Genomic DNA, 72,089 nt, shown 5'->3' with positions numbered 1-72,089 from the left:
ATGCATCATTTATATTATAAATGTTATAATATAAGGTTATACGTTAGCATGGAATATTTGCTTAGTTCATTACTTATCATATAAAAGTTATATATTAGTAATGAATAAAAATTGCATGAAGCATGACACTTACGTTTATTTATAAAAGTTATAAATACCTTGTGAATGTCTAGCTTAGTAATGTGGATGATTTTAATTGTTTCATTCTTTATAAGAGTTATCATTAATGAAATTAGAATTAAAATCAATAATAAAGAGTTTCCTGTAAACCTTAGGTTTTAATCATATTTTAAAAGAGTTTAAAAATTTGATTGAGATAGAACTAAGATCACGTTTCAAATAAGATTAGAAACTTAAGTTTAATATTTTAATTCAGTTTAGTAGGATTAAATTAACTAATAAAAGATTAAATATGTAACAAATGTATCTACAAGGGACCTTTTGGCTAAGGCTGGCTCTGGCTAGGTTGGGATACTTAAGTCGATGGAAACGTCACACCTCTACCTCGGAACCTACCTGGAAAGGTAAATTAGATAGATTTATTACATGTATGTGAATTTGATAACAGCCTGTTAAAGTGTTTAATAAGACTTGAATCAAACTTATTTAATCATAAAAAACAAGTGTTGTTTTTTAGCAAATTAAACAAATCACTTAGTTAAAATCAGTAGCCGAATTTTCTAAGTTAATGAATCCCTAGGTAGAACATTCAGTGGGAGGTAATTGGGGTATATGATACTTCACTTTACCTCTACACGTTTCTCCCTAAAAAGTTCACACCGTAAGATTTATCCTCGGCCTCGAGGCACCTTGGGAGTGTCCCTCTACGGATGGCATTTGGGTAGGTCAATACCAAGGTGAATGGAGAGAATGTTCATAGTAAGTGGGAGCGGGACATGTGACAACATATCCCTCGATTTCTCTCATTAAGTTGGATAATTTAGTGCATTGCCTCGAGGAACCCTAGGAGTGTCCCCCTAAAGGATGGTTGTTTTGCACAACTCTTTATCTAATCTCCAACAATGGATAGGGTTGCTTTAGTCTCTTGTCCTAATCTGTTTTTTCCTACGGTTGGCTCATTAGGGCGGGTCTCTAGGGCCTAAAATGAGGGGTTACACTTATATAGAATTGTTAAGGATGTTAACAAATTCTGGACCGAACAATAGTGACTGTTAGAATTAGTTACAAGGAGTTGTTTCTGTCTAATGGTTGAAATTGTCTCATTCCAGTGAAGGGGCCCTTGATAACCCTACGGTGACTTTTGTCTTGCCTCACTGGAGCATCATTACAAAATAGCTGTCACTTAGGGTACAATAGAACTATTTTGCTAAAACTTAATTGGTGTTAAGAGTGGTTTAATGCAAGTAGACTTATTGAGTTTGTTCTTTTTTCAGCAATTTTAAATTATGGCTACCGCTACTCTTGCATTACTAGCTGCCGATAAACTGACTGGCGAGAATTACGCTAGTTGGAAGAATACGATTAATACGATTTTGATCATCGATGACTTAAGGTTTGTCCTTATGGAGGAGTGTTCTCCTATTCCACCTCCTAACACTGCTCAAAACGTTCGAGACGCGACGAGCGCTGGACACGGACGAACAAAAAGGCTCGAACGTATATCTTCGCTAACCTTAACGACATTTTGGCAAAGAAGCATGAGCCTATGATCACTGCACATGAGATCATGAAGTTCCTGAGGGAAATGTTCGGACATCCATCCACGCAGCTTAGGCACGACGCTTTGAAGTACATCTTCAACTCAAGGATGAAGGAGGGAACATCTGTTCGGGAACATATTTTCAAAATGATGGTCCACTTCAACGTGGCGGATATGAATGGGTCGAGTATCGATGAGGCCAGCCAGGTTAGCATAATTTTGGAGTCGTTACCAGAAAGATTCCTTCATTTCATAAGCAACATTGTTTTGAACAGGGTTGATTACAACCCTACAACTCTACTCAATGAGTTGCAGACTTTCCAATCTTTGCTGAAAAGCAAGAAAAAAAAAGAGGTAAGGAAAATGTTGCTTAATCATCCAAAAAGTTCCATAAAGATTCGACCTCAGGAACTAAGTCTGCATCTTCTTCTTCCGGCACTAGCAAGTGGAAGAAGAAGAAGGGTCGTAAGAGGAAGGCACCTGCTAACCCACAACCTGCTGCTTCGCGGGGTAGGCAACTAGTGTGGGTTGACAAGGGAAAATGTTTCCACTGTAACTAAGATGGACATTGGAAGTAGAACTGCCCACGCTATTTGGTTGAGAAGAAGAAGGCCAAACAAGGTAAATACAATTTACTAGTTTTGGGAACTTGTTTAGTGGAGAATGATGATTCTACCTGGACTATTGACTCTAGGGCCACTAACCATGTTGTTCTTCATTTCAGGGAATTAGTTCCTGGAAACAACTTGGTGCTGGTGAGATGACGATGCGAGTTGGAACTAGACATGTCATCTCAGTTGTGGTAGTGGGAGGTCTCCAATTAACTTTACATAATAGGTTTATCATTCTGAATGATGTTTATGTAGTTCTCGAGTTAAAGAGGAACTTAATTTCTGTAAAGTATTTGCTCGAATGTAATTATACACTAAATTTTCTATAAATAAAGTGTTTATTTTGAAAAATGGTGTTGATATATGTTCGGCTCAACTGAAAAATAATTTGTATGTGCTAAGGTCGTTAGCAAAAAATTCCCTCCATAATATAGAGATGTTTAAAACTATCGTAACTCAAAACAAACGACTTAAAGTTTCCCCTAAAGAAAATGCCCAACTTTGGCACCTACGTTTAGGGCACATTAATCTCAATAGGATTGGGAAGTTGGTGAAGAATAGATTTCTAAGTGAGTTAGAAGAAAATTCTTTACCTATGTGGGAGTCATGCCTTGAAGGCTTTAAAACTACCGTAACTCAAAACAAACGACTTAAAGTTTCCCCTAAAGAAAATGCTCAACTTTAGTACCTACGTTTAGGGCACATTAATCTCAATAGGATTAAGAGGTTGGTGAAGAATAGACTTCTAAGCGAGTTAGAAGAAAATTCTTTACCTATGTGTGAGTCATGTCTTAAAGGCAAAATGACTAAAAGGCCTTTTACTGGAAAAGGTTATAGGGCCAAAGAGCCTCTGGAGCTAGTATAGTCAGACCTTTGTGGTCCAATGAATGTGCATACTAGGGGAGGCTATGAATACTTCATCACTTTTACTGATGATTATTCGAGGTATGTGTACGTTTATTTAACGCAACACAAGTCTGAGCCTTTTGAAAAGTTTAAAGAGTTCAAGGCTGAAGTTGAAAATTCATTAAGTAAAATGATTGAAACGCTTCGATCTGATCAAGGTGGAGAGTTTTTGGATTCTGAGTTCCAGAACTATAAGATAGAACATGGGATAGTTTCCCAACTCTCAGCACCCGGTACATCTCAGCAGAATGGTGTATCAGAAAGCAAAAATCGAACCCTGTTAGACATGGTTCGATCGATGATGAGTTACGCTTTCTTACCTGACTCATTTTGAGGTAGAGACTGCAGCTTATATCCTGAGTTGTGTTCCCTCCAAGAGTGTTACTAGAACACCTTTGGAATTGTGGAATGGTCGTAAAGCTTGTTTACATCATTTTCACATCTAGGTTGCCCAGCACATGTACTTGAGGCTAATCCTAAGAAACTGGAACCACATTCGAGTATATGTTTATTTGTAGGCTACCTCAAAGGGGCACGAAGGGGTTATTTTTATGATCCTAAAGAAAATAAAGTGTTTGTATCGACAAATGCTACTTTTCTTGAGGAGGATTATATAAGGGAGCACAGACCTAGAAGCAAAATCGTGTTTAATGAATCTTCAACAAGAGTTGTTGAAGAGCCTACTATCCTCAATAAGAGTTGTTAACGTAGGTTCATCTAGTAGGTCAAATCCACCTTAAAGTGTTGAGGAACCTCGACGTAGTGGAAGGGTTGCGAACCCACCTATTCACTATATGGGTTTAACTGAAATCCTGGCTATAGTTGCTAGTGGCATGGTTGAAGGATCTATTGTCTTACAAGAAGGAAATGGATTGATGTTAATAGAGATGAATGAGTCAAAGCCATGGATCTTCGAAATGGAGTCTATGTACTTCAATTCAGTTTCGGATCTTGTAGAATCAACTGATGGGGTTAAATATAGGTTGTAAAATGGATCTACGAGAGGAACGGGTAGAGTTGACAAAGAAACCTGCGGGTCGGGGCCCTGAGTCGGGGAATCCCCGGTTTGACTGAAGATGGGTCAATCTGGGAAAAAATTGGATCCCCATCCAGGGATGGATGGTATCCTCGACCCCAACCCCCAATCCCGATTTATTATTTATATATTTATATATATATATATTGATACAATTTCATTTCTACCCAAACCCAAAAGCTAAAAATAAAACTCCCAATTAATAATTCTTCCCAAAGCCCATAATTTAAACTCTAAGCCCAAGCCCAAGTCCAATCCCAATCTTTAATTTTTAAACCTAAAAATAAAAACCCTAAATTAAAATTTCAATCTTCTTCTTCCTTCCAATCTCACCCTCACTGCCGGCTGCCCACTGGCCACCCCACCACTGCCAATTTCAATCTTCTTCTTCGAATCGTCCTTCCTCTCTCACCCTTACTGGCCACTGTCATCTCACCCAGTCACGTTGTCCGCTGGTCGTCTCACCCAGTCACATTCTCTCACCCTCACAAACAGGCGGCCTGTCCCTTACTGCCATGCGTGCCGACTGCCATGCGACAAATAAGCTTCACCCAGTCCGGCAGTCCCCTCATTGCCGTGTGACGTGCGTGTCTCAGCCTCACAACACTCACCCAGTCCAGTAGTCCCCTCAGGCCCTCACTGTCGTGCCTCACTCACCCAGTCACGCGGCCATTCACTGTCGTGTCGTGCCTCACTCACCCAACCAGTCATGCTTTCCGTTACAAGCTTACAGCTACTGTCTCATGCTCACAGTCACCCTCACTCTTGCTGACTGCCTCACAGTCACCGTGTACACGTCCGTTGAAGCTGGAATTTTCGTTCAGTGTAAGTTACTTAACTACCTTAATAACCTTAGCATTTTTTAGTATTTAGCTCACCATGTTAATAAACTCACAACCATTATCTCACCATGTTTGAGTATTTAGCTCACCATGTTAATAACCTTCAAATTTGAATGCTCAAAATTTAAATCAAATAATGAATTCTTGTTAAGCTTGGCATTTTTTGGTTCGCTGTCACATAATAATATTAAGGAGCTTGGCTTTCAATTTGAGTGTTCAATGTTCAAATCGTCTAAAATACTTGTTTTTTTTTGTTAAGCTTGGCTTTTTTGTATCATTTGAGGGTTTGGTTCACTATAGTTTGAAATTAGAATACTCGAAGGCCAAATTATCCAATGGATTCTTGTGGAAAACTTTGAAGATGTTAAGTTTAGCCTAGTTTTATAAATTTTTAATTTTATTGGTTGTGTAAAATGTAGCTTAGCTGATTATGTAAAATGTAGCTTAGTTGGTTATTGTTTGTTACATTGTTTAAATGATAAAATTAGATAAATTTTATAATTTAAAAAGTTAGAATTATGTTTTCAAATATAGATAGATTTTATAATTTAATTTCGCTTTCTTTTGTATAACTTGGTAGGTTCCAAAAAACAATGTCTTCTATAAATAAAGATTCTCCAAAGTCTTATTTCAAGTCCAATGCCAAGTCCAAGCCCAAATTTAACTCCATGCTCCTCAAATGACGATAATTTGAATGTTCATGATTGTGTTAATCTTGGTGAGGAGGACATTGAGAAGGGGTTATTAAAAAAGAGATTGACATCCGTTGTTTAGAACCATTTTAAGAAGCAAAAAATAAATGGAATAGACAAGGCTGTTTGTAACTATTGCAAACGAAAATTAGGGGGTGATAATAAAATGGACAAACATTTTCATGACCATATTAAGATATGCCCCTATAAAGGACAAAAAGACATACGTCAATCCCTATTGAATCCTAACATAGAGAAGAACAATGCATTAGGGTTATATAACTTCGATAAGGAAGCTGCAAAAAAAGCATTAACTAGGATGATAATCAAACATGAATATCCTCTCTCGATAGTTGAGCATGACGGTTTTAGGGAATTTTGTAATGTTATCCAACCATTATTTAAGATGGTATCAAGAAACACAATAAAGAAGGAGATCTTGAAAATTTACGAGATTTAGAAGTTGAAAATTATGACACTGTTGAATAAGATCAGTGGAAAAATTACCCTTACAACGGACATGTGGACTTCCAACCACCAAACAAAAGGTTATATGGATGTCAGTGTGCATTTTGTTGATGACAGTTAGGTTTTGCGTAATAAAATAATCAGGTTTATATATGTCCCTTCTCCACACACTTCTGAGATGCTTCATGAAGAAATAATGGAATGTCTGTTAGATTCGAATATTGATCGAAAGTTGTCATCTATAATTGTAGATAATTGTAGTACAAATGACTTAATGGTTAATATGTTTGTTGATAGTCTGTCTGGTAACTTAATCTTGGATGGGAGTTTCTTTCATATGTGATGTTGTGCTCATATTTTGAATTTAATTGTGAAGGATGGGTTAGTAGTTATAGGAGATGGGATTGAAAAAGTTCGTAGTAGTGTAGGGTTTTAGGTGCATACACAAAAAAAGAAGGAGAAATTTGAGGAAACTATCCGTCAGTTGAATGTTTATAATGGTAGGATGTTGAGTCTTGATTATGTTAGCCATTGCATTAAAGTACAAGGCTATTTTTTATCGATTAAAACAACGTGAACTATAGTACAAATGTTTGCCTTTAGATCAAGATTGGGTTTTAGCTAAAGAGATATGTGAGAAACTGAAATATTTTCTGGATTTTTGAGTGGACGAATTCTAGCTTTCAAGAGATAAGAGACATAACTGTAAATATGATTTCAAAGTTTGATAAGTATTGGAAGAAAATTCATGGGGTAATGGCCATAGCTGTAGTTTTAGATCCTCGTTACAAATTGAAATTGATTGAGTTTTACTTCCCTAGAATTTATGGAGATACCTTTTTCCTTGAGGTGGAAAGGATTAAAAAATTTGTTCATATTTGGAAAAAGAATATCAATTGAAGCATGAAAGTGAAGGTGACAATTCTCGCTCTAAAAAATTGGATGGAACATCAAATATTGCAGAATTTGATGATTTTAATCTATGAAGCACAGACACAGATACGGCTACACAATACGGATACGATCGGATACAGCGATTCGTCAATTTCTAAAAAACTAAGATACGGATACGTCTAAGGATGCGTCATTTTTTAAATATTCTTTTAATAAATATATTTCTAAAAAACGAGGATACTGATACATTGAAGATACATTTTTTTTCTTTAAAAAAATCTATGATATAGATAAATTTAGCATACAAGTCAATAACAATAGCACAAAATAAAATACAAACATTGAAATACAATACAAAAAAAAAACATCTATGACGTTGAAGTACAATAATTAATAAAATGCAATAGAAAAGTGACTCATATTGCAAAGAAGAAGAAGAAGAAGATTAGAGAGAGAAGTATGAAGATAAATGAAGAACTTATTATGGAAGATATCTAAATGGTTTGTATTTTGGTGGAATTTGTGGGGATTCAAATGTGAATATGAAGAGTAGATGATTCTAGTTTAGGGTTTGGTCCATTATTATTATTTTTTCTTTTAGTTTTGGATTCAAGTAGTAAGCTTTTTAAATAAGTTGTCTAATTTTAGATTGGGAAAGATTAGATGAGTTACTTGTCTTTTTTCTTAAAAAAAATATGCATAGAAATAGATACGTTAAATCGCGTGTCAGATGCGTATCTGGAAAGTATCTGAAAGTATAGATACGTCAAATCACGTGTCAGATACGTATCTGAAAATTATCTGAAAGTATCGGTATCTGATACATGTCTGATACTGATTCTTTGCCTCACATGAAGTATCTGTGCTTTATAGATTTTAATGATTATGACTTATTTGTATCAAATTCCAATAAGATGAATTAGAAGAAACAGTTTGATGCAAATTTGGATGAACCTATCTTACTCCGTTCATCTGATTTTGACATTTTGAGCTGGTGGAAATTGAATGGGGTTAAGTATCCCATTTTACAAGAGATTGCTAGAGACATATTAGCCATTCCCTTATCTAGTGTTGCATCAGAGTCTGCTTTTAGTACCTGCAGACGGATTGTAAGCCCAAAAAATTTTGCCTAGAGAAGTTATGCCTTATTTGCAAAATGGAAGACCTGTTGATATGGTTTTCAATATCGTAATAAGCTTCATCCGAAGACAATAGAGGTGTTGATGTGCGCTCAAAATTGGATTGCAACTGAAGTTTTGACAGGTATGTTAGTTTGGTTATGTTGTCTTACCTATCTTCAACATTTAATATATTAATAATTTTTTTTTTTTTTTTGTATTATAAATATGTGATGTGACAACATAAGGTACTAGCACGGGAAAGAAATGGTTAAACATTTAACATCTGTTTTGGAAGATGCAGATGACTCTAATGAAGATGAAGTGATGACTGAGGTTGTTCAATGATTAACATTACTTTTTTATGAAAAAATTTAAAACTTGTTGTCTAGTTATTTTTTTGTAACATTATTTGTTAATTATATTTTAAGTATAGGAATAATGCTCACAAGTTCACAACTAAGGATGGGACGATCACGATGTCAAGAAAGGGGAAATTTTTGAAGAGATAACATCGATCAAGAGCAATTTATGATCATGGTTGTTGTATTTGTAATTGTATAAGACATGATTTTAATTGACTTCCAGCACTTGAACTTTATTTAATAAGTTGTAAACTTATTTAATGGATTTGTAAACTTCTAAATTGTGTATATTTCATGAATTAGTTTATTAAATTAGTGTACTTTTAAATAAAGTGATTTGATTAAAAAAAATTAATAGGGGAATTCCCACGGGGAAACGAGGAATGGATCCCCGCGGGGACCCAGTTTTTTCGAGGGGGAATCCCCGCCCCCATCCTCGCCTTTTGAAAGTGGGGATGTGGATGAATTCCCTCAATGGGGTCAGGGACAGGGGACCCTCCCCTGCCCCAACCCGGCCCTGTTGCCAACCCTAAAACGTAGTGCTAATGGGAAGGTACAAATCTTCAAGGCTAGATTGGTGGCAAAGGGTTATACCCATGTAAAAAGAGTCAACTATGAGAAGACTTTCTTGCCTGTTACCATGCTGAAGTCTATCCGCATTCTCCTATCCATTGCCTCATATTGTCTTCGGATTGGAAATCTTGACAATATGACTATGAAATATGGCAAATGGATGTCAAGACTGCTTTTCTGAATGGAAATCTTGAGGAGACCATTTATATGGTGCAACCCGAGGGGTTCACAGTCAAGAGTAAAAGGTTTGCAAGCTGAATCGATCCATTTATGGACTAAAACAGGTATCTCGATCTTTGAACATAAAGTTTGATACGCGATCCAATTCCAAATGAATGATTTGGGAGAGGCTCAATTTGTTCTTGAGATTCAGATCTTTCGGGATCGAAAGAACAAAATGCTAGCACTGTCTCAGGCATCGTACATTGACAAGATGTTGATCAAGTACTCGATGCAGAACTCCAAGAAGGGCCTATTGCATTTCCGACACAGAGTTACTTTGTCTAAGGAATAGTGTCCTAAAACACCTTAGGAGGTTGAGGAAATGAGACGGGTCCTTAGGCAGTTTGATGTACGCGATGTTATGTACTAGACCTGACATCTGCTACGCAATGAGGATAGTCAGTAGATTTCAATCTAATCCAGGATATGATCATTGGAAAACCATTAAGAACATCCTCAAGTATCTTCGGAAGAACGCGGGACCACATACTTGTGTATGGTTTTAAGGATTTGATCCTTACAGGATACACTAACTCTGATTTTCATATTGATAAGGATTCTAAAAAATCCACTTCAGGATCAATGTTCACTCTTAACGAAGAAGCTGTAGTTTGGCGAAGCACCAAGCAGGGGTGCATCGCAGACTCCACAATGGATGCCGAGTATGTAGCGGCTTGTGAAGCTGCTAAGGATGTCGTTTGGCTCAAGAAATTCCTGACTGATTTGGAAGTTGTTCCAGACATGTCCTTAGGCCCATCACCCTTTATTGTGATAATAGTGGTGTTGTGGCGAATTTGCATGAGCCTCAAGTCATAAGCGCAGTAAGCATATTGAGCGAAAATACCATCTCATTCGAGAGATTGTGCATCAAGGGGATGTGTTTGTCATGAAGATAGCTTCGATGTTGATCCGTTTACGAAGGCCCTCACGGCTATAGTGTTTGAGGGTCACCTGCAGAGTATGGGTCTATGGAACAAACCACAGTTGGACTAGGGCAAGTGGGAGATCTTGTACTGGCCGTTTGTGCGCTAGTTTTGTTTTGTGTACTTGTAATTTGATTATCTTGTACATTCCACTAGTTTTAGGACAAGTGGGAGATTGTTGGGGTTGATGCCCTAAATCTCGTAGGGTCTTTAGTTTGTAAACACTTGTATGAACAAACATTATGTGATTTATAATATATGATATTTTATTCACATTGTCTATGAAATATTTGATATTTTAGTTGCATTAACCACAAACCAATAAACTAAGATCCATTGTTATTGTTGTAACTTAAACATGTATGTGGAGACATATAAGTGGATTGTGTTTTAAGTGATAACCTAAATGGTCTGTAGTATATAGATAAGGTTGCGTACCTTATCCTAGTGACACTAAGAGTATGGCTCATTTTGTAGGTGTTACAAATGTTGTAAAGTGCTACAAATGATATGATCCTGATCATTCATGTATTAGACATGTGAGCGGGGATATTCTATACAAAGAAGTTTGTATAAGATCAAACCATGAAATTTTTAGTCTCGTTATATAATGCGGTTCTTAATTGAGACTTTCATTTCACTAGAATGACCATAGGTAACATGACCTTAATCCTGAGTGAGTTATGAACTCCTTCCTATGAGAGCGGTCCTTTGTTTTGCATGAGTGAGAGTGGCCAGTTCGCCGACTCAATAAGTCTACCATTTTAGGGATTCGTTTAATTGGGGAGTTGGGAACTCAGCTACACAAGATGGAATTCACTCATCCGAAGTAGGGGTAAGTAGATAAATTGCTCCCTTAAAAGCTAATTCCGGGTCTTGAACAAAGTAGCGCCACACCTTCTCTTGGCCCAAGAATGGTTTGGTCATAGTAGGACTATGATCTATTGTTCATTAGAGGGATCAGTTGTACTTAATGAGTTAAATGTAACTACAAGGGCAAAATGGTAATTTGGCCCAACTGTACTTACGAGTGATTTGTGAAGGATCATCACACTGTTGATTGATTATATCCAATGGACACAGAAATATATCTGTAGTGCGAAGAGTGCAGCTGTTGGTTTTTAGTGGAGTGTCGACAATTAACGGATGGTGGATAATATGAGTAAAGAGTTTAGTCAGTTATTCACGTACCATTAGAATTTCAAGCTACATGTCCATAAGGTCCCCTTGGTAGCTCAATGGATTCAACTTGAGAATCAATTTTTGGGTTAATTTGAATATTCAAATTAACAAGAGAGAATTTGATTATATATAAAATAATTAAATCAATTCAATTATATATGATATAATTGATATAATGTATTTGATACATTATTGTTTGATTGGAGGAACTAATATTTGAATATGATTCCAATATAATTTCTATGAATAAGATTCATAGTTATTAAATTTAATATAAATATGATTTATATTAAATGTCATAAAATAGAGAAAAAGAACTATGATTTATATATTATATGTGATGCAATATTAAAACTATAGATTGTAAATATAATATGATAAGTTAGTATTCATATTTATTTATATTTATTAATTATTTGATAATTAAATTTCTTTTTCTCCATAACCACCCTTAGTGGGTAGTTATACGGTTTTATGGAAAATTTGGGATAAAATGAAATTGGATTTCAAAATCTCACGCAACTGACACTATTAGTAATCGAGTAAGAGAATCTTACTATATGATCACTTGAGAGCCTACAAGACCGAGTACATTGTCTATGTGATAAACTTCATCTTCTACACGACCATGTTTTCCTTTACTCGATCGTCTTCCTCCTTCACTCTAAACCTTCCCTCTAACCAAAATAAGCCAGAGCCCACCACTCCTGGATTCTCACACCGAGAATACCAAGGTAATCTATGGTAGTGTCCGATTTGTTCGAGGATCAAGTTCTTGTCTGTTGCTGATCGAGGGAGATCGAGTTGCTCGCTTCGTTGATGAACGATCAAGGGATTATCTTGAAGAATGGTTCTTCAAAGGTATAATCACTCTTATCCTTAGTTTTTACTTCCAAAGCATGTTATAATTTAGTTTATAATGCATAATCTGTTCTGTATGACTGTAAACGCATGCGTTCATTCACAATGGGATTTGGACAAACCACTTCCGCTCAAAGGTCCTCTGTAATTAGAGTTCCTTCAGTTACGATTTTATGAATCGATAGGTTTACTCTCATGTTTTTTCTATGTTTTGACAGTGTGCCATCAGACCAATAGACATGTAAGTTAAGGCAAGATAAGCTATCACCTTGGTCTGCAATTCAAAAACCGTTATAGTTTATTTGACCCACTAGCCCAAGCATTCTCTACATGTGAATGCATAGCCTAATCCTGGTAATGGGATCACTTAGTATTTTATACTCATCCTTTATGTTTACCTGTTTTTCAGATAAGGGCAAGGATACTCGGGCGACTGACAAGAGAAATCCGTGATAGTGCCAATGGGATTAGGAATGCTTCCGCATTTGAATTTATATGTCTTCTCATGTTTTACAATTTTCTTTTCATGAACTTTTCTTCCAGGACTAGGTGTTAGAGATTTCATTTTTCAGTTAATATTTTCTTTCGTATTTTTTAAAACTTATGTTTAAAGGTACCCTGAATCAAATGGTCTGAAATCTTGAGTTGAAGCTGATAAATTCTTTATTTCTTTAAGCAGTCCAATTTTCTTATTTTCAATGCAAACATTTATGCACGCATGTAGTAACGACTCCTTTAGCTATCTCAGAAAGTTGGGCTGTTACAGTGGGCTTAAGCTTTGTTAGCCTATCTTTTCGAAGTAGCCCGCTGTGTGAACCTAGGTAAGGTTGGCCCATTAATAAGATTCACACGTAACCCAAGGGCCCAACTAACTTGTGGCTTTGGACCCTTTGGGAAACTCAATAACTTTTCTAAATGCTGATAACATATCCTACAGGGCCATTTGGTTTGCGGATTTTCTTCATGGGAATTGGCACAGGTATCCAATTCCCATGTTTGTTTCACATTTTTCCACTTTTTGCCTAGGAATAAGCCGAGACATCCTTATTTTCCACAAATAAGGGTTTTCTATTCCCTTCCAAGTTTTCTCTTTTCCCTTGTTTTACATATAATTTCACTTTGAATATAGTTAACTAACTAACTAATTAATATTAATTTAATAAAAATAATATAAATATTTATTTTAAAAAATCAATAATGATCTATTTAAATATTTACTTAACTTATTTTTATAATAAAAATTTATTAAATGAATTGAATTATTTTTTTTAACATAAATTATTAATTTATTAACTAGTAATATCTTAAATATATTTAATTAGTAAACTTGAATTAGTTAAATTTAGTTAGTATTAAACTTCATTTTTCAATAATAATAATTTATTACTTTATTCGTTTTTAATAATCAAGTAATTTATGGAGATTAATTTTAATTTGATAATTCGTTACAAACAAATAATCATCATGATTATTTATAAGAAGTTAATTATTTATTGGGATTAATTTTTATCACTTCATTCATTATTAACCTAACATATTTACAAAACACTTTTTAGTATTCTTTATTAATATATCATATCTTTATCTCATTTTCTTCATATTTTATATAATGTTCATTAAAATATATTTCTTATATTATTTAATTAAAAGTAAAATTACTGATGAAACTTAATTAATAATAACAATGATTAAGTGTTAGATTATAATCAATATGATGTTCATTAAATGCATTAATTGGTTAATTTTAATTATAAATTATTCGATCTTCAAATATTAATATTTAAAATTATTATTGATTCATAATTAATTAACTTTTTAGTGATATACTGAATATTATTTATTCTTTAAATTATTAATCTATTATAACTATAATAAATTTTTCATGCTTAATTTCACAAATTAAATACGAACACAATTTTTATTCCGAAAATTCTGATAGCATTTTCATTCACAATCAAACATCTATAAAAAAAACGGCCCTAAGTTCTTATAACAAACCCTAAAATACAGCTTGGAAATCCGATTTTCAAAAAGTTACGGTGATGGTTTCATATTGGTTTGCTTGAACCTTAGATTTCAAATCCCAACACATTTCAAATGATTTCATTGTTGGTTAGTCATGAAATAATTACATATTTAACTTTATCATATTCAAATTTAATCTTTGTCGTTAAAAGTTTAAAAACCAATTTCTTTGTTTTCAAATCACTTAATTTAAAATCATTTCTTAAACCATTCAATATGATATTAGTAGTAAAAATTAGGTGTTTCTTCAAAATGGATTACCATATTCAGAGCCAACAGAAGCATAAAACCAAGAGGTGAGAAGTATGATCCTCTCCCATCCAATCCCACATGTTAGAGGTCAAATATAAAACAACAAACTTTTCGGTAAATAAGTAAGTTTGTTGAGCACAATTTATTTGAAACCGTACATAATGAGCGGTTGAAAATGGGCATTCATTTTCCACCGTAAATTACTAACACATGGTTGATAGTTACGAATCTCATCAATTTTTTATTTTTTATTTTAAATAATAATAATAATAATAAAGGGAAAAAAAAGAAAAAAAAAAAAAAGTTCTAGAGAAGGAAAGTGAGTGGGGGGTTTTTGGTATAATGCAATTGAAAATAAAGGGTGAAAAACAGAAAAGAAGGAGATGGTTGGAGATGATAAAAATTGAGAAAAAGGAAGAGAAGGATGATGGTTAAAGAAGAAGAAGAAGAAGAAGAAGAAGAAGAAGAATGGGAAGAGTAAAATTGAAGATCAAGAGATTGGAAAATACAAACGGACGACAAGCAACTTACTCTAAAAGAAAGAACGGGATTATGAAGAAGGCTAAGGAATTATCTATTTTATGTGACATTGATATCATTCTTCTCATGTTTTCACCTACTGGAAAGCCCAATCTTTGTTGTGGCAAACACAGGTTTACCTTTTAATCTGCTTTTCTTAATTCCCAAACCCATAACTTTTCTTTTATTTTACTTTTCAATTTTTCGATTTCTTTTTCGAATCACTCCTAAAATGTTTACATTAAACCATAGAAACCATGTCAGCCTTAAAAATTTACTACCAATTAACAAACGTGAAAACCCAAGATTGAAAAGAAACATTTTACTTGTTATCAAAGAAATTATAATCTTAATCTTAATCTTTTTCTCATCCTTACTTGTTCATAGCTTTGAGGAGGTAATCGCTAGGTTTGCTCAACAAACTCCTCAGGAAAGGGCGAAGAGGTAGGATCAAATGCCTTTGTACCTTCATTCATCCATTTAAATTACATATTTAATTTTTGTGTACTGCGTATATTTCAACCTTAAAATTTAATTATATTATTAAATTTTAATTATGCTTTTTTCCAAAGAAAAATTATGGTAATATCTAATAGCCAAGTTGCAGGCAGTTGAACACTCATTTCTTGAAATTTGAATGTGTTTTTTTCCCTTTCTGAAAATAAAAATTTATTTAAATTAATAAATAAATATCTCACACCGAATTATAATGCTTATTATTTATATTATATTTATAATAGCGACATTTTGTTGCTTTTTCTCTTATGTTTCATAGATCATTTTTTTTTTAACAATATAATGGACATATAGATGAAACTTTAATAATATGGTGTCAGCAAACTAGTATACCACCTCATTCATATTCTGTATATTAAATGTTTCATTCTATCGATTAAAGTTTGTACCATTGGTCAAAAAGTTTTTAGGTTCAAATCCCCCGTCCCATGTTTGAACTTCTGGTTTCTTGATCGAGAATACATATTCTATGACAGTTAAGCTATACATAAACTTATGCCGACTGAAAGCATAATTTAACTTTAACTAAACTAAACATCAAATATACATCCAATTCATTAGATTAATAATTGGCAACTGATTTGCGTGTTCTCATTGATTGGAGCAGGAAAATGGAAAGCCTTGATGTGAGTAATTTCACAGTCCATTTTCACTTAATTCTTTTCTCCCTTTTACAAATATGTTTACATAATCACCCTTTAATCTTCTAGTCACTGAGGAAAACTTTCAAGAAATTGGACCATGATGTCAACATACAAGATTTCCTAGGAACAAGGTACTATACACTCTGTTTCTCCCCCCATGAAGTTCATATTTGCACGACAATTCTTTTGATGTTTTTCGTTTGTTTTTCATTTTGTTTCAGTAGCCAAACCATTGAGGTACACCTTGGGACTAGCTTTATTGGTATGTTTGATTTCTTTGTATTCGTCGTTGACAATCGGTGATGGCAGGATTTGGCTGGCCAAGCAAAGTTATTAAGGGCCCAACTTTCTGAAGTTCATCAGAGATTAAGGTCAATGGCCGCAAATCTTTTGATTCTTGTTTGTTAAGCAGACCTTTTGCTGTTCCCATATGTTGTATTTTTCTTGTTTCTTTTCTGCAGCTATTGGGGTAACCCTGAGAAGATAAACAATGTGGATCATTTGGCCCAAATGGAGGATTCGCTGAGAGAATCACTTAATCAAATTCGATTGCATAAGGTATCAATCAATTCATTTATGTTGTGGTTGAAATGTTTGTAAACAAACGTTTCGAAATGGGCTTTTTTCTCATTTTGTTTTTGGGTATGCCACTCCGCGATCAAGGAATGAAAGAACCGAGTGGACTGTGGTAACATTAAGAATTTTCACCAGTGTTGTTCATACATGGACTTCTCCAATACGAAATGAGCCACTTCGAATACATTAATCTGGCCTGGGCTACACAAGCCCCTAGTTGTTTACCATATACATTGAGTTGTCGGGCATTCCCAGCTCACTAATCAAAACCAGTAGTTTCTTGGTCACGACCAGCTATGGCTAAAATTCCATTAAAGAACAATTTGAATCTTAGGAATTTTAGTAAATTCCTCTTTTCTCTACCTGCTACATCGTTCTTTAGGGTTCTGAATGCTTGAATCTTCTAGGAAAGAAAAGACAAAGATTTGGGCTTTGTAACTTGTACTAAAATTTCCATTATTTTGGCAGGAAAATCTGCAGAAGCATCCTCCAGCACCATTAGACTTCACTAATCAGGTAAAGAAGTCCTAATATTTCGTCTTAAACTAATTTCTTCCCCATTAATACTATGGTCTCTTGTGGCATTTGTTATAATCTCCCCACTGACAATTAAAGTGGGAGAGCATTAAGAATATATAAAAGCCCTGAGGCTTACCAAGTTACATAGTTGAGATTGGAGGTAGTTTATTAACAAGTACTTTCATTACTTAAAGATGTAGTAAAGTTTCTTTGATTGCAAATGCAGGATGGAATGCATCTACCTTTCAACATGACTGTTGAGCAACAACTTCATCAATTCCAACACTTCCCTTGGATTCCTAGTGATGGTCAAAATATAGTTTTACCTGACGATCCAAACTTCGTTCTCCATAGGTAAGATTGAAATCAACTATGACTTGCTTGGAATGAATTTTTATTTACTTAAAAAGTCGCATTTCATAACAAGATCTTATGTAAAGCAGTAGAAGGAAAGAAAGTTGAAGTTAATGACCACTAATAACACAATGAAAAACATGCACAAAATCGATATAATTGTATAAATGAGCTTGGAAGGAGACAAATTTACAGAAAACTAACATTAAACGTTTTAACTTTTCTTCCTTAGGGATGTGGAGTGCTCTGCAAGTTCCTCCTTTGCTAGTTACCCTGGTTATTTCGGCACGGGTCGAAGTCCAGAGATTTCAAATCCAGGACAAGAAAATGGTGTCCTCCCTGAACTAAGCAAAACAGAACCTCTAAGGCCCCAACTAGGAGGGCAAAATTCCTACATGTCTTATAATGTTAATTTTTTTAATGACCCGAGATTTCAACCTGCAGCAGAGATGAACCTGCCAGTAAATCCTGTAGATTATCATGTTAATGGGAACTTCGACACCACCCAACACAATTGGGCTTCTTCTTCTGGCCCTTGTGCTGTTTCATTGTTTGACGATCGCTTGTTTCCTTGAGTAAGTTCACCTTTGAAAACTGCTCTTGTCGTCTCATCACAATGTTCTTCTTATGATTTTGTTGCTCGGAGTAATAAAAAAAACTAACACTTTTTTTATTCAAACTCATTATGCATTGAAGTTAGCACGTATTTTGAAAATTAAGGTGGTTGGACTACTGTTTAGGGATGTTATGAAAGTATTAAGGATATAATAGCAATTAGTTAGGAAGTTTATTATCTTTCTGGTTATAAATAGAGCGTCAGGAAATGAGGAAGGCGAGGAAGGCATCTCAAAAAAAGGGGAGGTTCCAAGTATCTCGAATATTTAGAGGATTACCTTGTAATTTCGTTATCTTTTATATTTCAATGCATTTGAGTTCTATCTCAAGGTTTCGTGTGCTGTTACATAGTTCTAGCAAACTTGGTTTGATGTATGAATATGATAGAAATCGATACATAAGGTCTTTACACTCCCTATTTGTTTTGCTTTCATATGTTGACTGATAAATTTTAACTTTGTGAAAGCTAGTATTTCATTCCTTGCAACTAACTGAACCTTATGTTTTACATACTCCAGTATAGTAATTCTGGAAAAGTTGATCGCGTACCTGATAGCTTGAGGATGATGATTTTGAATCACGTTCAACTCTCGTCTTGTTCAAGTTCATCTATATGAAGCAACTTTAGCACACAGCAAGAAGCCGATAGCCTAATATACACACTATTTTGGAAGTACCCTCTCGAGGCGGCTGTCACCGAGCCAAAAAGGCTCGGTGCTTACTCTCCATGAAGTGAGGTTTCAAGGAGTTGTTTTTTTGCTTTATCCCTGTCTATCTTTTCGGCAGCTAAGGTACTGCCTTTCATTTGCTCCGCTGACATGGAGCTGTAAATAAAAGTAGCAACATAGCATACAAGTTATAGTTAAACGTCTTCTTCAGTTGGCTGATACTAATTCAACATGTTTAGTAACTTGTCTGTCTTATATGACAAAGACCAAGAATAAAAGCAAATAATTTTTTGATTTCGTATTTCTTTTATTGCACAACCACAAAGACAACCATAGATAGATTATCAATTCACACAAATTTTGGTGATAAATAACATCTCAAAACTTGTAGTTTCAACTTCAAATATTGATCCCTTGTTTACAAATCATTTTATATTTGGATTAAAACTTCTAGCTTTATTCTGTACATAGACCTTGAACCAACCCTCTGAACTCCATGAAGACGATGGATTAGAATAATAATACAATTTTCATTACCAAATGGTTTAGCCTAAATCCCAAGGCTTGGATTCTAAACAATTGGGCTTGGAGTTTAAAGTTTAGAAGACCCAAAAAGGGGACAATAAAGAAAATTACATTTTTTTCAGTACAACAATGAAAATTGAGCCTTCAATCTTTGACCTTTTTACTATACAAATTACAGGATTTTGCGCATGTTTAACGTGAGTTGAACTTTTTACTTTGGGGGGAGATGGGAGAAAGAATAACAGAGGAAGCCAGCCTCAGAAAGAGATTGAAAACATTAATACAAAAACAGAGAAACAGAACACAATTAAATAAAAGTCTGCGGTCTTTCATTACTTGAGGAAACTGAAAATTTACACTTTCAGCAACCAATAATACAACAAATACAAGTAGAGCGGCAGAAAGCTGATTAATGATTACAATGAACTCACAATAGTAACTAAAATGCAGGCGGGTGGTTAGAGCCCACCTCTGCCAACTTCTGCTTTATAGCAAAAGTTAGGGTAAAAAATCACATTAAGTAGCCATTAAGGCACTCATTCAATGTTGCAATTTGAATCAAAATGATAAGAAAGAGCCTCCCAAAATAAGCCCTTTCCTCATTTTTTTGACTCAAACACTCACATAGTATACTATATATCTAATACTCTAGTATACTTTAAGGTAAAGAAAAAAGAAAAAATAAGAAGTCACACTAGATTGCTTTACTCTGCATAACCATAAAGCTTATTTTAGCTAGAGAAGGTAATAAATCAGAATTGGGCACCACTGTAAGTCTGTCCAAAGGACCAGCCGGCTGGAACAGCGTTGTTGGAGATGACAGTTCGGCCGTCGCTGGTGGTTACCTTGAAGGAGAGGCTTTGACCATTGAGGTAGCTGTTGCTTTGCCAATTCTGTCCCCAGTTCCTTGACATTGCTTGCCAACCAGTTCTTGATCCTTTGATAGAAACTGAGTGTACATCACCAGCACCACCCACGTTTGTGATGAGGACCAGGTTGAAGTAGGAGTGTCCATTGATGGTGAACCTTATGCCTCCCCTTCTCCTGCAGGGTACCCTACAAAAAAGAAACCACCACCAAAACTTGTTAAATTAAATGACTCTGTAATACAACCCCTGCATTTCAAAACTCTGTTTTAATGGCTTGCTTGCTTACCTTCTGTAAGCAACAGGAACAATTCCTGCTCTGTACTGAGCAATGTGTTGGAATACAGGTTGAGAGAGATCAAAGTGTTGAAGAGGAGGGTTGCACCAGCCTCCAGCGTTGTTGGGAAGGGCATTGTTTGGAGGACAGAAATTGGTGGCTGTGACCACAATGGAGCCTGGCAGGCACCATTTAGGGTCACTGGCGCACCTAATCTCGTAGCAAGAGCCACAGCTCAAGCCATTGTTGAATAGAGCCGTACTCAAAGCAGCAGTGTTTGTTCCATAGCCTTGGCTATATAAGTTGCCATACCCACAAGCTCCACCTGCCCAATTTCATCAAACACAAAAAAGTTCAGCCATATTGCGGTCTACCAACTGTTTGTAAAATGTCCCCAAAGAAAGTCATGAATGAAAAATGGTAGTTGTTTTGGTGCATACCCATTGTCCCCGAAGCATCACTCCCACCATAGAAGGTGGCGTGAGCCCCAGTCCAGCCTCCACCTGCATAGGCATCAACAGAGGAAACTATGGCAAAGAAACCTGCCAAAAAGATAAGGATAGAAGCCATTCCTGCAAAAGAGAGTTTAACTTTCAGCAAATCTTCCATTTCTCTTTTCCCATTTTCAAACTAACATGACTGCATTAGAGCTAAAGAAAATGTGTGTTTTGAGTGTAAGAAAGAGAGAGAAAGAGAGAGGACAAGATGATTACCAGAAGGAAAGAAGTAAGGAATGAAGGAACAGAGAGGAGCAGAGGAGTGAGAAATTAGGAGAGTTTAGGGGACAATATATAGAAATTCTGAGAAGGAGAAAAAAGGCTGGCTGTGACTAATTAACCACCGTCACTACAGACCAACACTTTTTTTTCTTAAGGTACTGGGACCTAAAACCGCTGGGTGCACATTGGGGACTCTTGAAATTGTAAAACCACCTCTCAACAAGAAGGGAAAGAAAATTGGCCACGTTGTGGTTAACAATTTTTCATCTGCAGTAGTGGTTGTTGCGGGTCTTTGTGTGCTAGACCTTCGACTCACTTCTTCTAGTCTAGTTTAGCTTTTCGAATTGCTTTAATGTTTACGTTAATATAAAATAGATAGTTCAGTTAAGCATACAATAAAGTAAGAACTCTCTTTTGAAAATTACTTACTCTCTCCTTGGGTCGTTGAATAAGGTTATTTATAATGTTTTTCTTTTTACAGTTATATGTGGTTACGTGTAACTCTAATGATGTTAGGGTTGTTGTAGGATGTCAAACATAATGCAACTCGATTATTTTTCTATTAGTATTTACTAGCTTGCCTAATCGATCCAAACACTTTTTTCGATTGGGACATAGATCGTTCCCCTATACCTCCTTCAAATACCTTTTGGACTTGGATTTACCTGTGGATTTTGAGTCTTGCTCTTAGCTCTAACTGTAAAAGTAAATGCAAATTTTTTAATATACATCATATAGTTATTATATATTTTGAATATATATATATAGTTCGTTTTGGAAGCATTAAAGGGTGGTTTGAGGGACCAAAACGTGTGGTTTTGGAGGTTTGCCAGTGAGATATCCAAGTGGGGTAAGGCGGTCTCTGCCCTATTGGCCAATGAATTTTCATAGCCATGTGCAACCAAGCAGCATCCCCTCCCTTTGGCCTTTTGCCCCTATCCCTATTTCTTTTTGGTTTCGACATAAAAGGACTTATATTACGTTAATATTTTCAACATTTCATTTTTTTCAAAAAAAAAAAAAACTATTGAATTTTGTTTTTTCACTCATGTAGTAGCTATTTACAATTTAGGTATTGGTCTCACACACAAATATATATATTCTCTCTCCTTCGTGCAAGCCTTCACGCCCATCAATATTTCCTTTTACAAAAAGAAAAATCATGGACTCCTCCACTTCCCCCTTCTTCCTCCTCCCTCTCTTTTCTCATTCCTCTTTCATCTCTTTTCTTCTTCCGACAATTTCAGACCCCTCTACTGTCGTCGTCTGCCTGTCAGATTTGGCCAATCGTTACTGTCGTCGTTTGTTAGTCCACCATTTGCCACCACCATTCAGCCGACCGCCGCTGCCACCATTCGCCTGTTGGATTTGAACGTCGACTTTCGCACACCACCGATCGTCTTTCTGTCATCTATGGTCTCTCTCATCTTTTCGTTGTTGCCTTCCTCCCTCCGTCCACCTTGCCACCATCGACAACGCACCTGCCAAGATCTAGCTGTCGCTTCCCCTCGTTTGGGCCACTAATCAGCTGTTGTCGTCTTCTTCCTCAAATCCAGTGCGTGGAGTGAATCTTCCGATGCGGGGCGAACAGATCTGGCACATCTTTCAGCGTGTAGCGAGCAGATTTGGCGCGTGACATTTTTTCGATATTGGGCTAGGAGATCCGACATGAGGGTGATTTTTCCGGCGTAGGCAAGTATATCCGATGTGGGATTATTTTTTCGGCATGGGGCGAGCAGATCTAACGCAGGATGAACGGTCTGCGCAAGATTTTAGGTGATGATGATCGAGGTGATATATAAGGTGGTATTTTATATATATACTATGATACATACTGTAATATAGGGTTTTTTTTTTATATATGCTATGATATATGTACATATATATTCGATATATAAGGTGATTTTTCGATATATACTGTGATACATAGGTGTTTTTTTTTTTTTTTTTTTATATATATAATACTATGATTTATATATATTCGTTTCCAATCTTACTAGTATATGTTATATATTATTTATAATATTTACAAACATCTAAGCAATATTTAAAAATAACCATGAATCTAAACTATATAATATATATATATAATATATATATTATATATAATATAAGTCCATTTACTAGTATATTTAAAAATACGTTGGAATATTTAAAAATGTTTTACCATTTTACTAGTATATTTCATATATTGGTTTGAATATTTGCAAACATCTAAAATAATCCTCTAAGTATAGAGACATGCATATCAAAGTAACATAATATCGATATCTAATTAGGAGTGCATATATATCATAATACTTGGGATATATATATCAAATAAACAATGAAATATATTGACATACATATCAAAACATATTTGAGTTCTAAGGTATATTTAAAAATAACTATGAATATTTGAGTAGATATCAAATATATTTCATACATTTTTTAGAATGTTTCCAAATAAACAATAAAATATATTACATGCACAAGTGAACAGACAATGCAATATTTCACATAATATCAAAAATCAACATGAAAAACGAAAATGGTGATTTATGTCAAGAATTGAATCAATCTCTAATTTATATAATATGGTATATTTCATATATTTGTTAGAATAATTTCAAATACCTAACAAAATGTTATGGGATATATTTTAAATAACCATAAATCCAAAAAAAAAAAAAAAAAACAACAACAACACGTGAAACGAACGGAAATAGAAAATTAAATTTCCTTAAATGCATTTTCTCCCTTAAACTAAATTAAATAAAGGAAAAAATCTCAAATTTTCTCTATCTTTTTTAAAATGTTAAAATTCATATTAAATGCATTTTCACCCTCCATGATAAATGAAGTTTCTCTCTCCATTATTAAGAAAACATCGTAAGTAGGGAAATATATATAAAAATCAGAAATATTTTTTTAAAAAAAAAGGCAAAATTTTCCCAAAAAAATATATTAAAAGCTTTTTTTTTTTTCAATTTTTGAAAAATGTGGGTTAAAAGAGGATGTTTTATATAAAAAATTCTTTCTTTTTCTCTTTACTTCTCTCTCTTTAAATTTGTTCAAAGTATCTGCTTCACTCATTTCTAAATGTCTTCCTTTTCTATCTTTTTTAGACATGAAAAGAGAATAATGTTACATGTTTTTTTTTTTTTAGTTTGAAATTCTTTTCCAACGTCAAAAAAAAAAAAAGGAAAAAAAAATAGAGATTCAATCCTAGACCCATAAATGGAGGATCAACACTTATATTGAATTTTACATTCACTGTTCGACTCTAATCTATTCTCGTTTCTATAAATATTTTAGATTGAATTAAAAGTTTTAATTTTAAGGATTTATGTTTAATAGATTTTTATAACTTTAAAAGTGAATTTTGTATATTCCCGGAAAATGGTAAAATGCTCAAAAAAGCCATTAAATTAAAAAAAATAAAAATCAAAGAATTTATTTAACATTGTTTAAAGTTTAGTATAACCTATTAGACACAACTATAAAAGCTTATAAAATCACTAATTTGTAATATAGAGACAAAACTTATAATATAACCAAAAGTTTGATGTCATTTTGATTTGAATCCTTTTATGGGAATTTCACCCCAATACAAAATGAAAAAATTTCACATATAGAAAAAATGTCAAACTACTTACAGAAATAACAAAAAATATTGATAGACACTGATAGACTTCTATCGAATGTTTATCAATTATAGACTTGTATCAGTTTCTATTACTATAATATCAATAATAGACTTCTATCGATTTCTATCTTAGTATCCATAATGAACTTTTATTGGTTTTTATTACTGATAGACATTGATAAATTTCTATCAATTTTTATAAAAATGATTAAATTTTGTCATTTTGTGTAAATAATTATTTTTATTTTTCTATTTTGTAAGTTGAATAGGAAAAGAAAAAAAAAGGGGAGCCCACATACAGTTGAAGTATATTCTTTGGTTAGAGGGTCCATGAAGGGTTGCTATACAATCTGAGTGAACATATTGAAATAGGAGCTGAGCTGACCCCTCTCCCTTACTTTTCCCATATTATTATCAAATTTAAAAGAAAAATTAAATTAAATTAAAAAAAGAAGCAAATATTGGATAGCACGTGGGTGATGACATCTTTTAGCTGTCTTATACCAACCTTCCAATTTCCAACTAATGGAATGAAGCCTCATCATAATGAATCTAAATAATTCTCCACATTCTTTTTTTCTTTTTTCTTTTTAGAAAATTAAAATTAAAGTTTATTTACGTTTGGTTATATATATATATATATATATATATAGTACTTATATAAAGATGTTACTTTTCCTTCACTATCCATTTGTACATTGTCGACTAGAAAAAGGAAATGTGTTTATGGTAATATAAATAAATGACAACATATATTTATCGGAGAAATTAGCTCAATTGACATAATGCTTATATTATCGACTTCGAGGTCGAAGGTTTAATTCTCCCATCACATACTTGAATTACAATATCTTAAAAAAAAAAGTAAATAAATAAATTGAAAAAGTATGGTTGCATGGGATTAGTTCATACGAATGAAATACAAAAAAGTTCAATTTTTACCCAAAAACATTAAAATCACTTGAATAATTGTTTCAATTAATTAATATTTCTTCAAAATCAAACTACAAGCAAAGAATCAATTTAACTATCTTAGAGTATTAATCACATTTACTCACTAAATTAAGAAAAATTTAAAAGGTTGATGGAAAAAGAATCTTAGTATTCTAAGAAGAGCGAGATTAAACTTACTTTCAAAAAAGTGAAATTGATAAAATTTTCTAGTACTATAGGCTATAGCATACAAAAACTTATTGTTGGACAATTTTTTAATTAAAAAAAGAAGTATAATTTAATTAGAATAATGTGAGCCATGGAATAAAGAGTAATTGGAAAGGATAGAACTTTTAGGATTAATAATTAAATGTATATAAATAATTTTAGAGAATTATAAATATAACAAAATCTATCCGCGATAGATTAACAATATGGTTTATCACTGTTAGACCATGAGAATTGGATCTAAATTTTCTATATTTACAAATTCTTTCGCATTTATAAATATTTTGGGTGTGATTGATATATTTGTCACTATCTATGAATAAAGTAATATATAATCTAATAATATATCAAAAAAATGAATAAAAGAAGTATGCAGATCAATCAGATATTTTTGTGTGGACATATTTTTTCACTTCATTCACATCTAAATTGGTTTTTTTTCCCCCTCATGTATAATAAACATTGGGATCCATCAATGAGACAGGGAGAAGGAAAAAAGAAAATTGGAACATGTGGATGAGTCAAATTAAAGATTTTGAAAGATGTCAGAAACTTTGTTCATACTAAGAACTTTCCATTCATTTCTTGATGTTCCACCCTTTTTTTTTAATACTAAACTTCTAGTCTTCTTTCTACTCCAAATTTTCAACTATTTCGACTATCCAGATAAGGTGCATTGATTACTGCAAAAATATTTTTCTTTCATCAAAGATTAGATTTGGTAAGAAAATTAAGAAAAGAAAGAAAAAATGTCAATTATTTATAGAAATAGCAAAAAAAAATATATATATATATTGTCAAAGATAGATTTATATCAATTTCAAACTCCTATCAGTCACAAAAGATTAAATTTTGCTAATTTATATAAATATTTTTTTTTTCTAATTTTGAAAATTACCCAAAAAAAAGGGGTTTCGTGGTAATGCCAGCAATTGGCCACACGTGTGAACGTTAGCTTTGTGACAGATTTTCCACACTAGACTTAGGTGGATTAAAGAAGAAATAAATCATGATTAATGCTAAAGAAAATAAGATCTGCATGGAAAGCAACTTCAAATTAGAAAGATTTTTCACTAATCCAGACTTAAACACAACGTGAATTACGGCATTGTGTCTCCATTCTATTTTAATATATATATATATATATATATATATATATATATATATATATATTATATATATATATATATATATATATTTTTTTTTTTTTTCTTTTAGTCAATTTCTTGAAACCCGAAGTCCAACCATTATATATATATTTGTTTTCTTCTTAGACTTTTTTTTTTCTTCTTTTAGCTATTTTCCACATAATTTCGCCTTTAGTTATTATTTTTTTTCTTTTTGGAGTTCATTTCAACTTTAATTCTTAATTTCAACCATATTGTCGAATTTTCACCAATTTTCATTTGGATAATCAAATTACTCTTAGTCAAATACGTACAAAATTGACGCCATTTTTATTTTCAATATGGCTGGTCAAACTTCTAATAGTTTCTCACCCACATTTTTCAATTTTTTTTTTTAATATCCGTTCATAAAAAATAATTGATCATTTACCGTTTCACTGTAATGTATATCTTCGACTAAAAAGTAAAAGTTTTAAATCTCTATCTACCCATATCGTTGTTCTCAAAAATTATTTTTTGCAATATTCGAATGCTATATCGGAAAATATTAATTTTTGGTCAAATTTTAAAAATAGAAAAAATGAAAATTATAAAAGTAATATGTTGTTTCCTAAACGTACGTTTTAAATAGTTAGTTAAACATTCAAACTTATGACTTATATAAAAAAATTATTATCGTAATGAATTAAATAATATGCTTAATTAAAGAATAATGTTTTAACCAGTGAATTATACACACTTATGTTCACAAACAAATAATTTATTGCAATGTCGACATACTTACCTCTTAAAACTGAATTTGTTGGGTTTACTTGGTGTGAAATTGACTATTTTTAGGGTTGGCTACCTAGAAATGAAGTTGTCATTTGAAACGGGGAAAAGGAAACTTGTTAGGAGAAAATTTCACAAAATGACCAAAAACCCAAAAACTTTTATATAAATGACCTCTTCTTAAAAACTTTTCTAGCACTGATTTTTTACCCGTACGAAATTTCAAAATTACCCCCAGTTTTTAAAACTCCTCAAACCACACCACATGTCTTCTTCATTCAACGATTTCTTCAGCCCTTAATTCAATGTGCATTCAACACAACACCAACATTCCACCAAAATATTTATTCCCAACTAATATTCTACCAATAGCATTGACTAACATTAGTATGAAGAGAATGAAAAGTCACTCTCAGTATTCACTTTCTATCAAAACTCCTCACGAAATTTTCTCATTGTTCTCTCGTAGTTTTCTCTTAGAGTTTTAATCCAACTTCTTCGTTGATCGCTTTCATCATCATATTCAGAAACAGGGAGAATGTAAATGATATTCTACGATTTCTTGTCCCATATCGCTTTCATAATAAGTGTCGTTTAGCATTAAATGAACGATTGTATAGTAATATATACACAATCGTTCATTACAATATAAACGATCGTTCATAAATTACTAGACGATCGTTCGTTACAATATAGACGATCATTCATAAATTATAATACAATCATATAGTAAATTATAAATGATCGTGTAGTAATTTATACATGAACGTATAGTAAATTATAAACGATCGTGTAGTAATTTATACACGATCGTTTAGTAAATTATAAACGATCGCATAGTAATGTATAAACGATCGTTTACTTATCAATGATTTGCTTATCTCATACTAGATCAATGACGCTACTTCGCAGCTTTTTACGATTTGATGGGGATTGGGATGAGTCCAGAAGAAATTATGTTGGTGGGTCATATGAAAGTTCTGAAAGTCAGAAAATGATATAACAGTCAGTGAATTAGTGAGTATGATGCACCAACGATTGAATATCGATTCAGATATGTTGCTATAATTTATTGGTCCCAACTCCCCCAATTGACATAATCGACAATGAAGATGTTAGCTTCTTTTTAGAAGGCAGTGATGTATCCCGGATGTCAACATTTGTATCAGTTGCACCTTGCGAAAATCATGGAGTACACACAGACAATATGTACCAGCAATGCAATCCAACCAATCAACCATTTCAACCAGTCAAAATTGTGGGTTTGCAACCATTCCGACTCGCAATATTCATACCATGTCTTCACTTGATGATCATATTGAGCCATATAACTTGGGGGATGACCGAAGTGAAGCTTGGTTTGGTCAGAACATTGAACCTAGATGTACTTCACAATTCGATACTGAACATCGTTATGGACAATCTTCAGGACTACAAACTTCTCCAACACCTAACATCCATGTTCCAACCCCACTTGCTCCCATCCCACCATGATGCCTTCAATTCTAATGCATTCCACCGTTCCAACCGAACCATTTTTTGATATACTCAGACCATCAGAGGGCCCATCGTATGACGACCTCATCATAATACCTCATGACTGTCTGAATGACGAGGATATAAAGGTCGGTCAAATTTTCTTTTCGAAATATGATTTTTCAGTTAAATTATCGATGCTTTCAATAAGAAAGAACATTGACTACAGTGTAAAAAAATCAACAAAGAACTTGCTAACTATTCGGTGTTCGATGGAGGAACGCAAGTGAAGGGTCCGTGCAAAAAAAATGAAAGAAAGTGATTCCTTCAAAGTGACGAGATATCCCAGCGAACTTACATGTTCTCTTGAAATGAGAATTAGTAATCATCAACAAGCAAAAAGTTGGATTATTGGACACTTAATCAAGTCTAAATACGAATAAGCTGGTTGAACATACCGCCTAAGGAATATAATTGAGGATGTTCGACGAGATTATCGAGTGAACATAAGTTACGAGTGGGATTATCGTGCTAGAGAGTACGGATTGGTGTTCGCATGAAGGTTGCCAGAAGGATCACATGCTATTGTTAGAGCATATGGCAAGGCACTTAAGCTTGCAAATCTAGGTACGATATTTTAGGTTGAAGTAGAAAACAGACAATACTTTAAGTACGTCTTTAGAGCATATCTGTGAGTAGCTACAAGGTTGGTTCTATATCTGATGTACACATGCAATGGCATACACAAACATTGTAACTGATTACGCAATGAGTATTCTTAAGGGATCAGAATTGATGTCTAGAACATATCGTGTTTTCCAGTGGATATGCATATAATTAATGTGGACAATGGATATTTAGGGGGGTTGTTGATCTTCGTTCATGGACATGTACGTGTATGGAGTTTAATTGCCTTGAGATCCCTTGCTCTCTTGCAATATCTTTAGCGACCCTAAGAAATATTAATGTTCAAACATTATGTGCAAAATGGTTTACAGTTGAGTGTGTGCTTGTTGCTTACGCCGAACCAATATTCCCAGTTGGACACAGATAAGAATGGCGTCAAAGACCAGATTTTGGAGATTTTGAACCAATTCTATCACCGCGAAAGGTTGCAAGTGTAGGTTGACGTCAAATCGTCAAGATACCTTCAATTGAAGAGGAGCCACGACAAATAAATAGGTATACACGATGTGGTTAGAGAGGACATAACAAGAAAACGTGCAGACAAACATTGATAACACATGGCACTGGCCCATCTAGATTGAACGATATGTAATTTTTTTGGGCAACCGCTTAGTTATTTGTGCGCAATCGCTTAGTTACTTATATGCGATCACTTAGCTAATTATGCGCGATCGTTTAGATAGTATTAAATGATTGTGTATATTTTCTAGACGATCGTTTACATATTCTTAAACAATCTTACACATAATCTTAAATGATCTTTTACTTAGTTTTGGGTGATTGCTTAGTTACATAATATTCTATAAATTTAGCACAAAATATTCCACAATCCAGATACTTGCCCTCTTGGAGGGTCACATTCGATCTCCTAACTTTCCATTGATCGTACTTGAACTTCTTATGTTGTTTGTCGAATCCGACAGAAATCAACATGGGCGGTATTACTTTGGCCACGAGCATCAGATGACCCTCAACTATGTCACCACCAATGTAGTTCGGCATAGAGTCGAATATAAAGATTGTGCACCCCTGTAGATCGATGGCAAGCATAAGCCAGTGTTGTTTGATGTTGATTGGCCCAAATACGTAGTCAACATCCATCCATGTTGGTTTATATTCTTTGTACTGTTTAAGCACGTAGCCAAGGAAGAAGTGAGAGTCCACCCAAAACCTCACGTCTCTAAGCACCCATGTGTTCTGCTCAAGCGTTTTGAAGAAATCCTTGGTCCTGAATGTACATACTACCGTCCACTCCTCGTTTTTTGTTTTAGGATGGCTTTTCCATTTATTGTATGCATTCCACAGAACATCAGGGACTAGGAAGCATGGGTTATAGGAACGAACGATCCTTATAGGGAACTTAGGTACATGGACCAAAGGATTACGATTGATAACACTTGTGGCCGATTTCAATGCCACTATAGGTGGTTCAGCTTATTCAGATTGGGGTTGAGGAGATCTTGGAGGTGAATGAGGTTGAATTTTTTCTGAATGTGATTGAGAATGGGGCTAAGAATGTTGGGGCTGAGAAGATTGAGGCTGAGTTTTAAACTTCTTCCCCCTTTTGAAACACTTAGATGAACTTGGCTGATTTTTTTTCCTTTTTTGGCGCTCTCAGCCATTTTAGTTATCTATCCAATCACTTAGTAATATCTAAACCCTCGCTTAATAATCTTTAAACGCTCGCTTAGTATTCTCTATCCCATTGGTTAGTATTCTCTCAACGATTAATTACGAACGAGATTAAACCCTAAAAGATAATCAAACCTCAAACGGTCTGAAGGTTTTTTTTAGCAGGAAATGAACGATATGGAGGGAGACCCTATCGTTGTAAAGTATTCGTAGAGACACGCATTCACCAAACGGTCTGAAGGTTTTTTTAAAATTAGGGGTAATTTTGTAATTTCGCATGGACAAAAGGTCAATGGTAGAAAAAATTTTAGGAAAAGGTCATTGGTAGAAAAATTTTTGGATTTCTGGTCATTTGTGAAATTTTCCCTATTAGGAGTATAAAAGTGGTTAGAAAAGAGAGAGAGAAAATTACTCTTTTTATTCCTCAAGTTCTAAAAAGTATGAGTATAATGTGCTTTTCTATTCTTCGAATTTGTAGGAATATGTGCATTAGGTCAATGGGATTTCAAATTATATATTTGTAGTCCTTGAATTTTTAAAACTACATTTAAAAGGTCCCTAAATTAATTTTTTATTACTTTAAATAATTATATCATATTTTAAATTTGAAAAATAGTTTTAAAGTTAATTTTAGCGAGAAGAGATAGTTCTTTTTTTTTAATTTAAAATGTCATATAATCTTTTTTACACTTAATCTTAAAAACTTGGCAACTAAAAAGATTTTAATTATCTTCTTGAATCAAAGCATCTTGCTTTATTGCCTCTTCCTCCACGCGAATGCGAGTAACTAATACTTTCAGAGAGATGTTCTTTTGCTTATGAAGCATATTTTTTGGAAATTCTCTCCATGATGGTGGAAGCTTATCGATTATGTCATCAAGAATAAGATTGTCTCCAATCTTAATCCCTCCAGATGCTGCTTCAGCCACTATCATTTGAAAGTCTTGTGCTTGTTCTACGACAGACTTTCCATCCACCATTTGAAAGCGAAAGAAGGGACTTGTAGCATATTTTTTCGTGCATGCTTCTTCAGTATCATATTTACTATGCAAAGTCTTCCATCTTTTCTTGGCAGATGTGAATGTAGTATCATAATAATCATAAAAATGATCAACAAGAAAATTTAAAAGAAAATATTGACATTTGTACTCATCTTTCTCATACTTATCAATTTTTTTTTGGTGTCTCATGAACTTCAAGGTCTATGCTTTCAGTACCAAACTTCTTTGGGTTTTTTTCTGTGAGGACATAAGCCACTTTGAGAAGATTAAGGTAGAACAACACTTTTCCTTTCCATCTTTTAAAGTGTGCTCCTTAAATCAAAATGGCTTGTTGAGATCTCCCACATTCTCATTTAATTTCTCAATGGTAGATTCCATCTCTGACTCACCTAAACAATTAGGTTGAGGCACAGATATCTCGCTCTCTTTAAGAAGATTCAAGCCCTCTGCGATATGTATTGAATTTCTTTATACCAATCAATGGTGCAATAGATATTTTCTGGCTTGTCCCCTCTAGGATACAACAACCCCACTGAAACGTTGTGGAAAGATTGAGCTCAAAGCTTCACAATTAAAACACCCCTTCTTTTGACTCATTGCTCCACAAATAATTTTTTTTTTTAAAAAAAAAAAAATCTCAAATTCATTATCTTTCTCCCACTAAATATTTCCCAAAAACAGCTCCTTCTTTTTAAAATTTCATTATCCAACGCAGATTTTCTCTTTAAGCCATGGATTCACTGCTCAAATATTTACTAAAGTCCTACTTTAATGGATCCTTAATCGCCACACCACATATGAAGGAGTAGATTGAAGTAGCCTAATTCCTTCTCAAATCTCTAACCTTGTGAAATCCCTCTTTAAGGAACTCTTATACAAGAGTACCTTTGAGCGGAAGCGGATCTTTCCAAAGATATTATGACAGAATTACCACATTTATATTCAAACAAACAGATATACATCATACAGTAAATTACCGGCATGCTTTAAGATTAAACAACCAAGAGAACAAGGAAACTTACCAGTTGAAGAACTTTCTCCTCGAAAAATCTCGATCTCTCTAAGTGAACAGGTGCTCTCGCTCTCGCTGGAACGTCAAGCTATCGTTCACCAGAATTCCTGTCGTCAACACACGAACGACCTCTACACGAACAGAAAAGATGGGCACGACATCACCACTTGGAACCCTTAGTATTCTTGGTGTGAGAATCCAAAGAGTGGGCTCTGTTAAGATTTGGTAGAGGGCAGGAGGAGAGAAAGAACGTATACAACGATCAAGTTAGGATCAAACAATTGGGAGAATGCTTAGTCTATCGTATAAACAAAATGTTTGATCGTTTAGATGAAGTACACGATCATGCAGTAAAAAGGCAGCGATCATCTATATGATCGTTTAGTAAATGCTCGGGCGCTAGATGATCGTTTAGAAGATGCGCTCACGTGTAGTAAAAATTCGAGCTATCGTATAGTCTCTCAATTTACTAAGCGACAGGCAGCACATTACTCTTGAGCGAATTTCATGATTTTTTGCAAAATGAAAACGATTTTCATTTTATTCTTCAGTTACGAAAACTGAATCAAACTTCCTACTAACCCACGGTTATGAAGAAAACGTGGCACAATTATCCTATAATTGTCCAATTAAAAATAATAAATATAATCATATTATATTCATTAACCTATAGTTTAATATTACATATAAACCATAGTGTTTTCTCCTCCACTAGATATAAATCATATTTATATCCATTTTCCTCCAATTAATGTATCGCATACATAAAGTCAATCATATCAAATATAATTAACCAATTCAATCATAACATATTAATCGAACTCTCTCTTGTCAATTTGAACATTTCAAATTGACCCAAAAACTGATTTTCAACTTGAATTCATTTAGCTACCAATGGACCTTATGGACCTATGGATCGAAGCTCCAACGATACGTGAACAGCTGACTAAACTCTTTAGCCACGAGATCCACTATCCGTTAATTACCAGACATTCTACTAAAGACCGACAGCTGAACTCTCCTTACCACAGATATATTTTTATGTCCATCGGATATAACCAACCCGATGCCCGAAGTATAGCTGGGCCAATTTACCATTTTTCCCCTGTAGTTACATCTAACTTCTTAAGTACCATTGATCCCTCTAATGAACAATACAACATAGTCCTACTATGTGTGGACACCTCTCGGGTCATGAGAAGGTGTGTGGCGCCACATCGTTAAAGCCCCGAGATTAGCCCTTAAAGGAGCAATCTATCTATTTACCCCTACTTCGGGGAAGGAGTGAATTCCGTCTTGTGTAACTGAGTTCGCAGCTCCCAAATCAGACGAATCCTCAAAGTGGTAGGTTTGAGTCGACGATCTGACCACTCACACCCATGCAAATCAAAGGACGGCCTTTAAAGGTAAGAGTTCCCAACTCACTTAGGATTAAGGTCATGTTACCTATGGTCATCCTAGTGAAGTGAAGTCTCTGTCATGAACGACATTATATAACGAGATGTTAACACTTTGTGGTTAGGTCTTAAACACACTATTTGTATAAGACTCCCCCGCTCGCATGTCCCCACACGAATGATCAGGATCAGACTATCTGTAGCAATTCACAACATTTGTAACTATTCCACAAAGCGGGTCGCATCCGTAGCGTTACCAGGCTAAGGTTTCCCTCCTATATCCATATACTACAAACCATTTTGGTTATCACTTAAGACACGATCTACTTATATGTCACCACATACATGCTTAAGTTACATAATGACAACCAGGGATTTTAGTTTATTGGTTTATGGTAAAGCAAATAAAACATCCAATGTTCAAAGATAAGTAGTAAAGTAAATATCATATATTATACATCACAAGCGTTCGTACAAAACAGTGTTTACAAACTACAAGACACGAGACTTTAGGGCATCATCCTCAACACCTCCATCTTCCTATTGCTAGATCTTCAATTGGAGCTCGTTTTAGTAAGTATTTGCTTTGAAATTTTGAAAAAAAAAATAACGGTGATTTTTTATGATGCTTTGGATTCTAATATGACATGAAATTCTTAATAATATGGTATTTTCTTATGGGATGTTCCATCTTTGATAGATATATAGTAGTATGTGCGGAAAGGTTTTGGATTTTCAGGGATTTCACCATTTCTAAAAAATAAATAAATAAATAAATAAATAATCTTTATTTCCACAAAGGATTCGGGACGATAGGTACTTGCATTTTAGTTATCATTCTAAAGTCCCATATTTTCATTTTTCCTAATTACCCTTTTTTAGTTAGTAATGTTGTAGAAGATAATATTATGTAGTTTTTATGCATAAAAATTGTTGATCTCCCCTAAGACATTCCATGCACCATTGAAATATACATATCTGATATTACAATGAATTTGCAGAGTTGATTGTGAGGAAATTTTAGCAGATATGGATGGAATAATTTTTAGAACTAATTGTGAAGAAATTTTATGGCAGTGATGTTTTTTCATCTTTAAATACCAAAGAGTACTCTTATAGTAGATTTAGTGTTGAATATGTTGTTTTCTAAGGGATGTGCATTTGATTAGTAAAAAAGAATGGATGTTTTTGTTGTACTAGATCTCTTGATTTTGAACATTTTGAACATTTTAGACCAAGGGCACATCATGAAAATTTTCATTCTAGGCACGTGATATTATGTCTTAGATTGGTCAAATTAAGCATTTTAATTGTTACTTTTTTTTATTATTTTTTTTTTCCATTTTAGATATGGGTTATATATCTTCCTAAGGCCAAATGTTAGATGAAATTTTTTTCATTGATTTGCATTGGATCCTCTATGTTATGTTTGTATTGGGACAATTTTCAGTAAAATGGAGGATATTTTGGTGACTAAAATATAGTAAGGCACATTAATTAAGTTTATATTGAAATTTCTTGATCAATTGATTTGGTGGTGTTGTAGGATTTAACTATATCTGTAGACATAATCTATTTTATAAAGAATAATTCTAATTTTTTAGTCTTTGTTAGATTTTTGAAGCTATGAGGATGTTCAATTTCAAGACATGATCGATTATAACACGATTATATTATTTTCAAGTCTTCTTTATCAATATTTATCATTATTCATCTTCAAAATTATGAAGATAATACTTCAAGAAATGAACATCCAAGTTCGTGAATTCAATAGAGCATTCTTAATACTTAGTATCTTAGTTTATTGTAAATTGTACATTCTTATATTTGAATGTTTTATGTATTTAGACTTTATCAATTGTAGTCCATAAATATATATACACTTTGGACATATCATATTTAGAGATATACATTGGGAAAATTAAAAGGATATAGTCCTTTTAGAAATTATTAACGAAAATATTGTTGTTTTCAAACTATTTGTAAAAATATTGTTGTTTTTTATGTTTTTTAAATAAGTCGAACTTTGAACTCTCGACCTTGCCCTAACATTATTATTGAGTCTGTTTAATTATTATTCCGGAGACCTTCCTCATAATTATTTGATGTGGAGATAACGAAAGACCTTCCTCATTCCGGAGACCTTCCTCATAACATTCATAATTATTTGATGTGTTAAAAATAATTTTGTATTGGTAGAGAACGAAAGAGGGAAGAGTAAGAGAGAGAGCGAGATATTGAGAGAGAGCTGAGAGAACGAGATCTGAGACAGCGAGATTTTGAGAGAGAGCGAGAGTTTCCAGTTTTTTTCTTTTTAACTTGGGAGTTTCCAACTTGATATGTTATTCTTTCTAACTAAGTTTCCAGTTTTTTTCTTTTTAACTTGGGAGTTTCCAGCTTGATATGTTATTCTTTCTAACCCATTCATTAGTATCTGGCACGAAGCTTCTTAACTTGGGAGTTTCCATTTTTTTTTTCTTTTTTGGTCTGATTTTTTTTGGAAACTTTATGAAGGGTAGTTTTTTCATCTCAAGTGATTTGATGTGGAGAGAACGAAAGACCTTCCTCATAACACTCATAATTATTTAATGTGTTATAAATAATTTTGTATTGGGAGAGAACGAAAGAGGGAAGAGTAAGAGAGAGTGAGATTATGAGAGAGAGTGAGATTTGAGAGAGGGAGAGATTTTGAGAGAGTGTGAGATTTTAAGAGAGCGGGATTTTGAGAGAGAGCGAGAGTTTGAGAGAGCGAGATCCTGAGAACGAGAGCGAGATCTTGAGAGCGAGAGCGGGATCCTGAGAACGAGAGCGAGATTTTGAGCGAGAGTGAGATATCCGTACAAATTTTCCTTTTTTTTCTTTTTAATTCCCTTCTACCTTTTTCTTTCTTTCTTTCTTTTTTTTAATTTTCCTTTTATAAAAATAATTTCTAAAAATATTTTATTATTATTTATAATTTAAAAAAACAAAAAGAGAAAAAAAACTCCATCAAAATTTTGGTACCAAATGTACAAAAGGAATCCAAGATCATTATTGTAAAATCTTTTAAACTATTGACCTCACTACTATGATTAAAATTTTTGTTCTTTATATTAATTAGTCTTATTTATACACTTGCATGTGAAGGTTTTGAGTGTTGATTTGATTTATTATGTCCCCAAATTATTATCTAAAATATGTAAATTTGAATATTGAAGTTTTTTTTACCTAACTTTTTAGATTTAGACTATCCGATATTATTTATGTCAGTGACATTTAAAAGCTTCTATATCAAAATAATTACTATTCATAATATATAAAAAGAATAAATTAAAAAAATAATATCTCATAAAAATAAAAAAAAATGTAAATTAAATATCTTATTTATATAAAAATAATTACAAAAATCAATGTGTCCCACAAGGCGAACGTCGTCGATTTCGAGCTGGTTGTCGTTGTCAACTTCAAACTTGAGGTTGCTCAGGTTCTTCTTGATGTTGCTCTGGTACCTCTGCAGGCACTCATAATATAAATATTCATTATGCTCTCCACGACCCCGGCCATGTCCATGCATCTATGAAGACGAAAGACCACCCTCTGAGTCATAATGTTCTGAACCAAATGCTGGCATCATCATCATCGGACTAACATAATCAATGTCTGCATCATAGGGGGGCAACTCTTCCACATTATGTGCAACCTCATCAAACTCATCCTCTTTCCGAACAGGTCCTCTACGTCTAGGAGCTGGTGGATGAACAATAGATATATCGTACATATAATGAATTTCCTCCGTATAGCTTTGGTTGTCACTACATATAGCAAGAACCTGGTTCAGATCATTCACAACCTCACGGAGTCTATGATTGTTCGATCTCTGTGAATTATAAAACAATTAGACAATATTTAAAATAAATTTAAATTAAAAATAATTAGATAATATTCATTTACCAGATGACCCACAGTTACTCCCGAACGAGTGACATAGTGCCTTGTGATATTATTATACCAATGAATATATTCTGGAGTGACATCTGTGTCAAACTGTTCAAGAGAAACCCCCACTACAATAAACCTTGCACGATAGTGCCATCGCACTACCAAATGTGCAACTTTTTCAGACTAATCTCCAGTCCTTAGGTCAATATCATGCGTTCAATATTACAAGGCGATGGGACATCCTACTGAAAACCGAATTGTCTCATCACTTAATTAAATGAATAATGTACAACTTAATTAAAAGAATATTTATTTCTCAATTAAAAAAATATTTGTTTCTCAATTAGAAGAATAATGTATAACTTAATTAAAAAAATAATGTACAACTTAATTAAAAGAATAATGTACAACTTAATTATAAGAATAATGTACAACTTAATTAAAAGAATAATGTACAACTTAATTAGAAGAATAATGTACAAGACAAGTTAATTAAAAGTTACGTGCAAGTTAATTAAAAGAATAATGTACAAGTTAATTAAAAGAATAATGTACAACTTTATAATATAAAAAAATTGAATATACAATAGGAGAGAGCGAGATGTTTCAGAGAGATACTCTCAATCTCACTCTCTCCTTCAATCTCGCTCTCTCCTACAATCTCGCTCTCTTCTTCAATCTCGCTCTCTCCTACAATCTCGCTCTCTCAATCTCACTCTCTCCTACAATCTCTGAGAATAGAAGCTCCAATGGAAGTAATATACAAACCCATCTCTGAGAATCAATCTTTCGCCATTTTATTCGATCATTGAATTTATCTCAGTCATTGCCTACTGAGAGAATTTATCATTATTTTTCTTAGAATATTGATTATTTTATTTGTATGTAAATCATGTTAGATGAAAGTCCATTCTCGAGCGTGGTAACTTGCATAACTAAACCTTTGTTTTTAGTTGAATTATATAAAAGATGGAAGTTTGAACATTTTACCGGAGGCGCAGGCGCGGGTAGCTTGTGGGATTACAGTATGTAACATCATGAGTTAATTCAAAGTGTACTAATTAATGATAACATAGCATCCATTAATGATAGTTCTTATGGTTAAATTAATTAAAACCTTTTAACAACATATGTATGAGAAATGTTGAGGATATGGGATGATTGCATAGGATTAATTAGACTAAGCTTATCTTGATTGTGTAAAGAGCATTAGTCATGGCCGCTCTCTCCTTCAATCTCGTTCTCTCTTGCAATCTCGCTTTCAATCTCGCTCTTTAAGTCTCGCTCTCTCCTACAATCTCACTTTCAATCTCACTTTCTCTTACAATCAGCTTCACCCACTTATCTTCCTTGTCGAGGGTTGAAATTTCGACTTATGTATGTCAAGACTATACAAAATTAGCGATATTCCCTTCTAGAGCGAGATCCTCATCACAAAATTAGTGAGATTTCCATGTATATTGAAACTTCAACCCTCGACAACCCTAAAGTGTTTCTTTGTTTGTCAAAACTTCAACCCTCGACAACCCTAATTTACGTATTGTTTCCAAGTTTTTGTTTGTTTGTCGAGTTCTCAACGTTTGACCTCTACATTAGTCGAATCCTCAACCCTCGACTTCTAGCCTCAAACTCCCAAAACAACAATATTTCTCTAATAAGTTTCAAAACAACAATATTTCTCTAATAAGTTTTAAAAACAACAATATTAATATTAAAGGTCTGATATACATTTTGCATCATTAAACAATTATATCATGTAATCGATTTTTTTTTTAATAATGCAATATATTATTAAAAAAAATAAGCTTAAATGATTGATCTATAACAATTGGTAAAAGTGTTGTAAATTGTCTAAAATAATTATTGCAAGACATCTTTTAAAAATGTTGCAACGGCTAGTGACAATTTTATTATTGTTGCAATTGGAAGCTTTTAATTGATTTTAAAAACCACACAAAATGCTACTATAGAGCGAAATTTTGTTATTATAAACAAAAACAAGTGTCGCTATAGACTAAAATATGTGCAGCTATTAAAAAAAAATATTATTATAGAATAAAATATTTGTTGTTATAAAACAACAAAAGTGTTATTATATACTGATATATTTGTTACTATAAACCAAAAGAAGTATTGTTGTAGATGAGAATATTGTAGTGGTTTGTATTTTTTATTCCAACGGTTTAAAAAACTATTGCGATTGACCTCTCAACATTGCTTTTATCAACGATTATAAGACTACTACTATAAATGTGGCAACAGTTAAAAGTCGTTAACTATTGCTAGACTTACTTTGTTGTCGTTCTCCCACATTGGAATTTCATATAATAAATCTCTTAACCAATTTGCTTCCTCACTAGTAGCAGAAGCTAAAGCGCAATAAGTTCTGCTTCCATAGTGAAGTTTACAATAATGGTTTATTTTTTAGATTTTCAATAAATAACATAGTCTCCCAAGGTAAAAATATACCTCAACTGACAATATACTCCGATGGCATGTCAATGCTCTTTACCTAGCTTACTTGTAAATTTGCTAAAAACTCCTCATATGCAATGTTAGGTCTGTTACAATCAGTTGCATATCGTATGCCACCAATTACACTAGCATACTCATTTTGATTAATTACATCACTTTCATTCTCAATGGAAAATAAGTGAACACTTGAATCAAATGAAGTAGACACATGTTTACAAGCAAAATAATTATATTTTTGGAGTATTTTCTCGATATAATGTGATTGGTCAAGAAAAAATCCATATGGATTTTTCGTTACTTTCATACTTAGAATAAAATTAGACTCACCGAGATCTTTCATATCAAAATGACTGCTCAACAACTTTTTTGTTTCATTTATAACAAAATTATTTGAGTCAAAGATCAGTAAATCATCAACATATAGGCTAATAATAACATGAGAATCTTTCCATGATTTATCATAGATGCACTTGTCACATTCATTTGGTTTATAACCATTATTTAGCATGCAAGAATCAAAATTTTCATGCCACTACTTTGGTACTTGCTTTCAGCCATATAGGGATTTAGTAAGCTTACATACTTTGTTCTCTTGTCTAGGCTCTATAAAACCTTCAAGTTGGTCCATATAAATTTTTTCTTCTAAATCACCATTTATAAAAGTTGTTTTCACATCCATTTGATGAATATTCATATAAAAAAATTGCAGCAATTGCTATTAACCATCTAAAGAATGTGATTCTTGTAACTATAGAGAAGATATCGAATAAATCTAAATCTTTCCTTTTGTTTAAAACCTTTTATGACAAGTTCTAGCTTTATACTTGTCTATACTACCATCTGGTTTCAATTTTTTCTTAGAACCCATTTACACTCAATAGTTTTACAACTGCATGGTAAATCAACCAATTCCAAGTTTTATTAGAAATTAATGATTCATCTCATCATTTACAACCTCTTTCCAGAAAATTGCATATGGAGATGTTAAGACTTCTTGCAAAGAAAATGGTATTTTCTAAGTATTATAAACATAAAAATTATGACCAAAATCTTCCACAATTTTAGCTCTTTTATTCCTCTCAATTCAAATGGAGAATTAAGGTCATTATTATCACTAGGAGTCGAGGAACCAAACTTAGAAGTTTGTTCACTGTTTTGTTGCCCACTATTTCTTAACTTCAAAGGAAATTTTTCTTCATGAAAAATGACATTATTTGATTAAAAATCACATTATGTTCAATACCGATAAATCTATAGATTGTATTATTAATTGCATATATAGAAAAAAAAAAACAGAAGTGGTAGCTTTAGATCATAATTTTGGTCGTTTAAGATATGTTAGTCTTACAAAAGCCAAATATCCCAAACTCTTAAATATCTCAAATTTGGTTTAAATCCTTTCCATAAAAAAATATAATCCTTATCTTTTTATGTGGTATTTTATTAACGCTTGACAAGCAGCCAAAACTACTTCATCCAAAAATTAAAATATACACCTGATTCTAGTAACATAGCATTCGCTAAACCAATTAAGGTTCTATTTTTCCTCTATGCTACTCCATTAGAAGTAGGTGAATATGGAGTAGTAGTCTCATAAATTATTCCTAATGATTCAACATATGAATAGAATTCAAATGATTCATATTCTCGATCTCTATCAATTCGAATTCTTTTAATCTTCCTCTAGTTAAAATTCCTTCAAATTCACACAACTCTATGTAATTAGTTCTAGTAATTTAGTATTTCTTTCAACACTTTTATAAGGTTCTTTTGTGATCTTAGCTTTACTGTATGTTTCACATTTCTCAAAATTACTTTTTAAGCTAGGAGTAAATCCAAGGCTCCTCATTATCCCCATATATTTACTATTTATATAACATAAATGAGAATGTCAAAAATTTAAAGAAAAGGGTATATATATTGAACTGGTAGATGCTTTATTGATGTTCTCAATGTTCAATTTGAATATTTTATCACATACATAACCTTTCCCAACAAAAATTCTCTTTTTTGTTATCACATAGTGGTTAGATTCCATAATCTATTTAAAGCCAACTTTATTAAGAAGATAACTTGATATTAAATTCTTCCTCATAGAGGGTGTGTAAAGCACATCTTTCAACCTTCCATAGGTGAATTTTCATTCAACCTCACCACTTCCCCATATTTGAGTGGTATGAGAATCACCAAACATTATTATATTAGGCTTCTCAAAAGGAGTATAGACTTTAAACCAATTTTTATCATAACAAACATGTCTATTGGCTCCAGAGTCAGCCCACCATCCTTCAATACTTTGAACCATACATATATCACTTATCATAGCCACAAATGACTCTTCGATAACATTGACCTGTGGCACAAATTCTTGTTTTCGAAGTTTGCAAATTGGAGCATTATGCCCACTTTTACCACAAACAAAACAAATTGGTTTGATGTGCTGAGGATGTTCTTGATTCTTATTCACTTGGTTTGGATTTTTCTTATTAGAAATGTGAGATTTATTATTCTTTTTTATATGATTCTTCTTTGGCTTTAAATGACTATTTTTAGGAATATAGCCATTAAATGAATTATCATTAGAAGATATTAGGTTTACCTTTGTGATATTTTCATTGTCTTTTTGAATCAACGCATCTTGCCCTCTTTCCTCTTCCTTTGAGGACATAGGCCACTTTGAGAAGATTAAGGTAGAACAATATTTTTCCTTTCCATCTCTTAAAGTGTGCTCCTTAAATCAAAATGACTTATTCAAATCTCCAACATTCTCATTTGGTTTCTCAATGGTAGACTCCATCTATGACTCGCCTTAAAAGTTGATGGGAGAATTACAAATAACAGAGAAAAATGGAGTAAATATTGAAAAATACGCACATAACAATTAGGATGAGACATAGATATTTCGCTCTCTTTTAAGGAGATCCAAGCCCTCTGCGATATGTATTTAATTTCTTTATACCAATCATTGATGCAATAGATATATACTGGCATGTCCCCTCTAGGGTACAACAACCCAACTGAAATGTTGGTAGTTCAAACCACTCTGCATTGAAAGCTCGGGCTCAAAGCTACACAATTAAAACACCCTTCTTTTGGCCAATTGCTCTTAAAAGAGCTAATAAAAAAAATTAAAAGAGAAAGATATGTTGAGTATTGTTGGTGTGTCTTGTTGTCATTTGAGAGAAAGAAATACTAGGTATTTATACTAAATTCTAGGTCTATATATTTAATACATAATTAAGCATTTTTTAAACTTCTTGCTATAAAGTGTGAATATTTTTTTAAAAAAATTATATTTAAAAAGTCCTCAAATGAAAACATCTTTTTAACTTTTTTTAACTTTCTCATGTATAACTTAAAACTCACAACAATATTAAAAACGTAGCCACAAATACAGTAGCAAATAGTAAATATTATAACAAACAGAGTTTCAAATAATATTTACTATACTTAATTAGCAGATTAGAAATAGTTGTAAACAACGTTATTATATTTGGCGTCCCAAATATTGAGTCAATTCACTAACTTCATGGACCAAATACACATATTTTTTAAAAATTGGATATTAAAAAGATAACTTAAAAAAAAAAGAGGGAAGAGAGAGAGAAAGAAAAGAAAGCGAAATGTAATGTTTTGACGCCGCTAGTGAAGCAAGTGCACATGCAAGTTTTTTGGCTTCATATTCCAAGTCGAATCCAACTTGTCTTCTCTTCTAATTTACCCCAATATCCCTCTTTCCCTTTCTCTCTCTCCCCACATTCTTCCAAACACCTTTATTGCCATTTTTTCTACAAAAACAACACCACAATACACATCAAAATCTCATTTCAATCTTTTTATTTATTACAAACATCTCTACGATAATATGATATTATTCATTTTAGGCATAAATTTCATCGTTTTGCTTTCAATTTCACCCAAAAAAAACCTCATACCATTTGACATAGTTGTCTTTTATTATAAACTCATGTTCAACCCCTTATTTGATCGATCTGAGACTTCGATCGTACTCCCAACAATATTAAATTTATTTTTACCTATTAGTTTAAGCTCTCATATTATATACTTTTTCTTTTTTATATAATTATTTATGAGTCAAAACACATTAAAAGTTTTATTGGAAATATATCTCAAACAACCTTCTCTATAGTAGTAAAGTTATGGAAGCCTAAATGGTGTACCTTACGTTAGTTGGATGAGAAAATAGGGTTTGACTCAAATCTATTTATGAGTAAAGTAAAATTTGAATTTTATTTGTACATGATTTATATTTAACTTTTTTGAAGGTTTGAATTTTGACTATATCATATAGAATGGAAAGTATTAATTCTCAAATTTAAACCCAACATACATTCTCATGTCAAAGAGTGTTCAAATCTAAGTAGGTTATCTATTCATGTGATAGGAGTATATACAATAATTCAATATCTAAATTAAACTTTTTAGGTCCACCCTATTGCATAAGAAAGAGAGATTTTATTTCGAAAATAAAAAGAACAATCTTTTAAAGATTACATATTAAACAAACTTCCACAACAATTTTTCTAAATGTTAGTGACAAAAGGGGCATTATTTCAATGATTTATAGCTAGCTATTCATTAAATATGGTTGTTTTTTTAAGCTTGCTCGACTCGATATATATATATATATATATATATATAAAAGATATCTTAAGATATCTACTTCTTCAAAGATTATATCATTTTTTTTTTAAATATGATCGTGACCGTATAAAAATGTGCGATGAAAAAGAGACGTAGTGTTAAGATATTGACACATGAGAGATGTTTTTTTCCTAACTTTTGTAAGGTCTTTCACCGTTAATGTTGGGGATGAGATCTATTTTTAGAGATTTGATAGAAAAAAGATGTCTCCCCCATATCATAATATCATATCCCAATGCAACACCAAATTGCAAAATTCACATGCCCTTTTTCTTTTCCCATCACTAACACAAGAGAGGAAGGTTGCGAAAGTTAACTCCTCTTTTTGTAACCACTGATGAGATTTTCGATGTGGGAAAACCCAAAAAAAAAAATTAAAAATAGTCAACTTTCTTGATTTGACTTCTTACTTTTCACTTGTGGAATTCACATGCTCACTTTAACAACCCCAACAATATTTTCTCTTCCTTTTCTTTTTCATCATTTTATCTCCGTACCTTGTCTTTATTTATTTTTCTTTTTTCATTCCACCAGTGTTTCCATCAGCTTATCCGTATCTCTACTAATTTTAAGGAATAAATCTATCTTACTCTACAACATCTGAGTGAGAAAAAAAACTTATAATATTAAATGGTAGATAGGATAGATGACAACCATAAATTAAATGCAATTTAGGGGTGAAAACGGTTCAGTTTGGTGGTCAAACCGAACCGAATCAATTTATTGGCTCAAACCAAACCGAATTTTGACATTTTAAAAAAATCCATGTAATATTATTTTTAATTAAAAAACGGTTCGGTTCGGTTTGGTTTGGTTTTTTATTCGATTTTGTTCTTTAAATTAAAAGCGGTTCGGTTTTACTCTTTTTTTAAATATATAAATAAATATATATATTATTTAAAAATGGTTCGGTTCGGTTTCAAATTCAATTTTCGAAAGTGAAACCGAACCGAACCGAATAAATTTGGCTTCAAAATTTTTTCAAATCGGATCGAACAGTATTTTTCGGTTTTACTGAATTTTTTATTCAATTCGGTTCGATTTTTAGAAACGGTTTGGTTTTTGCGATTTGAATAACACCCCTAAAACACATGAATTTTTAATTTTTATTAAGAGGGTATTTCCTTATATACCTCTAGCTTTTAATTCTTAATATTTAAAAAAAATATATGTATTAATTTTTTTCTAATTAAATATTTACCATCACTAAATAAAGAAAAATTATATATGAATTTTAAAATACAGTTTTTACGAAGTTGCTAATTTTTATTATACCCAAAATTTAAGATTTTCTATAAAAACTTGCAAATTAATTTGGTAAACTCTACTAATTTTTTTAAGAATGAAAACGAGGTCTCACATTAATTAGGATAGATATAAATGAAGATAATTATATTTATTGGTATGAGGTATTTTGAGTAATTTTAAAGCAAAGTCATGAAGTTTTATGCTCGAAGTAGGATAATATCATACTATTTTAAAGGTAGGTAGAGGTTTCGTTCATATTCTTATCACTTGTTAGTGAAATGAGTATATTTATCCTCTTGTGGACGAATTAATGATATGTTTATATTAGAATAAATTAGTTTGTTAAATAGTTTGTTATTCTGTTGTATGGTGACACACCTGACTAATTTATATAGTTATCTTTCCTAATGAAAAGTGTTGCAGGTTCAATATACACTCAAATGTCAATATGTTACTGACGGCTTATTGGTCGCCTTTTTATATCTCACTATTTCTCGTTGGATATCACTTGTGCTTTTCACAAATGATGTCAATATTTTGCTAAGTTGAGGAATGCTCGTTTTTTCACTATTGACTCTTTATTACGTTATAAGAAAGACTCAAGTGGTCAAGATGTGTTGTTTTAATTTAATAAGAATTTGAGCCAAAGTAATTTAGTACTAAAGAATGATAACAGAACGCTCTTATAGAATTAAAGACCAAATTAATTTTTTGTATTAGGTCATTTAATTGTACTAATGTTTCTTAGAACTTTGAACGGGATTTAGGAAAAAAAATTATAGGCATATTGGAAAATTTTAACTTCATTCAACTCATTTTTTCATTAAATTTGTACATCATTTTACTTTAAAATTGAATTAATGTAAATTTTATTTATTTTACCATCCAAAACTTCATTTTCAAGAAATAAAATTTGAGAAAAATAACACATTTATTTTTAACTTCATTTAAACATTTTCTATTAAATTTTCACATCATTTCGCCTCAAAATTAAATTGATATGAGTTTTTGTTTCTTTTACCATAAAAAACTTTCATTTCCAAGAAATCAAAATTGAGAAAAAAAAAATAACATATATTTATTTTTAACTTCATTCATATCTTTTTCATTGAATTTTCACATTATTTCACCTCAAACTTAGATTGATATGAGTTCTCTAATATTCGTCTCGTTTTCTCTCAAGTTCTATCTACTTATAGAATTTTTTTTTTTTTTTTTTCATTATGTCGTGTTATGTTTAGCATTATGCTTTTTGTATCCCTCTTAGGTTTAATGTTATTATTTTTATATTTTTTAGAAAAAATTATTTTTATATCCCTATTATGTTATGTTATATTATGTTATTAAGTTTAATGGTATAATTTTTTATTTTTATATCTACTTTATTTTATAATAAACAACTTACAACTATTTTGTATGCAAATATTTCACGTCCTTTAATTTTGTAATTGATTGCTAATATTTGATATTGCTTTGTAATTATTTTTCCATTTCTTTTTAAATTTATGCTCTCATCGACGTTTACACAAATATTTTACAATATACATCTAAATGTTGTCTTACTTTATATAAATGATATTTAAAATGTTCGACATTTACATCTAAATATTGTCTTACTTCTATCACAATCAAAGTTTGATTAGCTAATTATAACATTTTCCATCAATTTCATTATTTCTTATAAAATTTTCTAAAATTTTCTTCAATATTTTTGTAAAATTGGGATCTTAATATTTCCATCGACATCAAACCGTGATACTTTTTGAAAAAGAAAAAAAAAAGTCTCGAGAATGAGAATGTAGTAATTTTGCAAATAACAACGGCGTTTTAACTACCATGGATGGTGGGTTTTAGGTAGGTAGTTCAACCAACCAACTACCATAATGCTTTTATTTATTAATTTTATTTCTTACAATTACAATTAAAAGCTCATTAATTATAAAATGATCCAAATACTCCACCTAGACTACGGAAAATTGAATCTAACCCCTGCCTTGATTTGGTGGGCCACCCTCTTTTAGTGAAAAAAGATCTCCAAATATTTGGTACCTAAAAATCCGAAAAATGCAACCCCTACTTCTTAGTTAAATTGTTTTTTCTTTTTCAATATTTATATAACGAATTATTAACCTATATGAAATATGTCAAATTATTTATAAAAATAACAAAATATATTTATATATTTAATATATAATATATTATTTATATATATATTAATATATATTGATAAACATTGATAAAATTCTATCAATCTTATCAACGAAGACTTATATCATTTTCTATCACTTAGATATCAAAATATTAATTAATAGATTTTCTATCGATTTCTATCCACTAATAGAATTTTTATCAAGTGTTCTCTTAATAAATCATTGATAAGATTTCTTTTAACGTCTACTTATGTTATCATTATCTGAATTTTACTAATTTGTGTAAATATTTTTCTTTAATTTTTCTATTTTTAAAGGCCCTTTTATTAATTATGATTTTTTGATTGTTGAAGGAGTGAAGTAAGAGGAGTAAAGTGCCGCTAGCTTTTTTTTCTTTTTTCTTTATATATATATATATATAAAGGTCACCAGCTATGCAATTAAATTAGTTATAGCCCTGTGCCCGTAGTTGAAGTTTATTTTTTTTAATAAATAAAAAATTGCTATAATGAAACTTTATGGTGCCGACAAATGTGGTATTATTTTGTTACAGCGGGTGTCAAAGACCCATGGTCCAGGGCGTCAAACTTAGTATAATCCAATACTTATATAAATATTCATCTGTCAAAATCGAGCCTAATTCAAATTACGATGTGAACAATCAAGAAGTTTGTAGGTTAATTTTTTTTTTTCGCTCTCTATTATACTATAAAAATCATCATTCATTTATTTAAAATATATTTTATAGTGTCTATACTTTGAACTTTGTCCAATTTTAATTCCTATACTTTCGATAAATCTTAAATTTTCAAATAGTATTCTTCTGTCGTTTTAGTGTCACCTAGTGATTGTTATAGGTTAACTTTGATCATCTTTAATTTTGTCATATAATAATCTAATAGAATGAGACTCTATCACACATCCATCATAGGTATGCTTGATTTGCATTTTGAATTAATTTAGAACAACGATGGTATATTAAATATATGGTAATCTATAAACATTTAGTCATCTCCCCCAATTATTAATATATGCTCTATTAAGGATCTTCCTAGGCAATTCGTTTTTTTCCTTTTCTAATTGCTTAAACTGTTCTATTTTAATTACTTCAATAAATAAATCTCAAGTCACTCATCAACACAAGCATAATTTAGTGATAGTCAACTTTATTTTTCTTTAAGAAGAAAGTGGGAAATTCTTATAAATAGAAAAATCTAAAAAATATTTAGACTTTATAACAAAAAGTTAAAAAATGTTTGTACTTTTGAAATTTTTCGCTATAAAATGTAAATATTTTTAAATATTTTTATATATTTAAAAAAACCCCTTAAAAAGTTGTAATGTTTGAATTCTCCTAAGAAACATATCGACTTTATCAATTATATTCTATAACAATTAGTTTGGGACATGTAAGAGTTTTTCAAAGGGAAAAATCATATATATTTTTTGGTATTTTCAATATTCTAAAATATAACATTAAAGTTAGTAGAGAAAATTATTTTCTTAGTCCTTAAATTTTGAAGAATATGTGTGTTTGGTTTCTGAGTTTTGAAAAATATCTTTTTAGTCCCCAGGTTTATAAGAATAGACCTATTTAGTTTTTAAGTTTTCAAAATGTATCTTTTTAGTCCCTAAATTTTTAATAATAGATTTAAAAGGTTCTTGAAGTATTTTTTGTTTTATTCTTTTTTATAAATAATTATATGACATTTAAAAGTAGAAAAAATAGTTTTAGAGGAATGTAATTTTTAAAAATTGTGCTTCTAATTTAAAATGTCATATAATTATTTAAAATAATAGTATAAAGTTATTTGAAAGACATTTTAAACCTATTTTTAAAAATTTAGGGCTAAAAAGGTACATTTTGAAAATTCATAGACCAAATTGGTCTATTCGTACAAACCTAGGGACTCAAAGGGTACATCTTTAAAACTCATAGACCAAACATATATATTCTTCAAAACTTGAAGACTAAAAAGGTTATTTTTCTAAGTTCATAAATATTATAATTTTCTTTAAAATAAATATATCTTACAACTAATTCTCTAAGCTACCCTCAAATTTCATATTTGAAAGATATTCAAAATATCTTTCAATACTAGACTAAATTATAAAAAATACCATGAACTTTACACTTTGGGTAAAAAATGTCTCTGAAATTTTAAAAGTTTTAAAAATACCCTTAAACTTTAGAAAATATTTCAAAAAAATACCATTGTCATTAGTTTTGGAGGGAAACCCTTAAAGTTTTATTTAAAAAATATCTCCGAACTTTCAATGTTTCAAAAATACATTAATTTAACAAAAATTCAAAAATACCTTCACAATTAGTATTTGAACAAAAACCGTTAATTCCTCGTGAAAAATAATAACTTTAAAAATTAAAACAAAAATAAAAAAAATGCTCATACCATTAATATGATGACCAATTTGTTTGAAGTTTTTTTAAGTTTGAAAAGAATGAATTTTAAAATAAATTATATAGATATCCTCTGTAACATCCCGAATTTTAGAAAAAATTAAGTTAATCATCTAAAATTATTGAGTTTAAATTTCCCTTTCATTTAGAAAATTGGGGTTAAATTAAAATAATTGAAAAGCTTTTATTGATTAAATTGAATTTAATTGATTAGATATTCGATTATCTTGAAAATATTGAATTTTGTATTCCTTTGATTTTGAATTTTAGGGCCAGTTTAAAAAAAATTAAAGAGATAATTAATTTCATATGGTTTAATTAATTTAAATATTTGGAAGGAATTAATTTGTATCAAATTGATGGATTTTATGCCTTTAATTTTGGTTTTTAAAATCTAAATTAAGATAATTTGAAATGTTAATGGATTTATAAATTTAATAGAATCTTTGGAAATTTTGGTGATATTATGATAAAATATTTTATTTATCTTTTAAAAAATTTTAAAAAATAAAAGAGTTGAGATTTTTTCGAAATTAAAGGAGAGTGAAAAGAGACAAAAAAAAAAAAAAAGTAATTCGACTTTTCAGCGACAACTTTCACAAATTTGTCAATTTCCGGAGTTTGAACCGTTGGATCATGCTCAAATTTGGTCAGTCTGTTCGAGACATATTTAGTTTCATTTTGAACCGTTGGATTGTTGTTTGAAACTCTGATTTATTCGTAATTTCTACAAAAATATAATCTGTAAAACTAGAAATTCCCATTCTCTCTCACTCTCACAAACCCTCTTCATGCAAGACCCTCACTACTAGTCGCTAGCCTAAACAATTTATGCCGTCCGACAGCAACACCCGCTGCCTATCTATAGTATCCATGAGTCGATGCACTATCAGCCGCCACTTGCCCAATCTTTGCCGGAATCTTGAGAAAAACTTTGGTAAGACTTATTTTTCTTATAATTTGGGAGGTAAAATTCACCCATTTAATTTTGGGTTAAATTAGTAACCTCTCTTTGGTGTGAAACTTAGATTCAATATTTGCAACCTAGATACCATTTTGTTTTGTAGAAAATTGGTGAAGATCGGTAAGTTTTGTAAGTTGTTGGATGGTTATTTTTTTGGATTGAGAGTAATAGTGGAAAATTAAGTTATTGATTTTGGATTTAATTCTTGATCAGATTGGCTAATTAAATCAAGTTTTGGAATTTGTCTTGGACTAAGCCACAATTCAAGTGTGCTAAAGAAGTTCTAAGGAGATTTTGTTTTGCGTTTTTTATCAAGTTGAGGTAAGTGGGACTATTATCGGTGTCTTTGTGCCAGGAGACCTAGTCTAGAATTATAAAGTTAACTAATGGACTCTTGAAGTATGATTATGTCATTATGTTTTACTTGTTGCATGAACAGTTATAAGTATTATGAGCATATTCGAATTTCTAAGTAGTGTATGTGATGCATGAATAGACCAGTAGAATGGTTTATTGTCTCGGCTTGACCCATGTTTTATTTCAGAAGACCTACGGGTCTTGTTTGACGGTGTGCTACGGGCCGCTAGATATGCATGAACCGATAAGTTTACGTTCATGTTATTATCATGTTTGACGGTGTGCCTACGAGCCTCTAGACATGCGTGAGCCAACAGGTTTACGTTCTTGTTACTTTTATTTTCATGTTTCATGTTTTGACGGCGAGCCTACGGGCCGCTAGACATGCGTGAACCGACAGGTTTATGTTCATGTTATTATCATGTTTGACGGTGTGCCTACGGGCCACTAGACATGCGTTTCAAGGCAAGATAGTACGTCTTTTGGTTTTCCTTTCATCATAAAAAACTGATGTAGTTGTATGAGCCACGGGCTATTTTTCTTTGCTCGTGGATGCATAGCCTGATCCCGGTAATGAGATCACTTACTGAGTATTTTATACTCAACCTTTCTTAATTTATGTTTTTCAGGTAATGATAGGAACGAACCGGCGGGTGACGAGAGGGACCTGTGATCGTGCCATATGGGATATGTAAATCGCTTCCGCTCAATTTACGTTTTCAAGCTATTTAAAAGTTTTGATTTGAAACTCGATGTTTGTCAAAATTTTATTTGTTTAAGTTATTTTTTCTTCATTATTCTAGGGGTCCTGAACAAAAGTTTTACTTATTTGTTATTTATTTTGGAAAACTGTCTTTATTATTTTAATGAAATTTATTTTTCTTAATGGTCAAAATGTTTCGAATGTAAGTGTGTAATTATGAGTAACGACCCTTATCAGAGTACTCAAAAAGTCGGGTCGTTACATCCTCATTTTTTTTCATATAGATACTCTCACATTACTGTTATTTTTTCAATTCTTAGCTTACATCAATTTTCACAAAAAAAAAAAAAAAAAAAAAAAAAAAAATCTAAGATTTTAAGTTAAAACATAAAATCCCCAAAATTTCACAAAACTCCAAAATCAAAACCTCCTCTTAAAATATACCAAAATGATAATAAATAGTCAAATAAAAAAAAAGTATTTGGCTATTAACATGCACAATTATTATCATACAATTTTATTAAAATATGTAAGTATTAAAATAATTTGGTACTTTATTTATTATCTTTTTTCTTATTATAGTTCGTATATCTTAATTAAAGTGCACAATTTTATTTATTTGTTTATTTTAGATAAACAAGTGTCAAATAGTTAACAAAAGGGGAATACGAGTGCATTGAAGAAGGGAGGGGAGAAAAAGATGAAAAATAGAAAGGTAAGATGAAATTAACGATTTCTATTCATATAACAGGAAAAATATTTTTAACTTTTTTTTTTTTAGTTTAAGGGTATTTTTGGAACTTTTGAAAGTTCAGGTATATTTTTTAAACAAAACTTTAACGGTTTTCATCCAAAAACTAACGCCAAGGATATTTTGAACTCATTTTAAAAGTTATGGAGTATTTTTACAGCTTTTAAAACTTTGGAGACATTTTTTTATCTAGAGTACAAATAGGGTTATTTTTTTTATAATTTAGCCTGATAGTCAAAGTGCCGACCAACGTAACAAAAGCTCGTATGAATCACATTGGAAACCGAAATTTTATTATACATTTATGTACTGCACCAAACTTAAGTAGTTGATAGGTATTAGTAAAGTTCTTGTCCTAGTTTTTAAATATTTGATTAACTATTAAGTTTTCTTTGGGTTTAAATTATCAAATAAATTGTATTTGAGATTTAAAATAAAATATTCAAAATAAATGCTTTTGTTTATTAAAAGAAAAAAACTATAAAACCGTACATAACACACCATATTTATACTTTCAAATATCAAGGAAGAAAATTCGGACCATAATTTGTGATGATGAGTTGAAAAGTCAAACTATAGTTGAAGAAAAGTAATTTAAAAATGGGAAGTCGAATTAATGAATGTGAATATAAAAATTAAAAGCGACGTAAAATGCGATGCATGGGCAGTAATAATAAATAATAATGTGCAATTAATTTTCAGCTTAACCCAAACGCTACCCTCCATCTGGCTAAAATGTTTGAAACGTGGACTAAATTTTCCAGCTATACCAATATTATTCTTTATCCCTATGGTACTTTTAAATACCATTATTAACTAATAAAAATGAACAATTTTCGAGATTTTGAAGTCTCGAAGTTTTAATCAGGGAAATTTTCGTTTTTTTCTCATTTTCGACGAAATTTCAAGATTTCACGAATATTTCGAAAATATTTCAACCAAGTTCATTTGGACGAAATTTCGAGAAAATTCTATTTTTTTAATTAGCTACGTTAGTTTAGTTTACGTTTTCAATTTTATAGTCTCGATTACATACAATTTTATAGTTTTATACACTAATGTCATTTTCGACAAATGATTAAGTCTTTTTTAAGTGTTACTTTTTCTAATTTACAATTTTTAGCTTTATTTTCAACCCAAATTTTCATTTCTAAAAAAATTGAATTTGAAAAAAACCACAAAAAGTAACATATATTTATCTTTTACCTTATTCAATTTTTTTTTAATTAAATTTCACATTATTTTACCACAACGTTGAATTTATGCGAGCTTTTTCTTTAATTATCTAAAATTTCCATAACTTTTCCTTTAAAATATCCTTAAACTTTATATTATTTTATAGTTATTTTTCATTTTTTATTAAATTTATGCTCTCGCATCAACATTTACACAAACATTGACAATAAACATCTAAATGTTTTTTTACTTTATAGAAATTGTGATTAAAAGTTGTCAATCATTGTCTAATTAAGCCACAATCAAAGTTTTATTAGCTAATTATAACAATTTTCATCGATCTCCATAAATTTTCTCAAAATTCTAAATTTTTGGAAATAATTTTATTTAAACTCTGGATAAAAAATTATTTAAAAAGTTATTTTAAGTGGTTGTCAAAAATTTTAATTTTTTCAAAAATGATTTATTTTTAAAATTAAACATTTGAAAAGTTAAACGAAATACACCTTTAGAGTTGTATTTGACTATGTATTTATTGAATTTTTGACCCTTAATCTCAAATTAATTATTTTTTATTAATTAATGGTTTGATGATAACAAATCTGCTTTTATTTATTGAAAATTTGAGTGTTTTGAATTATCTTTTGCATATAGCTCGAAACAACAATTCCAATACAATTTGAATCATCCAAATCGAAGCTTAAACAAAGAATATAAAGACAAAACAAGCTTAACAGAAAAATCTCGAGCTGATAATGTGACATATATTTTTTTTCATCAAAGTAGAAAAATTGAAAAGTGCCATTTGGAGCATAGAAGGAATAATAAATGGTGGACTTTTGATTTTTGGATTGGTTTTAAAATGAAAATAAATTAAAAAAGAAAATGAATTTTATTTTATTTTATATTTGTGTTTAACGGCTAGTTGGACATATAATAAACTTTTACTTTTAGTTTGGATTTAAAAGAAAATGATTTATATTATTTTTGTGTCTAATGGCTAATTGAGTTTAAATCTCTACCATTCAATTTTCTTTTTCAAGATCCAATAGCCCAAATTGAATGTGGTTTCCAACAATTTTTCCTCCTTATTTAAATTCACATTCTTCTCCAAATGTTTAGAATAATTTTCATAATTTTCAAACATCTCCAAAAATACAAAGCTTCCATTGTTGCTCTCTCTAAGCTTCAATTTTCTTCTTTCCATTTTCTTCTTGAGAGAGATATTTTAAGTTGTGAGGATTGATCCATTGAGAGCTTTAATTTGTAAACCTACTATTTGAGAGAGTTTTCCTCATATTGTCGTTCATTTCAAATCCATTATAAGGGTTGCTCTTGATCCCGGTAAAAGAGTTTAATGGTTTGATCCTCAATCATGGAAAGGATCGAGTTTGTTCTTGCGTCCGAAAAAAGAATGTTGTAACGTTTCAACTCTAAGCCGTGGAAAGAGTTAAGTTTGAGTGACAAACCCAAGAGAATCTTGAGAAGTAAATGTAGGCTGGACCGAATCACTATAAAATTAACCATGTCAATTTCTCTATCCCTCAACTATTTAATTTTGCAATTAATTTGTTCTTAAATTTTATTTTTGAAATTATTTACAATTTTGTTCTTAAATTTAATTGCTCATATATGTTTATTTTGATTGGTAGTTCTTAAATTTATATATTATTTACCAATTCATTTATTAGATTTCAAAATTGTGCTTTGTGATGGTCAATTTCTTGTTTAATTCAAAGTGGTGAAATTATTTGTATAAATTTATTGTTTAAATTACTGGTTAATAAAAAGTTTGTTAATTTATTTAATTGAACTCACATTAATAAAAAGTTTTAGTTAGTTTCGTTAAACCCTATTCATCCTCTCTAACGTTGTCATATTGATTCTACAGTATTCTTTTAATATTTGGTATTATTTTTTAGGAGATGCTAGTTTTTGTAAAGTTAAATCAGATAGATTTTTATTTAGTTCTAAATCTGTTAAAAATTTTAAATTCACCATTAATATATTGATCTTTTTTTAAAAAATAGTTCTTAATGTTTTAAAATAACCCAAAGTTTTATTTTTTCTCATTTATTAGTCTAATAAGCTTGTTTTATTTTTATGATAACTTTACAGTTTAAATATGCCTGTATTTCCTTTTTTGCATAATTGTAACTAAAAATTTATCTTAATAATAAAAATATTATTACCATTTACTTAATTAATGTATTATCTTTAATTTTTGTTAAATTACCATGAAGTACTTTCAAATTTGTTTCTAACAATTTCAGAGTTTAAAGAAAGTTTTTTTATAAATAAAGATTTATTAGATACAAAATTGAATGTACACCCTATCTAATAGGAAATAAAAAATTTTGTTCTTTGATTTTTGTTAGACATTTAAGGTGGATCAATTCAATAACTTTTTAGACATGATATTGAGAGTTTGTTATTATTTCTTTTATTTTCTTGTTTAATTTTTGTAAATATATGGAAATAAACTTACACATTTTTCAATTGTTGACTTATAAAATATAGAAAATATATAATAAATTCAAACAAAAAACTACAATGTTATAGTAACTTTAAATACTTCAACTTAAAATTAAAATGAAATATTCATTTTACTTGGTTTAAAATCATAGAGAACAAGAAATTAAAAAAAAAAAACGGTTACTAAAATATTTGTAACTTTTAAATTTAAAGAAAAACTAATGATTAACAAACTTAAAACAATTATACCAAGAATGTTTCTTTTTCCTTCTTAAAAGGAAAATGAAGAAAAAAAAAAAGGACTTTATCAAAAGGGTCCATAACGAACAAACACAAGAATCATTAGAGGTTTTTTTTTTTTTTTTTTTTTTTTTTTTTTTCTTAAAAAAAAAAAAGGCGTAAGGATGACTTGTAAGTGACCAAAATACATAAAAATTGTGTAAAATAGGGAAAAAAGAAAAAGAAAAAGAAAATAAAATAAAAAGGGGAAAGCTTAGCTTTCATGTTGGAAAGCTTTGCACCACAAGAAGCCTACACAAACTGTCAAATTCTTTGGTATATATACCAAAAAGCAAAAACAATTATTATTATTATTATTATTTACAAAAGTGTTTAACCAATGATGCTGTAAGGCACTGAACAACGACCCAAAATAAAGCACTTCCATTTCTTTCAAATAACCCTAACCTAACCTAATGCCTTTTCAAACCCTAAATATATATATATATATATATATAGGCCAATTGCATGTAGGATTTTGACAAAATATTAAAAGAATAATTCTCCGGCCACATGAGAATGGTTAAAGAAAGTAATAGATATCGAGTATTATAAAAGAAGATCTGTGACTTTAGTTTTATATTGTCCTAGTTCGAAATAATTTAAATTTCGGTGTACTAATGACATGTTTGAGAGTAATTTTTAAAATAATCAAAATTAAATTAAACTTTTGATCACGTTTTCAAAATCGTTCGAAAAATGCTTTTACATAATACGAAAATTATGTTTTAAAAGTATAAAATTTAACTATGAGTTGATTTTGAGGGATAAATATAAGCTTTAGAGTGATTTTAACTATTTTAAAGTCACTCCAAAACATGCACTAACTCTTACTGTTTTTTCTATTCTCTTAATTGAGAGTAAGAAAAATGGTGTAAGCAGTATAAAATCTTAAAGAGATTGTTTTTGTAATTGGAGTAATGGGAGAATTTTGTATGATTGCAGTAATTTTTCTTATAATTCTTGGGGGCCAAGATTTTTCTTTGGGTTTAAAGTTTTCTCGTAAATTCTTGTGGTTTTTTAGTTTTGTTGTTTTCTTTTCTCACTTATTTTTTGTTTATTTCTAGGTAGAAGTAGATGATATTTTCTTTCCAATATTGCGAATGGTCCAACCCATCTGTTAGCAAAAACAACTTACCTTAAATTAAGTGTACTTTTTGAAATACTGAAGCAACATAACCAGAAAAAAACAATTAAAATCAAATCGAACCGAATCGAACCAACTTAACTGATGAAGATGTTGAACTGGGTTTTTATTACTTTTCAACTTGCAAGGCTTACACAAAGTCCATTTAAATTGGATAAACTAAGACCAACTTAAATTCCTTTCCATGAATATTGCAAAACACTTCACATGATTAAGATTTTGTGATTTGGATTGAGACTGCATCAATGGAGAAAGGGGCCCTTCCCCTTCTCATCATACACAAACACATGCATGCTTCTCTAGGCTACCTTCTTTTCTTGGCTTGCTGGAACCCAATGTAATCTTTTTCACTTTCCCAATAAAATCACCAATCAAAAACCATCTTTATTTCCTTTTATTTCATTCCACTTATTTTGCCAACTAATAACCCATCTTTAAAAGGATTTAATATAGTTTTCTTGATTTTTATCCAAAAATAAGTTTGATTTTGAAAAATAAATAAATGAATTTGATCATGAATTGGATTGTATCTAAATTTCAAAGGTGTTTTTTCCCCTCTTTATATAAGGGAGATTGAAGCAAAACAAGATAGTTATATATTAAACAAACTCTTTGATCCAATAGAGACGATGATATTGTTTATTAACTTGCACAACAATAATTTGGACATTTTCCGACGTTGAAAACCATCAGGATTAGTCTAAAAGCGCGTCGGTGAAACTTTTCCTGACGGTCAAACAATTGTCGGGAAGATCGTGGGAAAAGCCTCGTCGGCATAACCTTCCTGACGGTATAACAACGGTATCATAGGAAAAAACAGTTATCTCGACGGATGGAGAATGAGGCTTTTATGCCGACCCTAAACAACACCATTGGATAATTTGTAAACCCTGACGGTCGTAATTTATTAAGACCGTGGGGATAAAAAATTCGCCCGACGATGAGAAGCCATCATCGGGATAAATAATTAAATCCCGTCAGTGACAAATTAGTGTCATTGTCAGGAGATATTCAATTATCCCGACGATGACCATGCACCGTTTGGATTTGTAAATTTTCTCGACCCCATGAACTGTTGGGGGTTTGTTCATTAGCATCGAGAGAAGATAAAAAAACGCATTAAATTATGCTTTTTCCCAACTCCTTGTATCATTGGGATTATATATTTAATTGTCGAAATTAGTCTTTTTTTTTTATTCTTTATTTAAATCTATTTTTTTTTTCAAACATCATACCTATTTGAATTTTATAAACATCATTCAAACTAATATAAAAATTGTCAAAGTCAAGTAAATGTCTACAATAGTAAATAATATATAGAATACATGTTTGAATTTCAAGTTTTAAACATACTATTCGTCTCAAATTAAACAATACATCCACAATTCCTTAATCCAATATAACATTACATGATAGCATCGAGTCCTATCAGGAGATGCATCTACAACCTTAATCCACAATTCCTAAATCGAAAATAACATTAACATCTACAACCTAAATATGTTTGTCGGGAGATGCATCTGCAACATAAACCTTAAGGTACCTACAAAATACAAATTTAAATAAGTTTAATGCTCAATATACCATATACGAATCTCAAAATATAGAATTTAAAACTCAACTAAGAACATTACTAAATTGAAACAAACCAACTCAAACTTGCATATTTCAATCTCAAACTCAATATAGAACCTAAAACCAATATAAAACATTAACAAATAAAACCCACTTTAACTTCAAACCTAATATAAAACTTAAAACCCAACTTAAATCCAACAAACTCATAACTACAAACCTAATATAGAACTCAAACCCAACCAACTCATAAAAATTTAAACAAATCAAGACATATCTACATTTACTTAAACTTATATATACTTTTACTTAAAGAAACCAACCTACCTCCCCCCACCCAAAAAAAAAAAAAAAAAAGTTTTTCTTAAATGAAGTTTATTGAATCTTCATCCCTCCAAAATTATCTCAATCCCAAAATACAAAACAACATAATTAAAAATTGAAACGAACAAATACATATTTACATTTACTTAAACAAACCAACTTAAAATTAAACATACTTGTACTTAAAACCCAACTTAAACCCAACCAACCCATAATAATTGAAACAATCCCCCCCAAATTATTCTCAATCCCAATATACAAACCAACATAATTTAGAATTGAAACAAACCAACACATATTTACATTTACTTAAACATACCTGTACTTAAAATCCAACTTAAACCCAACCAACTCATAACAATTGAAACAAACCAACATATATCTACATTTGCTTAAACTTATATCTACAACACATATCTCCACTTAGTTTTACTTAAATGAAGTGTATTGAATCCCCCCTCCCCCCAAATTATTCTCAATCCCAAATACAAATTAACATAATTCAACATAAATTGAAATTCAAACTCAACTTCATAACCTCCCCCCAGTACAAACTGAAAAATCAAACTCAACTTCAGAATACTAACCATCACTACTATAGAAATTGGATTACTTAACGTTTTTCCAGTGTCAAGTAATTTCTAGTGTCAAGTAAAGGGTATACTTGACACTTATAAAAGCGTCAACTATTCGAGTGTCAAGTATAGTGTGATAACTTGACTCCGAAAAAAGTCAAGTAATATGTTTCTTGATACAATTTTCGTGTCAAGTAAGATAATACACTTACATTGGTGGTATGTCGAGTTTATTTGAGTGTCAAGTATAGTGTGATACTCTTTGACGTTCTTTATGTGTCAAGTATATGTCTTTTTGTTTTCAAATTAAATGCCCCAATCGATATTCTCATTTTCTACCTTGTATTCCACCAATACAATTACATCAAATAAATAAACATTATACATTTAAGATCTAACAACTCAATATATTCACTAAAAATCCATATGTTCAACTATGAACACTCCTCACAAATTACAACAATATTTCTCTTTCACATATACATGCACAAATTAAAATCTCAACTATTTCTTTTGTATACAAAACTCAACTTTCAACAAACACAAAAGTGACAAATTGTTTAATGAATAACCTCTCAATAAAGTACATTATTTCATTTATATATTGAGCTTTGAAGTCTAAAAATCGAAAACTAAGGGTCAGGCAAGCCATGTTTAAGCAAGTCAACCTGCAAAATAGAATAAAGGGCGATAACATCAAATTTCAAAATATATAAATAAGTGTTAAAATACAACAATGTAATCCAACCTACGAAAAGTTCAATAATAATGGTTACAAAACGCAAATTCCAGCAACTATGTAATAATTCCAAAAGAGTTTCAAGGCCTTAATACCTATCAAAACGTCCAAACATTGTTAACTTTATTGGATAGTGGCTCCAATCCCTTGAAATCTTTGAATTGAACATCAAAAATTGAAAATAACTTAATTATTAGACCAATACTTCAATGGGTAACAAAGAACTATTAATATTAACCTTCAAACTTACCAAAACCTTGCCAAGATCGGTCTCAAACCTATTGGACAACAATTCCACTTCTTCCAACACTTCAATCTAACACCAAAAAAGTGACAGGTATTACTAAGTTAATGTCAAAACTTATTGAGTGTTAAAAAAATTTCAAGTAAAACCACCAACACCAACCAAAATATTGTGGGCAACAATGAAACAAACCCAATATCCAACAACAAACAAGATATACCTCATATACTTACCGAAAATCTTACTGAAATCAATATCAACCTGTTGGACAATATATTAATGTTCTCCAAATCTTGAATCTAAATCCAAATCACAAAGAGCATCAATCAATTTGGGTAAAAACAACTTATGGTTATTCAAAAATTTCCAAGAAACCCATTAAAGTAATCAAAACTCACCAAACTTACCAAAACCTTACCCAAAAATATAAGATTCCAGCGAAATGGAGTATAGATCTGACGAGATAGAGTGAAGCCCACACTTGAACAGATCTGTTACAAAGCTAGACCTCAACGAAGACATCAACGACCTCGACGACGACAAGCGGATTTGGCTGGACAAACTTGACTGAATCGACGGAAGCAATTGGGGCGTTCGGCTACAGATCTGGGTGGGACTGAAGCGACAGAAGCGTTCGACTATAGATCTGGGTGTGGCTGAAGCGACGGAATCGGTTGGGGGTGTTCGACTACAAATCTGGACGGGGCTGAAAACTCGCGAACGATGTGCACAGCTGGTCGGTTGGCATGACTAAGCAGAAGGCGAGGGAGCTGAGTAGACGACAAGGGAGAGGATTGGCGCAGCTGAGCAAATGGTGGAATAAAAAACTCAATAACAGCGGCGCAAATGGAGGCGAAAGGAGAATGAAGGCTGACGACGGCTAGGGTTCTCAGGCTCACAAAAGAAGAAAAAAAAATAGGGGGAAGGGGAAGGTCGTGAGTGAGATGGTGAAGGTGGAGAGAAAGAGTTTTTAATTTGAGAGAGAGAAATGAAAATGGGAGAAGGAAATATTATTTTATTTGATAATTTTGGTAGAAGGGAAACCAAATTTGAGAGAAAAATGAAAATGGGAGAGGGAGGGAAACAAAAAATAAAGTCTCTACACGATCGCTGAGTAAAAAATAAAGTCTCTACATGATCGCTTAGTTATGCTACACAATCGCTGAGTAACACTAGACGATCACATACTAAATGCTACACTATCGCTGAGTAAAAAATAAAGTCTCTACACGATCGTTTAGCTATGCTACACAATCGCTGAGTAACACTAGACGATCACATACTAAATGCTACACGATCGCTGAGCTCGGTTACACGATCGCTTAGCTCTGCTACACGATCGTAAAGTAACAAAATTCTATATGATCGCCTACCCAATGGTATACAATCACCTACCAAATGCTACACGATCGCTGAGTTCGGCTACACGATCGCTGAGTAACACTAGACGATCGCCTACCAAATGCTACACGATTGCTGAGCTTGGCTACACGATCGCTGAGTAACAAAATACTAGACGATCGCCTACCAAATGCTACACGATAGCTGAGCTCGGCTACACGATCGTTGAGTAACAAAATTCTATACGATCGCCTATGAAATGCTACACGATCGCTGAATGACACTAGATGATCGCCAACCAAATGCTATACGATCGCTGAGTAACAAAATGCTATACGATCGCCTACCCAATGCTATACGATCGCCTACCAAATGCTACACGATCGCTGAGCTCGACTATACGATCGCTTAGCTCTACTACACGATCACTGAGTAAAACTAGATGATAGTCCACAAAAACCCCGTGATTGCTTACCCGAAACTACACGATTGCTTACAAAACATTATATGATCGCTCACCAGTTTCTATACGATTACCTACCAAATGCTATACAATCACCTACCAAATTGGAGGCCTATCAAATATCCGAAATATTCCGACAATCTCCACTTGTTTAACCCTTTTACTTGACACGAAAAAAAATGTCAAGTAAAAGCTTCTTATACTTGACACGTGAAACGTGTCAAGTAAGACCTTATATTACTTGACACGAAAATCGTGTCAAGTAAAGATTCGCGTGAAAATATCCAAAATATTTCGTCAATCTCTGCTTTTTTAACCCTTTTACTTGACACGAAAAAAATGTCAAGTAAGAGCTTTTTATACTTGACACTTGAAATGTGTAAGACCTTATATTACTTGACACGAAAATCGTGTCAAGTAAAGGTTCACGTGAAAATATCCAAAATATTCCGTCAATCTCCACTTTTTTAATCCGTTTACTTGACATTTTTTTGTCCAAAATTATATTACTTGACGGTTTTTCCACAGAAACGTCAAGTAATTAAAAACTACAAGAGTCAAATAATGTAGATTTTGTAGTAGTGTATACTTTATATGACTATACGTTTATGTTGTTACCATAACTGTAGGATAACAACATTTATAAATTTCTAATTAGTTTACTACGAAAGTTGAAGAGTTCATACTTAGTTCAATTTATCTCTCATGAGCTGTAAAAGAATAGCTTTCATATCATCCATCTTAGATTGACTTTTTGCTTCCAGTTCGTCCAATCTAGCAAGTCTAGCCTTTAACTCTTCTATCTCTTGTTTTTGCTCCTCTATAACTCTTGATGAGGATGCATTGGACGATGATTTACTTTCTTTTTTTTTTTCATTTTTTACCCTTTGGTGTCCTACCAAGGTCCACTTCTATGCCCAACACCTGCTCGCATATTTCTTCTTCCGATATTGATTCAGACCCTTCTTGGGTGGAGGCTTCTCTCAGCTCGACCATTTGACTCTACATCAATAATTAAGACTAATTATAGTATGAAAATTGTAAATAAAGTTACAATGCGAAATAAAAACTTACATATGCATCATTAGTGGTATGATTAACAAACGACTAGTCACTCTTATAGTGTTTTCGCTTGAATAAGTCCACTAGGTTCTTTAACCATTGGGTCCTTTCTGTAAAATAATTCACCTAGAAGATATTAATAATACTTTCTTAGAAATCAAATATAGAAATACTTTTAATATTATCGTGGATTCTCGTATGCGTATGAAAGTCTTAGAACCAGCTATATGAGGGTACTTTTGGGCTGACCGATTCCTTTGATTAATCTCTGCCACTTTCTAAGAAAATGAGAAATTAAGAGGAAATGAGTAATTGAAGTGTAAGTAAACAAAAACAAAAAAACAAAAAAAGTTCTTACTTTCCAGTCGGTGGATTCAAACTTGTTGCATAAAAAGTGTCAATCTTCTATGTCGTCTTTAAGTCGATCAGGTGGGTGTGCTCTTGCCTATTCAAGACTTGAATATTTTTTATAGTGTTTGTATAGTTCTCCCCTATACTCTTTGAACGAACTTTTCATCTGTTCATCGATGAAATTATTGACCAGTTGGCTAGACAAGTCTAACACAAAATGGTTCTGAATTAAGAAAGAAAAGAAAAACTAATTAGTATCTCTGCAGATGCAAACACATATATATAATTTGTAAAATATCAAATAACCATCTTACCAAGAATCGACTTTTAACTAGCTCTCTAGTTTCTATTGGTACTTCTCTCCATGATCCATAACAAATAGAAAAAGATTCTCGAACGTTGGTACCAATGACATTGCTAAACCTTGTTGCATTGTTGTAAATTGGTTTCTCCCATACAGGGTTGATCTTGATAGGAATTCCCCCAAATTATTGCACATATTTATCAAATCAATGTTTTGAGAGTATCCGCGCCCAACCCTATTAGTCGTACAACTAGAATCTGAAGAAATTATACGTCGTTAGTTTAATTAAACATTAGTTTATATACAAATTACCGATTATGGATCTAAAATAAAATGTGGATCTAAAATAACCTGAATTATCTCCCACGAAGGATGATCCGCCAATATGCTCAACTGCTAAATACTCTAAGATTGCCTCCTCATCAGTGTGGCCTATCATTGTTCTTGTGCAAATAACAATATATATGTTATACAACAATATGTAAGTTATGAAATGAAAAAGAAGATACATATTTACATGGTTATTCCATATCATTAAGATGTTAATCGAAACTCAAACTTCTATCAGAAGATGATTGTACATCATCTTCCTCGTCATTTATGAAGTCATCATCAACTCGCTGAATTATTTGTTCTTCTACGGCTATAGGATCAACATCAACTCTACATAAACTGATATTGTTCAATGATTCATCGATTGTACAAGTAATACTATTCACAACTTCTAATAATTCATGTTAGTCATTCTCACGTTCTTCTGCTTCTGGCATGTCCCACACACGCTTGTTTTGGACTACTTACACCACTTTCCAATTATTACCATATTTGGGATCATTGATGTAAAACACTTGTTTGGCTTGACTGGAAAATACAAAAGGCTCGTTAACAAACCAATGATGAATTGTATTAATTGATATATACCCAAATCCACGTGTACTCTGTTATTCTTTTTAGGGTCGGTATCAAACCAAGTATACTTAAACATAATTACACACCTTCTCTTGGCATACTGGAAGTCCAATACTTCATTGACAACACCATAGAAATTATGGAGATCTCCTCCACCCTCACTTTTTGAAAGCACCATGATCCCTCTATTTTGTGTACTCCGATAATTATCACGCTCATTACTATGATAACGTACTCCATTAACAATGCATCCACTGTATGAGCGCACTTCTGAACTTAGCCTTATCGCTAGTAAATATATATCATCATACATATCTCCATTTTTACGAAATGAAAGAACCTGTTAATTCAGTAGAACATAATAGATCTTAAAAACTAATGTCAATAGGAATTAATTCAATTGAATTTTTACTTGTCTTTTAAACCCATACTTACATGAGATTTGAACCAACCAGGAAAGCCTCGTTGGTGCCTTGTGTATAAATCATCCGAACTTTGAGCTTCATGTTGAATTAGTCTCAAATATTGCCTATAAGTAAGAAACGTGTCTCAATTTTATATTTCATACTTTGTATCAAAATCACCAATTACAATAGAATGTCCATCGATAAGTTTTTATTTCCATACAATTGTTCAAGATGTACCAATGTGCACTGCATTTATCTTCTCTTGATAATGTCCTTACTCTTGGTGCTCTTAATGGTCACGCATTTTGTCTGAACATTGAAAATTCACCACATATCTCACCTCTAGAAGTCTATCATCACTTCTTTCATCTCTATTGAACCTCGTCTCAATTCTAGTTATGTACAAAGAACAAAATACCAACGATTCATTCTACATCCAACTATAACTAACTAGACCTGCAACTTTTATTTCATAGTGCAAATGGACTGCTAGGTGCACCATTACATCAAAAAATGTCAGTGAAAATGTTTTTTCTAACTTACAAAGTAAGATTATAATGTCTCTTTGTAATCGATCCAAATCCCTTATAGATATTGTTTTTGCACATAGATCACAGAAAAATTTGCATAACTCAATGGCGGGAATGGACATGTCTTTTTTAAAGTATGCCCGAACACTAATTGGAAGAAGCCTCTAAAGCAAAACATGCGAGTCGTGAGTTTTTAGCTCCCATAACTTTCCATCTTTCTCACTCACACATCTTGATATATTTGATACAAATCCATTAGAAAATTTGACTGGTTTCATCCACTTATAGAATGCAACCTTGTTATTAGTAGGCAATGTTTATGCAGCGTGTGACTTTACAACTTTATCTCCTACCTTTTGCAGGTGTAGTTCTTTCCGTATATTTAGATCGTCTAAATCCAAACGAGCATTAGTTGTATCCTTATTCTTTCTTGTTCGTGGTTTTTTTTTTGGGTGAATTTTCCAAATCATCCTTGAAAATAAATTTTCTTTTAAGGGATTGACAAACCCTTGTAATCCAATCAAACACTCTATCGAATTTAGTGGTGACACAAGCTAGAGATTAGACTCTATCACACATTTTCCCCACTCAGTTACACTTCAAATTCTGTAAAATAATTGACATAAACCATTCATATTCAAATTCATTCACATAAACCACCCCACGGTTATGTCAGTCATATAACTAAATTTGAATGGTTTATGTGACGTTATGTCGACAGTCATAACCAAATTTGCACTTTAATCCACTTTAGAAACAACATTAAATAAAATAGAAAATGTTACCAAAAATTTATGCATGAGTGATTTAGTATGTGAGAGGAAGTTGATGATGAGTGATATCATGACCTTGTTTAGCTTCAAAGTTCGTCAAAAGTATAGTTTGCGACTTTATAGTTAGTATGTGAGAGATTATATTGAGTATAATATATCTGAATTTTGTTTCATTGATTCAACAAGAGGTAAAAATACTAACTACTAAATCATAAGCTTGTAAATGAAATAAAGTGAAGATATAATTTCTTAGGAAAGAATAATTTTATTTTTATGATTTCAGAGTTGATTGTAAATGAAATAAATTGAAGATATAGTTCTAAATTATTAACCAAATCTAGAGTTTTAAGAGATATAATTATTAGTTTAGAGTTTTAATTTATTCTTTATATCATTTTTGTGTATATAAAAATTATGATTCCTTTTTAATTTACATGCTTATGATCACTTATTTAAATAGGTGATATTAACAACTTATCTAGATATTAACTAACTATAATTATGAAAATTCACTATGAGAGATGTAAAATTATGCCAAATATATAATTAATAAAAAAAATAATAATTAAATACACCATTTTTTAAAAAAAAAAATACTAAAGATACCAAATAATCATACCACAACCTTTTAGGACCATCTATGTGTATCTTATTTATACAAAAGGGATGAAAATAAATTTATAGTAAAATTAGGATATAATATGCCGACAAACTAACTAAACATAATGGAGTTACAAAACATAAACTCTAGATTAATTTATATATAACAAAAATCATGAACAAACTCTTTCACATTTCCTTCTAACAATATGTGGACCATTTTAATTTCCAAATAATTTCTACCTTTTAGTTGTTACAAAAAAAAAAATAAAAAAAAATTGAAGGCCTGGACAGTGAACGGGCGAGCTGACAGTGCTTGGACGGCGAGTGGACGGGATGACGACTGCACGGGACTGGACGGCGAGCATATGAGAAAAATTGAAGGCCTGCGTTTGAGAGATGGAAAGGAGAGAAAGAAAAATGGAGGAAGAAGGAAAAGAAGAAGTTGCGGCAAGGGTTTTAAACGAACTTCTCCCGACGGTCGTCTGGTAAACCGTCGTGATAAATGCCAATATCTCAACGGTAAATAAAAAACCATCGGAGCAATTACAAAATGTCGACGGTCACATGCAAACTGTCGAGCTAATGCCAAGTTACCGATGGAGTTATGGAGCTACAATAATGTATTTATAGAGAGAATGACTTAGAGTTAACATTTTTCTCTTAGGATTAGAATGATGAGATCTTTCCTTATCTTATAAGATTAGATGATTGAATCAATGATTACTTGATTCGTGGATTATTTGATCTTAAGTCCATTTTACTTCGAGTTTATCTTTACTGGTCTATTATAGTTTTTGACTTATTTCATTATCAAGTTGAAATTCATCCATAACAACTAGAAAAATTATTATAATCCTGGTAGTTCTAATTAACAAACTTCCCCTCATTGTCATTTCCTTCTTCTTTTAACTAATGAACCAAACATTTAATAAAAAAAGCTTCCACACTCTATATATGTACGAAGAAAAGTTTTAAATCTTGGGAAATTTTGAATCTTTTTTTCCAAAACGTGACGTGTGTAAGAATTTCACATAAAAGAAAAGTTTGGATATTGCTTTAAAAATGAAAATTAAAGAATTCCAAAGTCTCGTGATCCAACTTTAATCAACCAAATCTTACCTCTTTTTTTCCACCCCAGACAAAGAATTAGTATATTTTGAATGTGTTTTTTTTTTCCTTTCTTTTTTTACTTTTAGGGAAAATGACACTAAAAAAGAAGTTGGAAAATATGTTTAGTGGGTACAGTAAAACCCAATTCATTGTCACTATCATTTGTTAATATTGTCCAATTGATAACAACATCATGGCTTTACCCCATTTGCTAAACCTAAAGTCCCACCTTCCATTTTCTCTTTTTTATTATCATTTTTTGGCTGTTTCTGGAGATTATCCTCTTTCTCCGGAGAAATAGTATCAATTACTTGAAGAATTATCAAAATTGGAAAATAGCCACATCAAATATATTCAGGAGTAATATCATATCTATAAAATAGAATATTATATAGAAAAGTTTAGGCATTAATAACGTTTTGTCCACCATACTCTGTTCATCAATTATCAATTTGAAAATAATTGTACCCTATCTCAAGAAGAAGAATTTGATGATTTCCGACAATCGGTTGGGAAAAAAATCTTGTACTACTACGTAGGAATAAGTAGAAAAATAAGGAAAAAAAAAACACAAAAATTTATATGAAACTCTAAACTTGGAAACAAATCACTCCCATAAAAAAAAAAAAAACAAACAAGACAACTCACTTAAATTTAGAATGTTTTTAATTGAAACAATTTGAAATCAATGACATATGCTTCTTTTATAATGTTTAGAATTCACGTCAGATG

At 31.7% G+C, this 72,089-nt stretch overlaps 2 protein-coding genes and 1 long non-coding RNA gene across 6 annotated transcripts; 2 read left to right on the top strand and 1 right to left on the bottom strand.

Moving 5' to 3' along the window:
- The first annotated feature begins 4,521 nt into the window (after positions 1-4,521).
- Positions 4,522-8,873, top strand: LOC120080764. 2 transcript variants are annotated; one of them, XR_005482643.1, is made up of 4 exons: positions 4,522-5,038; positions 8,203-8,372; positions 8,476-8,563; positions 8,664-8,873. It is a non-coding gene; the product is annotated as an uncharacterized LOC120080764 (long non-coding RNA). The 2 variants fall into 2 exon arrangements; XR_005482642.1 differs by lacking the exon at positions 4,522-5,038 and having other exon boundaries at positions 7,490-8,372.
- Positions 8,874-14,918: 6,045 nt separating this feature from the next.
- On the top strand, positions 14,919-19,335 carry LOC120080805 (agamous-like MADS-box protein AGL30). Of its 3 annotated transcripts, XM_039035449.1 has the most exons (12): positions 14,921-15,283; positions 15,537-15,593; positions 16,273-16,291; positions 16,376-16,440; positions 16,531-16,546; positions 16,619-16,680; positions 16,771-16,867; positions 17,354-17,401; positions 17,631-17,758; positions 17,991-18,088; positions 18,203-18,333; positions 18,892-19,335. In XM_039035449.1, exons 1-11 carry the CDS (start codon positions 15,099-15,101, stop codon positions 18,331-18,333), a joined length of 906 nt encoding a protein of 301 aa, XP_038891377.1. In that variant the 5' UTR covers positions 14,921-15,098; the 3' UTR covers positions 18,892-19,335. The 3 variants fall into 3 exon arrangements, with proteins under 3 accessions (XP_038891376.1, XP_038891377.1, XP_038891375.1); XM_039035448.1 differs by having other exon boundaries at positions 14,919-15,283; positions 16,534-16,546; positions 17,991-18,333; XM_039035447.1 differs by having other exon boundaries at positions 14,922-15,283; positions 17,991-18,333.
- A 538-nt stretch (positions 19,336-19,873) lies between these two features.
- Positions 19,874-21,578, bottom strand: LOC120080771 (expansin-A1). The gene is made up of 4 exons (XM_039035396.1): positions 21,423-21,578; positions 21,150-21,281; positions 20,722-21,034; positions 19,874-20,622 (listed from the first exon to the last, which is right to left on the bottom strand). Exons 2-4 carry the CDS (start codon positions 21,277-21,279, stop codon positions 20,319-20,321), a joined length of 747 nt encoding a protein of 248 aa, XP_038891324.1. The 5' UTR covers positions 21,280-21,281; positions 21,423-21,578; the 3' UTR covers positions 19,874-20,318.
- Positions 21,579-72,089: the final 50,511 nt, after the last annotated feature.

Source organism: Benincasa hispida, chromosome 7 (genome assembly GCF_009727055.1).
Source record: "Benincasa hispida cultivar B227 chromosome 7, ASM972705v1, whole genome shotgun sequence".
In the NCBI taxonomy this organism is placed as follows: Eukaryota; Viridiplantae; Streptophyta; class Magnoliopsida; order Cucurbitales; family Cucurbitaceae; genus Benincasa; species Benincasa hispida.
The sequence above is the reverse complement of the archived record's forward strand: the minus strand, read 5'-3'. Positions and strand labels throughout refer to the sequence as shown.

Bases quoted from the DNA above. Each gene is read 5' to 3' on its own strand.
- LOC120080805 (XM_039035447.1), top strand. From the start codon at position 15,099: ATGGGAAGAGTAAAATTGAAGATCAAGAGATTGGAAAATACAAACGGA. The intron at 16,868-17,353 runs GTATCAATCAAT...TTATTTTGGCAG, and splicing joins ATCAAATTCGATTGCATAAG to GAAAATCTGCAGAAGCATCC. The intron at 17,402-17,630 runs GTAAAGAAGTCC...TTGCAAATGCAG, and splicing joins CATTAGACTTCACTAATCAG to GATGGAATGCATCTACCTTT.
- LOC120080771 (XM_039035396.1), bottom strand. From the start codon at position 21,279: ATGGCTTCTATCCTTATCTTTTTGGCAGGTTTCTTTGCCATAGTTTCC. The intron at 21,035-21,149 runs GTATGCACCAAA...GAAATTGGGCAG, and splicing joins TGATGCTTCGGGGACAATGG to GTGGAGCTTGTGGGTATGGC. The intron at 20,623-20,721 runs GTAAGCAAGCAA...TCTTTTTTGTAG, and splicing joins GTTCCTGTTGCTTACAGAAG to GGTACCCTGCAGGAGAAGGG.